This window comes from Anopheles gambiae, chromosome 2, assembly GCF_943734735.2.
Source record: "Anopheles gambiae chromosome 2, idAnoGambNW_F1_1, whole genome shotgun sequence".
NCBI classification, from domain to species: Eukaryota; Metazoa; Arthropoda; class Insecta; order Diptera; family Culicidae; genus Anopheles; species Anopheles gambiae.
In genome coordinates this window covers 69,688,750-69,760,838 of record NC_064601.1, presented here as the reverse complement: position 1 = coordinate 69,760,838, position 72,089 = coordinate 69,688,750, and the positions used below count along the sequence as shown (strand labels likewise).

General features: G+C 41.0%; 3 protein-coding genes and 3 long non-coding RNA genes across 21 annotated transcripts in view; 3 read left to right on the top strand and 3 right to left on the bottom strand.

Annotated features, from left to right (window-relative positions):
• LOC133391068 (uncharacterized) overlaps positions 1-27,814 on the bottom strand; it is a 149,185-nt gene extending 121,371 nt beyond the window's left edge. For 4 of the 16 annotated variants that reach the window (XR_009764554.1, XR_009764547.1, XR_009764545.1 and 1 more), the window contains exon 1: positions 26,549-27,814. The gene's annotated coding sequence lies outside the window, so the exon portion shown is untranslated. Of the gene's footprint in view, positions 1-13,262; positions 14,163-22,071; positions 22,174-22,243; positions 24,452-26,548 lie in introns of those variants that run through there. The other 12 variants (XR_009764553.1, XR_009764549.1, XR_009764552.1 and 9 more) reach the window with 12 other exon arrangements.
• Positions 27,815-29,335: 1,521 nt separating this feature from the next.
• On the top strand, positions 29,336-31,305 carry LOC133391427 (uncharacterized). The gene is made up of 2 exons (XR_009764919.1): positions 29,336-29,474; positions 29,612-31,305. It is a non-coding gene; the product is annotated as an uncharacterized LOC133391427 (long non-coding RNA).
• Positions 31,306-31,491: 186 nt separating this feature from the next.
• LOC133391426 (uncharacterized) lies at positions 31,492-34,369 on the bottom strand. Its single transcript, XM_061645822.1, has 4 exons — positions 34,146-34,369; positions 33,411-33,840; positions 33,020-33,327; positions 31,492-32,956 (listed from the first exon to the last, which is right to left on the bottom strand). The coding sequence occupies exons 1-4, from the start codon at positions 34,273-34,275 to the stop codon at positions 31,968-31,970; spliced, it is 1,857 nt and encodes a 618-aa protein (XP_061501806.1). The 5' UTR covers positions 34,276-34,369; the 3' UTR covers positions 31,492-31,967.
• A 13,894-nt stretch (positions 34,370-48,263) lies between these two features.
• On the top strand, positions 48,264-49,807 carry LOC133395118 (uncharacterized; the record flags this gene model as incomplete). The annotated part of the gene is made up of 3 exons (XM_061663818.1): positions 48,264-48,775; positions 49,081-49,510; positions 49,594-49,807. Coding segments are annotated over exons 1-3 (774 nt in total), but the record flags the coding sequence as incomplete, so codon positions are not given.
• A 5,608-nt stretch (positions 49,808-55,415) lies between these two features.
• Positions 55,416-56,157, top strand: LOC133391387 (uncharacterized). Its single transcript, XR_009764890.1, has 3 exons — positions 55,416-55,549; positions 55,607-55,986; positions 56,053-56,157. It is a non-coding gene; the product is annotated as an uncharacterized LOC133391387 (long non-coding RNA).
• Positions 55,727-56,161, bottom strand: LOC133391386 (uncharacterized). The gene is made up of 3 exons (XR_009764889.1): positions 56,051-56,161; positions 55,908-55,977; positions 55,727-55,820 (listed from the first exon to the last, which is right to left on the bottom strand). It is a non-coding gene; the product is annotated as an uncharacterized LOC133391386 (long non-coding RNA).
• Between the last annotated feature and the right edge of the window lie 15,928 nt (positions 56,162-72,089).

Sequence of the window (72,089 nt, the reverse complement as noted above, 5' to 3'; positions counted from 1 at the left end):
GCACAAAAATTGCAGGTTATGTGTAAAGGTATAGATTACGCTTGTATGCAAATCACCAAAATATGTTATGCTTTGTAGACTATGGATCATTTCAATGAAAAACGACGGCTGTCGCCAAGCAGAACTGCAGATTGCTCCTGAGGCGAAGGTAGCGTCGACGCCTCGCTTAACGTTGGTTAACACTTTCACCGCCAGCCTGACTGTCACAGTTTTTGAGTGAGCACGTAGCGCATGGCAAGAGAGCGATGAGAGCGACAGTTTCTCGTGCGATTGTTATCACTCTTTTGTTTCATTGCGATAAGCGGCGTAGCACATGTCGTTCTCGTTCTCTCTTTCCTACCTCATTCGTTCTCAAGAGAATCACTGAGCGTCAGATGCAAAGCTTGAACGGTGAGCAAAAGCGTCATGCGAATTTATATGACACGGCGCTTAAAGTGTTAAGCAAAACCTTGCCCGCCAGGGCCATACGCCGGTAGCGAGCCAAGCGCAGCCAGAACCTTCTGGGATGGGCTCAGCGATCGCACGGCTTCCTAGCTCGTTCCGAATAGTTCGAAAGCCAGCACCAGCAACGGAAACGGCAGCGGCAACGGTAACAATAACGGCCGAACCGGTTACAACAACCGCCCGGAATAGCACGCATACTTTTGTATGCGCACCAGGGCCAGCGCACCACCGTCGATCAGCTCGATGGGCACAGTGCCCAAGAAAGTGCACCCGATAGCTTCTATTGCATGCAAAATAACCTCTCACACTCCTGCTTCTAATCCAAGGCCGTATGCCTAACCCCATCCATCCAGCAAAGAAGCAATGCTTCCACAAAGCATGTCCAATTTCATGGACACTGGTTTAAAAAAGCTGGATGGTATAGAATTAACAATTCAGGAGGAGCGCCAGGAGCAGAAAGCGCAACGAGTAAAGCTTGAGATCTTGGAAGCTGCCGTGCAGCTGATGCAGCCTAGCCTGAAAAAGCACGGGGGCATGCTACAGATACTCAAGAACTCGACTACCACGGCGGAAGGATTTCTCAACCAGATCAGAGCCACCATTTTTGCCGAGCCGCTTACTTCCACCGGAACAGTGCCAGAAGGCTTCTGTGTGAAAGCAATGAGTACCGGAGAGCAGGTCGTCGAATTTGAACAAAAATTAGCTGACAATGAATATTTTAAACATGTGGTAGATTGGCTGCGCTATCACATAACTTCAGGTAATTCGACCACAAGAATGACGCAGGCGCTGAAAGCTATATTCAAGCCGGAAGCTATCGCGGCGTGCGGACGGAAAGGCGCGAAGGGGAAAGATGCGCTAAAAGATTGTAATACAATTTGCCTACTGTTTGAAACAGTAGGCAGTACAACAAAATTTACAGTAACACACCTAGGTGTGAAAAACTTTCTTGTAACGAAGTTTAGGTATGGGGAGTATAATATAAAAAAGAAGCTTTAAATATTGCTGAAGCAAACAATGATACGGAGCAACAGCAGGAGGAACAATATTTAAAATTTAGGTTTATTTTTTCCATTATCTAGAACTAGTGTATTGTATTTATATGTAGTGCTGTATTTTCCATTGTGGATAGGATCAGCTAGGATACGCTTTTTTAAAACGAATTTCATAACTAAAGGAGGATATGATTGTATTAGTGTTCTACCTACAGATGGACACCTTCTATTTGCTGACGACTTGAAGATATTTTTTCCTGTGTCCTCTATTGTTGATTGACAATCGCTTCAGAGCTTTTTACATAAATTTTCATCTTGGTGCTCGTCTAATGAGTTAGTGCTTTGTCCCCCTAAATGCTGTGTTGTCTCTTTTGGTCGTCCTAACAGAAAAATTTCATAGAACTACTTTTTTGGTCAAACTCAGATAATAAGAGAGTCTTCAATTAAGGACCTTGATGTTTGACTCGATGACATCCTCACATGCAACTACCAGATCAACCATGCTGTTGCTAAAGCGAACAAAGCTCTGGGACTCATAATTCGTCTTGCCTCTGAGCTGGGTTCGATCTATATTGGATTACGCTAGTCTTGTGTGGACCCCGGCTGGAGGTGCCGCTATGCAGAGACTAGAGAGAGGGCAGAGTCCGCCTGTGCCCTCTTATTGTCTCCGCTGTCGGATGTTGGGCTTGTTGGAAATAAAATCCCGACATTTACACGCGCAGTCTTCCTTCATTGCAGGCCTCCTGACCTCCAATATCGATGCTCCTTCGCTCCTCAGTTCTATTCCTATTCACGTTCCTTCTCGTCGTCTCCGCGACAGACCTCCCATTTGTATCCCCTCCCACCGTTCTGTTTTGGTCATAAAGAACCATTTTGGAGAGCTTGCGCTTTTGCGAATGGTAATTATAATATCTTTCTTTCGCGAGGTAATTATAATTACAATTACATTATAAGTGTAATAAGCATCTACTTCGTGTTTTAATGTTTATTACTTACAGGTAGATGGAAGCTGATAGATGGAAGCTGGTAGCCCTTCAGCAGCGGGAACGGGCTGTGTTTCGGCATAACTCCGGAACACCACAAAGGATCGACAGCACGGTTCGTGTAAGTGTTCGGATTGATGGAAGGTTTCTGTTAGCTGGTAGGCTTTCTATCACGTATAAGTATTATTATCTCCTTCATGTTTTAAAGTATTTTATTTTTCTTCAGGTTGCTGGTAGCTGGTAATCCTTCAGCAGTGGGAACGGGCTGTGTTTCCGCATCCTTCCGGAACGTCACAAAGGATCGACAGCACGGCTTGTGTAAGTGTTCGGATTGATGGAAGGTTGCTGGCAGCTGTATATATATATATTTATATATACAGGGAGGCATCGTAGCAGTGATACACCTATTCGAGTACTCTTTTTGTGTTTTCTGTCACTGTGTGTCAAACTCATGGGTATATTTTGACAACTTAATTAATGACATGGATTAAGCAGAAACTGTCCCATCTCAATTTAAGTCGATTATTCGTCTACCGGGCAGCAATCAATACGAGGAGACAGGCACGATTGTTCCAAAAACAGAAACCGGGCAAAAAACGGAGTGTCCGGACTCCAGCGGTGATCCAAACGATTTATATTAATATATATCCGTGCAAATCGATTAATCGGCAACCGTCCGGTCCCGAGCTCCCTGGATAATCGACGTTCTATAAAGGTATATACGGGTACCCATGTACATATTGCCCGTAAAAATATTTATCCATTTACAGTTATGTTATATACAGGGTGTGCGGGCTAAATTTGACACCTGGCATTTGGGTTTATATCTCAGGGTTGAGTTAACGTATCGAAATGATTGATATGTCATTCGATTGCTAAAAGTTGTGCGAACAAGTATAAAAAATGTCCAGCTCCGTAAATATGTGGAACCCGTCCGAATTGTACAAGCGCGTAACGTGTGTTATGATGGTTCGTGCCGGCCATAAGAATGCCGAAATTCGGAAAAAAACAATACGGTGGCCAATGGGCGGCCGTACGTTTGGCAGCAGGATTCTGCACCATGCCATACGGCCGTAAACACGCCAATGGCTCACTGCCAATTTCGACCGATACACCAGCACTGACGTTTGGCTCCCAAACCCAGCTTCCCTGACCTTAATCCTATGGATTACTTTGTGTGGGGCACAGTTGAGCGGGACACCAACAGGTCCTGCAATACCAAAGCGGAGCTGGTGGCCAGAATAAAGGCCGTGTTTGCAGCCATCCCCAGAGACATGGTTGTCCGGGCTTGCGCGCGGTTCCGGAAGCGGGTGCAGGCGGCCATCAACGCGGAGGGGGGATACTTCGAATAAAAAATGCGGCAAACATGGTAAGCTAAACTTTGTAGAACATTTTTTTTAATATTAACATAAATTTGATAAAAATTCCTTTCCTATTCCCTAAGAAACTGTCAAATTTATCTCGAACACCCTGTATGTTTATATAACGACGATTGCGTATACACTTTTTGCCGCTTTTTACATTTTACATACCGTATATGTCGGTGCCGGTCTCGTAGTACAGTCGTCAACTCGTACGACTTAACAACATGCCCGTCATGGATTCAATCCCCAAATAGACCGCGCCGCCATACGTAGGACTGACTATCCTGCTATGGGGGGGAATCAATTAGTCACTGATAGCCAAGCCCACAAGTGGGTACAGGCTGGCCTTGACCGACATCGGTTGTTGAGCCAAAGAAGAAGAAGAAGATATGTCCCAGAATTAAAAAAATAAAATTGGTTAGCCGGATACAACATGAGCTTTCGACCCCTGGTCCAGTTAAAATGAATTCTATCGCCAAAGAGCGGATGCGATACCAATTATCGTCAGAATTGTCAAATGCTCGATGTTTTACGTAGAATTTGTCTACTGGTCGAAACTGACTTTTTGATTTCGAGAACGATCGAATGAATAATCCGTATGCGATGCCAACGTTTGGTCTGTAGCGTTTTATTCTAGTTTTCAGCGGGTGGGGGGGGGGGGGGAATTAGTTAAAAACCTGGAATAAGAGGTCATTCTGTTTTACTCCTAACTATTTAACTTTGCAGTACTTACATCATAATTTGTACATGTTCCCGAAATACGCGAACGTTTATCCAATATCAAATCAATGAATTTATTTAGTGACTATAACATCTCATTAAATGCTACATTACACGAACATTTGCTATATTTTGATTGAAAACTGCGTGATTCGACGTCCGAAATTAGACCCTCATTAATAGCGCATTTCGGGGACAGCCTCTAAATTCAATCGCAATCTCAATCCCAATAGCTATCGCAATCAGAATCCCAGTAGAATCGCAATCCCAAACGAATCGCAAGCTCAATCCCAATCGCAATCCCAATCGAATCGCAATCCTAATCACAATCCCAATCCCAATCCCAATCCCAAACGAATCCCGATCCCAATCGAATCGCAATCCCAATCCCAATCAGAATCCCAATCGAATCCCAATCGAATCGCAATCCGAATCCCAATCGAATCGCAATTCCATTCCCAATCAGGATCCCAATCCCAGTCCCAATCAAATTCCCTATCAGAATCGCAATCCCAATCCCAATCAGAATCCCAATCGAATCTCAAACGAATCGCAAACGAATCCCAATCGAATCACAATCAAATCCCAAACGCAAAGGAATCTTTTAGAAATTCAAATCCTACAAACGGGATCCGATTCGATCGAAATAAAAATAAAAATAAACGTTTCGAATATTGTTGATGGAACGAAAATTTTCCGTTAGACTTCCTAACTCCGGATCACTTTGGTGAGGCTGGCGCAAGTGGCAGAACAAGGCAACCACCACAGCAGCAGCACAGCAGTAACAACAGAGACGACGAGGTGCCTCCGCTATCTCCAGATGAGATTGCCAGCGGCATCAAGCAGCTTAAAAGCATTAAGTCTGCTAGCGGTGATGGACTGGCGGCCGAGCTATTCAAGATGTGACCGGAGAGGCTTACCGTCGAAATGCATCAGCTGATCGTGAAAGTCTGGGAGCAGGAGGAACTACCGGAGGAGTGGAAGTGGGTATTATTCCCCCAGTCTATGAAAAGGGCGACATGCTGGATTGCTCGAATTTTCGAGCCATCACAGTCCTGAATGCCGCCTACAAGATCCTGTCCCAGATCCTGTTCTGCAGACTTGCACCCCTTGCTACAAATTATGTCGGCAGCTATCAAGCTGGGTTTATTGGAGGCAAATCCACCACAGACCAAATTTTCACTCTACAGCACATCCTCCAGAAGTGCCGAGAGCGCCAAATCCCTACGCAACACCTGTTCATCGACTTCAAGGCGGCCTAAGACACCATAGACCGGAAGGAGCTATGGAGCATCATGCAGCGGTACCACTTCCCTGGGAAGTTGATCCGACAGTTAGAAACATCCATGAACGGGGTGCAGTGCAAGGTGAGAGTGACGAACATGCTTTCAGAATCGTTCGAATCTCACCAAGTCTGAGGCAAGGGGACGGACTCTCCTCTTTGCTGTTCAACATCGCTCTAGAAGGTGTCATGCGAAGCGCGGGCTTCGACATCCTGGGCACAATTTTCACCAGATCTCTCCAATTCCTTGGTTTCGCGGATGACATCGACATCTTCGGACGTACAACTGCGGCGGTGTGCAAAGCGTACACCCGACTGAAACGCGAGGCCGAGAGGATTGGATTGAGGATCAATGCGACGAAGACAAAGTTTCTGCATGCCGGAGGCTTTGTACTAGTGTTGGGAGATTCGGGATTCGGAAGATACGAAGATTCAATCCCTAGAAAGATTCGATCGGATCCCGTTTGTAAGATTTGAATCCATAAAAGATTCCATTGCAATTGGATTTGGGTTGGGATTCGTTTGGGATTCGATTGGGATTCGATTTGGATTTTGATTGGGATTGGGATTGCGATTCGATTGGGATTGGGATTCGTTTGGGATTGGGATTGGGATTGTGATTGGGATTGCGATTCGATTGGGATTGCGATAGGGATTGGGCTTGCGATTCGATTGGGATTGCGATTCTACTGGGATTCTGATTGCGATAGCTATTGGGATTGGGATTGCGATGGAATTTAGAGGCTGTCCCCGAAATACGCTATTAATGAGGGTCTAATTTCGGACGTCGAATCACGCAGTTTTCAATCAAAATATAGCAAATGTTCGTGTAATGTAGCATTTAATGAAAAGTTATAGTCACTGAATAAATTATTTGATTTGATAGTAAATAAAGGTCCGCGTCGGATACATGTACAAATTATGATGTAAGTACTGCAAAGTTAAATAGTTAGGAGTAAAACAGAATGACCACTCATTCCAACTTTAACTAATTCACCCTCTACGGGCACGAGTCTTGGACTATGCTAACGGAGGACGCCAATGCACTCGCCATTTTCGAACGGCGTGTGCTAAGGACTATCTTTGGCGGTATGTGCGAGCAGGGCATATGGAGAAGGAGGATGAACCACGAGCTAACTGAGCTGTTTGGCGGTGCTGATATCCTGATGGTCCTCAAAGCCAGAAGGATACGATGTCTGAGGCACGTGATGAGGATGCCGGACTTATGCCCCACCAGGAAGGTGCTCGTCAGCAACACGTTCGGCACGAGGCGTAGAGGAACGAGCTCGTTGGCTGGATCAGGTAGAGTCGAACCTGTCAGAGATCGGATGCAACTGTGGTTGGAGGACTGCAGCCCAGAACCGAGATTCCTGGAAACGGATTGGCGACCTAGCCATGTCTTCTAGACGTGCTCGTACATGAGCAGGCCAAGACGAAGAAGAAGATTTAAACAATCCTATCGCCGTTCTAGTTCTAGGAATGCATAACTTCAATACGAAACCATACAACAGTGCAGGAGAAATGAGAAAGCTCTCCTCCAAGCGAGGAAGCTCCACTGGTTGGGTTTCCCACAAACAGATGGTGCCACCAGCTATTTGCTATTTTCAGAACGCATCAGTCGTTTGCCGTCTGCTAAACGAAGTCTATATTCAGTTTAGGTTGAGAGCTTGAGTCGTTTAGAACCCGTTTAGTGGTCGTTTAGTGGATTTGTGGCACTAGGGTAATCTTCGCAGAATAAATAAGCGACGCAGAAGACGAACGTAACATCACTTTACGGTAGAAGATCCGTAGAAATCGGTATAAGATTTGCCTGATCTCACAGCGCTTCGAGTGAGCACTTAATCATTCCAGTTGAATAAAAGTTCTTCAAAACAGTTATCGATTGATCGAAATCACATTAAGGAAAACATAGGTAAAACAAATCGAACAGTACAATAAACGACTGTTACTTTGTATCGCATTCGCTCAATGCGTTGGCGACATAAATTTCGTAATTTTTATTAACGATTATCGTTAATTTTTAACGACTGTTAATTTTTAACTGCCGCTCTGGTGGTACAGTCGTCAACTCATACGACTAAACATCATGCCCGTTATGAGTACATGCTCCGAATTGACCGTGCCCCCATACGCAGGACTGTTTATCCTGCTATGTGTCAATCAATAAATCACCTAAAGGCAAACCCACAAGTGATACGGGGAGGCCTTGACCGAACACAGTTCTTTTGCAAAAGAAGAATTAATTTACCTACAGTGGATCGCCGTTTATCCGGGCTCATTGGGTCTCGACCTCGCCCGGATATGCGAATAACACGAATAATGAATCAAACGATACATTTGATGTCAAATTCTTGTTTTTTTTAAGTTTATTTCGTGTGTTTTTCCAATGAGAATACAGTGGAGCGCCGTTTACCCGGGCTTCTCAGGACTTGACTTCGCCCGGATAAGCGAATAACACGGATAATGAGTCAAACTATATATTTTATCACCAATTCCTGGTTATGTTTTGGAAATTTTTCTTATTTTTTGATAAAAATAACCCAGTTTTTACTAACTTCATATTTTTCCAACGAGAATATTTGAAATTTGCCATGAATTATAGTGTTTTTTGTTATGACAATGTGCTCTTATAACCGCTTTTTCAAATATCCTCCTCATAACGCTATGTCACTTATATATTGAACTTCATTTCTCAACAGCACGGATAAACGGAAAGCCGGATAAAAGGTACCCGGATAAACGGCGCTCCACTGTATTTGAAATTTGTCATGTATTAAAGTGTTTTTTGTAATGTCAATCTGCTCAGATAGAATTTTTTTTCTAATATCCTCAGAACACAATGCCTTCTTTGTATTGAACTGTCATTTCTAAACAGCACGGATAAACAGACGACCGGATAAAAGTTACCTTAATGAACAGCGCTCCACTATATTTCTTTAAGCTCTTTCACACCGGACGAATGTGACAATTCGCACGTTCGACAAACTTAGCTCGTTGCAAAATTAGTTAATGAAAAACAGGCCTTTCGTGATGATCGCGCACCATGCAGGTATGAAGACAACACGAACTTTGTCGATTACGCGTAAAAACCAAAACTGATTAACTTTATTTAAAAAAGGAATTTTAAAACTGTGTCGGTTAATGAAAATGTTTCAACACTAGTAAACAATGTTATTTAACATTTTTTAACGTTTTTTGTTAGACCACACGTCATTTTAACAATCAAAATCGCGAGTGCGTCGAGAGTTCGTACCTATTTTGGAATATAGAGCCACAGCCGCATTGAGCTAAGTTCGTCGAACGTGCGAGTTGTTACATTCGTCCGATGTGAAAGAGCTCTTTTGCAATTCCGGCTAATATCAGTCACTGCCTTCAGGCGTTCAGAAGGTTTAGTGGCAGTGCACACATGCAATTTAACACAATATACCTAAACATTAACATAGGAAATATATTGTTTATGTAGGATGCCGATCAACACGTCGGATGAATCGCAACCCAACGGTCAAAAGCCGAAGATTTTATATTGACCTTTCGCTTTTTCTATCTGTCTCTCGCTCTAATTTGAGTGATTCTCCCTTCGTGAGTATCCACGAGCCCTCTCGTGTGGTTGTTGTTGTTAGAAGTTGAAACCGAAACCCCCTCGTGCGCTGCCAAAATCAGCGAAGAACAAAATCGAGTGGCTCAAGCGAAAAACCGAAAAAAAATGATGAACGAGTATGCTGTGACAATAACACACACGCGCGCACAAGGCGACACACGAAATCTGGTGCGATACCGGCTTTCAGTGGAGCAAGTACACACTAGTGATGGGTAGCCGGAATCGCACCCACGGCTCGGAATCGCTTCCGAGCATTGCTACTCCGGCTCCGATTCCGAAAAATTCAAACCGTCGATTCCGCCCGGAGCCGTCGGAGCCGTCCGGAGCCGTCGGAGCCGTCCGGAGCCATCCGGAGCCGTCGGAGCCGTCCGGAGCCGTCCGGAGCCGTCCGGAGCCGTCGGAGCCGTCCGGAGCCGTCCGGAGCCGCTAGTCGGCAGCCGGAGCCGTCGGAGCCGTCGGAGCCGTCGGAGCCGTCCGGAGCCGTCGGAGCCGTCCGGAGCCGTCCGGAGCCGCTAGTCGGCAGCCGGAGCCGTCGGAGCCGTCGGAGCCGTCGGAGCCGTCCGGAGCCGTCGGAGCCGGCCGGAGCCGTCGGAGCCGTCCGGAGCCGTCGGAGCCGTCCGGAGCCGTCCGGAGCCGTCGAAGCCGTCCGGAGCCGTCCGGAGCCGTCGGAGCCGTCCGGAGCCGTCCGGAGCCGCTAGTCGGCAGCTGGAGCCGTCGGAGCCGTCCGGAGCCGTCGGGGCCGTTGGAGCCGTTGGAGCCGTTTGAGCTGTCCGGAATCGTTGGAGCCGTCGGAGCCGTCCGGAGCCGTCGGAGCCGTTGGAGCCGTCGGAGCCGCTAGTCGGCAGCTGGAGCCGGTCGGAGCCGTCGTAGCAGTTGGAGCCGACGGAGCCGGTTGGAGCCGTCCGGAGCCGGTCGGAACCGTCGTAGTCGTTGGAGCCGACGGAGCCGTCGTAGTCGTTGGAGCCAACGGAACCGGTTGGAGACGTTGGGACCGTCGGGGCCGTCGAAGCCGACAGAGCCAGTTCGAGCCGTCGGAGTCGTTGTAATAGTCGGAAGTCTTCTGAAGCGCATTAATTTCCCGATATCAGCGATGATTTCATTTTAAAAAAACAGCTTACGAGTAAAAAAAGAGTCTTCTTCATTTATTGCTCTGAAGTTTTTTTTGTATTTTTTTTAAACAATAAAGTCAAAAACAATTGTTTGCTCCGTATATATAGGGAAAAACTATGAATCAAACTATTATTGATCTTTATTTTCATAAAAGATGGACGGATGATTGATAGTTATATTCTTTGTCTTGTCCATGTGCCATCATGTTATTCGGTAAAAAACAAGTGCGGCCTAAACCATACACGTTAGTCAATGTAAACAACCGTGCAAAACTGCCATAATTACACTCGTCTGCCTCGTTCGTATTTTATCAAACCCACCTCCCGTCATAGATCTATTGCTCCTTGACCTCCTAATTTGATTCATTTTTTTTCCTATGTATATATACGGAGCAAACAATTATTTTTGGCTTTATTTTTGAAAAAAAAAAACACACAAAAAAACTTCATATCAATAAATGAAGAAGACTCTTTTTTTACTCGTTAGCTGTTTTTTACAATAAAATTATCACTAATATCGGGAAATAAATGCGCTTCAGAATGCTTCCGACTATTACAACTACTCCGACGGCTCCGACGGCTCCGGACGGCTCCAACGGCTCCAACGGCTCCGACGGCTCCGCCGGTTCCGGACGGCTCCGGCTGGCTCCGGACGGCTCCGACGGCTCCAACGGCTCCAACGGCTCCAACGGCTCCAACGGCTCCGACGGCTCCGGACGGCTCCGACGGCTCCGGACGGCTCCGGCTGCCGACTAGCGGCTCCGGACGGCTCCGGACGGCTCCGGACGGCTCCGACGGCTCCGGACGGCTCCGACGGCTCCGGACGGCTCCGACGGCTCCGACGGCTCCGACCGGCTCCGGCTGCCGACTAGCGGCTCCGGACGGCTCCGAACGGCTCCGGACGGCTCCGAGGTCGGAGTTTCGCACCTACCTTCCGGAATCGCTTCCAATTTTGGCGGAGTCATCCGGAAGCGATTCCGGATTTTTGTTGAATTTACCCATCACTAGTACACACTAGTGATGGGTAGCCGGAATCGCACCCACGGCTCGGAATCGCTTCCGAGCATTGCTACTCCGGCTCCGATTCCGAAAAATTCAAACCGTCGATTCCGCCCGGAGCCGTCCGGAGCCGTCGGAGCCGTCCGGAGCCGTCCAGAGCCGTCCGGAGCCGCTAGTCGGCAGCCGGAGCCGTCGGAGCCGTCGGAGCCGTCCGGAGCCGTCGGAGCCGTCGGAGCCGGCCGGAGCCGTCGGAGCCGTCCGGAGCCGTCGGAGCCGTCCGGAGCCGTCCGGAGCCGTCGGAGCCGTCCGGAGCCGTCCGGAGCCGCTAGTCGGCAGCTGGAGCCGTCGGAGCCGTCGGAGCCGTCCGGAGCCGTCGGGGCTGTTGGAGCCGTTGGAGCCGTTTGAGCTGTCCGGAATCGTTGGAGCCGTCGGAGCCGTTGGAGCCGTCGGAGCCGCTAGTCGGCAGCTGGAGCCGGTCGGAGCCGTCGTAGCAGTTGGAGCCGACGGAGCCGGTTGGAGCCGTCCGGAGCCGACGGAGCCGACGGAGCCGTCCGGAGCCGGTCGGAACCGTCGTAGTCGTTGGAGCCGACGGAGCCGTCGTAGTCGTTGGAGCCAACGGAACCAGTTGGAGACGTTGGGACCGTCGGGGCCGTCGAAGCCGACAGAGCCAGTTCGAGCCGTCGGAGTCGTTGTAATAGTCGGAAGTCTTCTGAAGCGCATTAATTTCCCAATTTCAGCGATGATTTCATTTTAAAAAAACAGCTAACGAGTAAAAAAATAGTCTTCTTCATTTATTGCTCTGAAGTTTTTTTTGTATTTTTTTTAAACAATAAAGTAAAAAACAATTGTTTGCTCCGTATATATAGGGAAAAACTATGAATCAAACTATTATTGATCTTTATTTTCATAAAAGATGGACGGATGATTGATAGTTATATTCTTTCTCTTGTCCATGTGCCATCATGTTATTCGGTAAAAAACAAGTGCGGCCTAAACCATACACGTTAGTCAATGTAAACAACCGTGCAAAACTGCCATAATTACACTCGTCTGCCTCGTTCGTATTTTATCAAACCCACCTCCCGTCATAGATCTATTGCTCCTTGACCTCCTAATTTGATTCATTTTTTTCCTATGTATATATACGGAGCAAACAATTATTTTTGGCTTTATTTTTGAAAAAAAAAACACACAAAAAAACTTCATATCAATAAATGAAGAAGACTCTTTTTTACTCGTTAGCTGTTTTTTACAATAAAATTATCACTAATATCGGGAAATAAATGCGCTTCAGAATGCTTCCGACTATTACAACTACTCCGACGGCTCCGACGGCTCCGGACGGCTCCAACGGCTCCTACGGCTCCGACGGCTTCGCCGGTTCCGGACGGCTCCGGCTGGCTCCGGACGGCTCCGACGGCTCCAACGGCTCCGTCGGCTCCAACGGCTCCAACGGCTCCGACGGCTCCGGACGGCTCCGACGGCTCCGGACGGCTCCGGCTGCCGACTAGCGGCTCCGGACGGCTCCGGACGGCTCCGGACGGCTCCGGACGGCTCCGACGGCTCCGGACGGCTCCGACGGCTCCGGACGGCTCCGACGGCTCCGACCGGCTCCGGCTGCCGACTAGCGGCTCCGGACGGCTCCGAACGGCTCCGGACGGCTCCGAGGTCGGAGTTTCGCACCTACCTTCCGGAATCGCTTCCAATTTTGGCGGAGTCATCCGGAAGCGATTCCGGATTTTTGTTGAATTTACCCATCACTAGTACACACATGCACACATTTGGCCACACCAACGCTCTGTTCTAATGCAGGTAGTTTTCTGCTGTCCTCTGCTGTCGCAGGTAGTTTTCGGACTAACGGCTCCGGAGCCGGCTCCGACTTTTTCCCGGAGCCGGCTCCGCTCCGACGGCTCCGGAGCCGGCTCCGCTCCGACCGGCAGTCCAGTGAGGTTGGTCCTCCTGTGTTGTTTCAGCGATTGGTGGTCAGCGAATAATCCCCGGGAAAAATGGAGTTTTGTTTAATTTGAGGTTAGTAAAAGTGATTAAAATTATTTAAAGACATGCTCTTTTCTAATTAATATCATTTTTCTTCCATTTCATGTGTGTTTCACGGCGAACGGAGACAACAAAACCTGTGGCTGTGTCGTAGTGTTGGCGTATTGGGCCCGTACAATGTAGCAAAAGGAACTAGGCGCAACAGTGAGGAAGAGCAGAAAGTGTTGTGACGATTTTGTGATTTTATTCACTGTGTGAGTGTGGAAAGTGTGTTTTGAAATAATGTGCGTAAATGTGAAATTCAGTCCAGTGTTCGTAGTGCATGTGTTTTTGATTTTTGTGAAACATGTTAGATTAATGTTATTAATTTCAATAAATAGAATTGTTGTGATATAATTCTGTGCACTGTATCATTTTGGAAAGAAATCCTGGCAAAAAAAGGGGGAGGGGGCTAATTAACCGAAGGTTCGTGCCGAACCCCGTTCGGGTTCGCTTCGGCTTCGGGTTACTTCGGAGGCTGAGACGTTTCGCCAACTCAGCTTCAAAGTCAGCTTCAATCTCAGCGAATCTCTGAGTGCTGGTGACCGGTGGGTGTTGTTGGAGATGGAACCCAAACCCCTTCGTGAGCTCTCCAAATCAGACGAAGAGCAAAACCGAGTTTTTTTTTGCTTGGCTGAAACGAACGAGAGAAACAGCGATGATGAAAAAAGTGTGCTATGAAAAAGTCTCATCCTAACGAGCACGCGCCAACGTTTTAGCCATGAGAGAGTATGTGTGAGGTAGGTATATTTTGGATTGTAGTGGTGCTACGTTTCTGCTGTCAAATTTTTTGTCATTCTGTGTGGTTTACCAAGTGCCAAGTGCAAGTGTTCATCAAGTGTGTTAGACAAATGTGTTAGAAAAGTGCTAAAATGTCGCAAAATTGCAGCAAAAATGGGCATTTTTATGCAAAGTGCCGTATACTGATGGACAAGATTGAGCTCTCGTACCAGGAAGCTCTCAAAGAGGCAAGCAATTGTCCCGCTGCCAAACCTGGGTAAGTAAAAAAGCAAGTGAGTGGTTATTTGTCAGTGCATACCATGTTATATTATTTATTATTATATAAAATGTGCAGTATAATTCAGTGCAAAATAATTCGGGGTAAAAGCGGTCGGACCGGTCTGGTGGTACAGTCGTCAAGTCATACAACTTCACAACATGTCCGTCATGGGTTCAAGTCCCGAATAGACCGTGCCCCCATACGTAGGACTGACTATCCTGCTACGGTAACAAAAAAAAAGTCCCTGAAAGCCAATGCCACTTCACTAGTGGGTACAGCCAGGCCTTGATCGGCAGCGGTTGTAGTGCCAAAAGAAGAAGAAGAAGAATTCGGTGCATTGATTTAAGGGCACCAAAATAAAAATATCTATGTGCGAATCGGTGCAAGAAAAAAAAATATTATCATACCCGGGATATATGTGCGTGTGTCAAAAAGCCGCGGCGTGAAAAACGGAATGAGATAAAAAAATGTGCGAATCAATTACATTATATTTTGTATTTATAATCGTCCTATAATTTCCGTCAATTTCAGTGTTCAGTGTGATAAATGTGTTAAGTGTTCAGTGAATGTGTAAAAATGTGTTTCAAAAGGGCGGTCCTGTGGTACAGTCGTCAATTCGCTCGACTTAACAACATGCCCGTCATGGGTTCAAGCCACGTATGGACCGTCCTTCCGTAGCCGGACTGACCATCCGGCTGCATGGTACAAATTATGCATCAAAAACTTAAATAGTCCAGCATGACCGCGCAGGTCACGGACGTCAAGTAAAATATGAAAAAGTGTTTCAAAACAAAAATTAGTTTTGAAAAAACATTATTCATTTAATGTGGCCGCTAGTCGTGAAGAGCACGACCTATGAACATGCCCGTCATGGGTTTAAGGACCGCATGAGCCGAGCATCCTATAAGCAGGGCAGGGTTAGTTGTGTTGGACAAAAAAAAGATAAAAAAGGCTTAGATTAGTGGTTAAGAGCAGTAGCGCAGGGTAAGAAAAGTGGTTCAGACTGGCAAAACGGATAAGGTTTCCACAGGTTCACTATGACAAATGCCACAATACCGGACGTGAATCGATTCTTTACTATCCGTACGAAACCAGAACTGACTATCCTGCTTCTCTTACCATAAATTCTCAAAAGCCTTTAACAAGCCATTGCGGTTGACACGATCCAAATGTAAATTAAAAACCGTGCGATCATGATCAAATACATTATTAGTTGCACTGGTCAATCGGGCAAAAATTTGGTCCGTTCTATTATTGCAGGTAGCCATTGTAGTGTGGCGACGGGAAACACCTAATCATCAATTCAAATGTCGGATCGGAAAGCAGAAAACAAATATTCGATAATACAGCGTTCATCATAGAAACTATATTCGTACTATAATTCGAATAAATAATTTTTTAAAAAAATATCTACACACAGCAAGTGATTTGTTTCCTTATTAACAAAATCCGACATTTAACAAGTTCGAAAGAAACGTTGTAATTGTTTTACATGTCTTTTATTTAATTATACTGTTGATTATAAATTATCTTCCCAATCAAGACTTGTCGGATGACGGAACGGTTCCGGAAGTGCCGCAAGACCAATCTACGACATCAAGCACTGCCGGAACAAGTGCTGAAAACGTCGCGGATGATGCTGAAAACGACCACGGGGAAAATTATCCGAACGGGGAGGACAGCGACGATTTTTATCACGGCGCTTCCGATGAGAATTACTCTTATGAGATCTTTGACCATCTAAGTTTGTTGGATTGTCTTAGATTCTTTGCAATTAAGAGTCAGCTCCCTCGTTCGGTGGTCAATATGCTACTGGCGATCCTACGGAAGAAGGTAGATGCTACTCTTCCAAAAGATAGCCGGACTTTGGTGCGAGCACCTCCTCGTGCTGCTGGCAGCATTTATAAAATCGGGGGAGGTGACTTTTGGTACGGAGGATTTTTGCCAGTCCTGACCAAGTATTTTCAGTAAGTACATTATGTTTTGAGTTATGTTTCAATTGCTACAAAAAATCCTTTATATTATTATTTATAGAAACATCGAACCCCGAGACAATCCTTTCAAGCTAGACGTATCGGTCGACGGGCTACCGCTACATAAGGGTGGGCCGACCCAGGTCTGGCCTATTCTGGTGAAAGCGGTAGACTTGCCTAAGCTTCCACTCATGTTGATGGCCACATATAGTGGCCATACAAAGCCGGTAAGTGTGGAAGAATTTTTGCGGCCGCTATTGATTTTAATATCATTCAGCGAGGAGGCTTGACCATCGGCGATAAAACGTTGCAGTTACGGGTACGCAATTTTATCGCTGATCCACCGGCTCGAGCGTTCATATTAGGTAACGAAGTAAATAACATTATCGTAAACCTTTTAGCTAAATACAATATATATTTTATTTTTAGCAACGACGAACCACAACGGATACGACAGTTGTTTAAAGTGCACTTGCCATGGCGAGGGGTGTGAAGAGGGAAAAAAAATATTTTTGATTCCGTCGATGCTCCCCTTCGTACGGACGAAGGGTTTCGTGGTAGAGTCATATTGAACCATCATCAGGAGTGGCGTACACCTTTAGAAGAATTAGACAATTTTTATTTAGTCGATAACGCTCCCACGTCGGAGCGTGAACACCTGTGTGACGAGGGGTGTACACGTTTTATGCAACGGGGATTTATGTTCGGCAAATTTCCCCGTGATAAAAAGTGGACACCTCTCCAAATGGAAGCTGCGACTAATTTTTTAATGCAGACGAAGCTTCCTACTGAGATCCATCGATCATTTCGGCTTCTCAGATATCACGCCTTTTGGAAAGCTACCGAGTGGCGTAGCTATCTACATTATGCATCAGTTGTGGTTCTGAAGGACCTGGTAGATCCAATCGCCTATGGTCACTTCCTGCTCTACTTTAGTGCTGTGACAATTTTTACGACCCAATTTCACCAGCACTTGTGGCTCCGTGCTCGAGATTATCTTCGCATATTTGTTAAGAATTTCGGCCAAATCTACGGTCGAAAATATTTAACAATCAACATCCACCTTCTCGTTTACATTTATAAAGATGTTGAAAATTTGGAGCGCTCGACGATTTTTCGGCCTACGCAACAGAAAATTTTTTGCAAAATTTTCCACGCTGGGTCCGAGCGGGCACGAAATGTGTGGAGCAAATTGCAAACAGATCAAGCGATCTAATGAGCCTTGATCTAGTTGCTATCCCGCCAGCTCCACAGTATCCGATGTTGAAGGCAAATGGTGTCGGTCTACATGTGACCGCCGATTTTGTCTTGCTTTTCAATTTCAAGACCAATGGTTTTTGACCAAGGACAATGGCATAGTAAAATTTTTGAGTGCGAAAACATCAAGCTCGCACGATATCACCGTAGTTGCGATCCGGTTTTTAACCATGGCCGCGCTTTACGAGATCTCAGCAGAAGGCGGTGTTATTGCACCAATGTCTTCTGCTGAGATCCACGTTTACCAAACGATGGAAAACGCGCCGGCTGTGGTGGTGGAGGTTCCATGGACTGCAATCAGATGCAAAATGGTTGCAGTGAAACAACCCACTCGTCCTCTTAATCTCCCTCCCATTGATCCTTCGCCGAACTCAACAACTCCTTCCGCCACAGCCTTTTTTCCTCTTCTCCACACCTTTATTCCTTATTAATTTCCTCCCTTACATAGAGAAAATTGCCTCCTCGACACCCTCGAAGACGACGTGTGGTTGCACATGGTAAATAAAAAATTCATGAAATTGCAATAATTTTTGATGAAATTGTAATGAAATTGTAAGAATTTGGTCTAATTTTTCCTCTTGTTACAGGTAAACTTCCATCGAAACTCCGGATAATTCGTGCCCATCCATCTGTGATATGGACGGGAAGGTGGACAAAGCGAACATTAAGGGGGGGGGGAGACCTTTTTAACAGCACTACGGGCAATGTTAGGACATGTTTGCCGTGCTGGACACTGCGTATCCGTATCAGGCATCCTCCAGGCCAGCTGCCTTTTCCCCATAGTTAATGGAACAAAGCGGGTTGGGGTTTTGTGTGTGTGTGTTTTTTTTGGAACAATCAAATATAAATTGTGCTTTTTTCTGTTGGCCTGTTATATGAAAGGCAGGCAATGGTGCATGCGGCTGACATGGCACCTAGATTTTATTTTCCTTTTTTTGGATTATCTTGAATTTTTTATAGGTTAGTTTAAGTTAAGGTTGAATTTTCCTTTCTTTAGGTTGAGTAAGTAGGTTTAAGATGTAATTTTACGTTTACATTTAAGCTTACTTAGAACTTTTTAGTAGTAGTAGTAGTCTTAACGATACCATTGTAGTGTGAATTTAGATTTGATTGATTGAACTATTTGTATACCTCTAGTACCATAGTTGGTTGCCAGTGAAAAGGATTTTTTTCTTCTATTTGACGGAACGATCAGCACGTTCCTTTCATTGTATATGGCATAACACGGCTTACGAGGCTTATAAAGTACAACGCAGTCAGTCTTAGCTACGAGTAGGTCAGTCCATACGGGGCTTGAACCATAGAATAATGTGTTGTAAAATATTGCCAATGAATTCGTTTTGCTATTTCATTCAGCACCATGTTTTTTTTTTTTTTTGGTAAACATACCTTTCCACGTCATCTAAATTCGTTCATTTTTGCTTAACCATGACAAAGAACCATAGTTTAGTCGAAGTAAGGTTTTAACCTTACTCAATTGGTATAACATATATAACATAAAATATAAAATACACACAAAACTTAGGAATTCTCTTGCGTAGATCACACTAGAGTGCATTTAGTTATGTAAAGTTGATTGCTACACACGGATGGCTGATGATAAAGCTTTTCATAGGAAGTATATATTGTGAAATTTGAGCACAAAATATAACCAATTGCATTTCATATAATGTGCATTTAACTTAAATGGCTAATTGCCCTGAGGCCAGGATATGTAACATGACAAAGCCTTAGTTATATTACAATGTACCCAACATCAACTTTTGCGTTAAACCGTGTAATCGACATAACAATAGTAAAAATAGCAATGTAGATTATAAAAACTTTTTTGAGCATCACATCCGCAAACGACGTTAGCAAACAGGCAAGGCAAACACTTCACAAAAAGGTAAGTTAATTTGTTAGATATGATTGTTACCATTTCTAACGTTATTATTTGAAATTTACAGAACAAAAAATGCACAGGCACAATGCTACCGTCAGACACACTAAACTATGTATATCAATTCTACAACAAGATGGTATACTATTTGGTGGAACCACACAAGCAGGACCTTCGCATCGTTGCGACACGCGAACTCATCAAGGTAAGAAAACATTATATGCATTAGTTTTACGCACTGCATTAGTGCACCGTTTTATGGTAATTGTTTTTCATCATTTAGTCTAGTGCATAGTCAATGATGGACACAATGTTAGTGAGTTTTCCCATTTTTTTCAATTAATGTTTATTTTCATTTTAATTCAAGAGCTGCTCAAAAGCGATGATGCCGCAAAGAAGACAAAGCGAAGGAAAAAAGCAAAGAAAGACAACATTGAACATCGATCATCACTCAGGTGGACTGAAGGAAGTGCAGTGAATAACTATGAAGGTAATTTAATTATTCTTTTTATTTCGTTTACAAACAACACTCTTGCGCATGTTCTTGCAAGCAAGGCGGCTCTTGGAATTACGCAATTTTGATTTTAAAAATAATTGCGCCCTTTTCAACGTTACAGTTTCATTTGAAGTTCGACCAACGGCCATTAGAAGGTGATGGACATGTTTGTACCGGTACATAGGAATCTTCGGACCATTTGCTCCTCCGCCCAGCCAACTGCACTTGCAAAGGAAGAGGGCGCTAAACAGCTTAAACACTGCTTCGTGCATTCGATTGTCTGGAGTATTCGAAGTAAGAGAATTCGATATTCTTCTAGCAGTAGCGATAAATACATTTTTGTCGCTCAACATACTTTCAAAATTGTCTAAAGCTTCTATGTTTTCTATTTCAGCCGGTCTAGGTGTTTCATCAACTTCATCTATTGTAAAACAATTTGAAGTACTCGCCGGGCAATTTGGACAGGTAAAAGAGCTATTCAAAACATTCTTCTGGATAATAGCTTTCGTTAACTTATACAAATGCTTGTTTGGCTCTTGTAATTGATTTAACAATGTCTCCAGCTGTGTGCAGCATGTACTACAAATTACTCTTTCTTCCGCACATCCACTAGGAGCACCGGTTCTGTGGTGCAACTCTATTGAGGATGTTGCTGACGGTAGCTGGAGCGGTGCTTCAACCGGATTAGAATCCTGTATGGCCTCAATACACGGATCAATCGAGGATATTTCGACAGTGGCCAATGGAGATGGTTGACGTTCAGCAACGCTGGGTGCAATCTCCGTGCGGTTGCTTTCCTCAGCAGCTGTTATGGAAACGCCATCGAAAAAGGCTAGCGGAGGAGCCTCACGGACGTCAACGCTAGAAACTGTCTCCGTGGGATGTTTTTCCACAGCTCTCTGCCGATTTTCAGCTACATCAATTGTCAACGGAGATGGTTCACGGACGTTAATGCTGGACACCGGTACCACCGTGCAGTTATTAACAGATTGTGGTGTTCCACTGTCAATAAAGGCCAACACAGATGGCTCACGGGCGACAACGCTGGGAACGTCAAGCATGTTGCGCTTTTGCACAACAGATTTCTGTGAAACATCGCCAAAATAGGCCAAGGGAGGCGGCTCAGTAACATCACGGGCCTCCTTTTTCGTTCGCGGCTTTTTCGATTATGCTTCCAACACGTTGAAAGACGTCGAGGGTGGCCGGGACGTGTTGTACAGCGTTAGATCTTTAGACGGTTTATCACTGACTTGCCGTTTTGATAAACCCTATTAAAAAATATTAACGGTGGTGGATTTTCATTCAAGCTACTTTGTATTTTGACTTTGCAACTGCATCACACAAAATAAGTTTGTAATTGAACTGCTTGGATACAAATGCTGCTTGCTTGTACCAATACTAACTCACTAATATTCATGTAGTAATACAGTTTAGCTATCAATACTAATAACAGCTCATTATTGCTCATCAATATTAATCCCGCTTGTGCTGTTAACAATAAAAGCACGTGTAAGGTATACTTGTATGTGTGTGATTTTATTTAAGATCGAAAGAGCACGAGATCACCAAAAACTCTTATTGAGAGATTTTTTTGTGATCTGCTCTCTTAAAACAGATTGAGAGAATACCTAGGGGACAAAACCAGCACGCTTTCTCGTTCTGCCAACCTGATAGAGCGGGCGCTCTATACAACGTTTGCGGAACGAGAGAGAGTGTTGGTTGTTCCCTAGGGAGAGAAAAAAATCTACTGTGAGAAAAATACGAACAACCCCCCGCCCCTCTAACGGTTTTGCTTCGGCTTCGGGTTATTTCGGGTGCTGAGACATCCCAAGTAGCCACCGAAGCTTTTTTCTCCCAGTTTCAACTTCCTCATGACCAAAAACTGCCTTCTTTACACCAAAATTTACACTTGATTTAAAGATGTGACAAACTTACCTTTCTGCTCGAGGATCAATTGAACCTTGAACTCCTGTGCACACAGTGTCGCAATTTGAAGAGGTTTGGAGAACAGCTAGCGATAGCAGCACACATCTGAAACTTGTAAAGTGCAATGTTTTAATTAGAATAAATGTCACATAGCACTAGACACTTAGAAAAGGACACTTACCGAAACAATTAGATGATAAAAATTCGTCCTCCGATAAAGCAAAAAGAACACCGCGGATGGTGCAGTACGGGAAAGTGTTTTACGCAGGAAAAATAGTTCACGCAGCACACAAACACACTCTCATGTCCACGGTTCAGAGCACACTGAAGTCGCTCTTTGGCTTGGATGGAAAAGAGCAAACACCCAGATGAGTGCGATGGAAGAAAATGACTTGTGTTTAACAGGGATGGGTAGAATCAAACACACGAAGTGTACAGGAGAATTCTCTTCGTGTGGCAAGAGAGAATTGACTAACACCCTGATGAGCGAGAACGCAACAAACGTTGTAGAATGTAGAAATGGGATAGGAATAGAGAGCGAAGGCAGTTTTTGGACATGAGGGGGTTGAAACTGGGAGAAAAAAGCTTCGGTTGCTACTTGGGTTCTCTCTTGCCACACGAAGAGAATTCTCCTGCACACTTCGTGTGTTTGATTCTACCCATCCCTGTTGAACACAAGTCATTTTCTTCCATCGCACTCATCTGGGTGTTTGCTCTTTTCCATCCAAGCCAAAGAGCGACTTCAGTGTGCTCTGAACCGTGGACATGAGAGTGTGTTTGTGTGCTGCGTGAACTATTTTTCCTGAGTAAAACACTTTCCCGTACTGCACCATCCGCGGTGTTCTTTTTGCTTTATCGGAGGACGAATTGTTATCATCTAATTGTTTCGATAAGTGTCCTTATCTAAGTGTCTAGTGCTATGTGACATTTATTCTAATTAAAACATTGCACTTTACAAGTTTCAGATGTGTGCTGCTATCGCTAGCTGTTCTCCAAACCTCTTCAAATTGCGACACTGTGTGCACAGGAGTTCAAGGTTCAATTGATCCTCGAGCACAAAGGTAAGTTTGTCACATCTTTAAATCAAGTGTAATCTTTTTAACCAAATGTGTCTATTAATTGTGTATTTTCATCAACAGCCTTCATACAACACCGCGGTTGAGGCGCACCAAATCTGATGACATCTTTCCTGAACCAAGCAGGCTGAACACGCGCACCACCACGGGCTCCAGCGCGGTGTGAAGAGGGAAGAAGAAAGGACATAATTGGAAACAGCCGCGCCAGGTTTCCAACCACCGTGTGTGTGTATGTAAGTATGTGAGAACACATCCCTACTAGCAATGAGAATGAAAAAGTGTGCAACTTTCAGGCGAGGGGCATGTAGAAGCATGGGGAGACGGTTGGAAATACGCGGAATTACGCGGAGGCGCGAGCGTGTTTTGGTTTCTACACAGTTTTTGCACTCACACAATTACACATGTGTGAATGTGTGCGTTCACTTTCAGCCTGCACGCTCAGTTTGGTTTTCTCGCAGCGGCATGCGTGTATCGGTGTCTCGCTCGCACTAGTGCAGCGAGTGTTCCTCTGTGCGCTCCCTTTCTTGCCACCACACGAAATCGTCAGTTCAGCTCAAAGGTTTGCCGTGAAAGGCCGCGCGCGTGTTAGCCTAAGTCCCGGGCGATCGAAGTTTCGCTAAGTTGAAGTGTTGTGCACATTGAAATGAAGCTGCGCTTTTCTTTCAGCATTTAACTGAAATGTGTGATTTGCGCTGCTTTATTTCAATGTTTTTTTGCTGTATTGAACATCAACAACGGGATCCACGCAGTTAGACGGCTATTTGAAATACGACGATTTTTTTTATATAATGAATGTGTGTGGTTTGAAGCAAGATTGTGTGAAGCTATGTATTTTATTTAAATGTGCTTTTATTTTCAATAAAAGTGATAAAATATAAACCGAGTTTGATGTGTTAAAGTTTTTGTTTTGATTCGGGTGCACCAAGTCCGTGTGAAGCAAAGCGTACAGCGCGCTACGAAAGAATCGAGCGGGAGGGGGTGTCAGTCCAGCGCAGCGCAATTCGCTGGAATCAAGTGGGAGGGGGTACCAGTTCAGCGCTGCGCAAGCCGAAAGAAACGGGAAGGAAGGGGTATGATGAAACAGTGCGAGCGAGCGTTCTTTACAGCGAGAGCGCCTCGTGTATTTTAAAGGCAAACAAGAGAGCGCATTCTCTCCGTGGTAGCGCTCCATCCGCCATTTTTTATTCTCAGCCCAAAACAACGGACTACGGATCCGAGCTTGGGCCGGACCCCCACCGCGTGTTTTTACCTACCCCTCGCCTGAAAATTTCGTTCTCTTTGTCTGTCGGGATGTGTGAATCCTCTTGTGGGAACTGCAGAAAGAAGAGAATAAAGAGTGTGAAGCAGCTAGACTGCTGCAGCCAAATCAAGAGAGTGAATTCTCATTTCATTCCGAAAAACTGGGAGAGAGTGATGACATGCGAGAGAGAATAACGGGGCGACTATGGGCTTCGGACGACGAGATCCGTTCGCCGCGGTTGTCAGAAGGCGCTCACTTGGCGCTCAGTTTTAAAATAACGTACCATTGAGAGCCTGTAAGGACCACGCAAACAATGAGACCACAAATTTTCAGTGATTCAGGCCGAGGGGTATGAGGAAGCTTGAGGAAGCAATGAGAAACGCGCTGGGATGAGAGTTCGCATTCTGTTTTACACGCGCGTTTCACTAACACCAATACAAATACCGTGCTTTGACGAGCGGTCTGTGAATGTGTGTGTCTTCTTTCAGCGAGCTCACCAACTTGGATCTGCTCGTCACATCGTGTTGTCTCGCTTACACTACAGCATCGAACCATCGCTCCGTATGTCCCCCCCCTCCTACGCGTACAAAACCAGCAGTACAGCGCGACGCTTTGCCGGAGATGGTTGTGCGTGTTTTGTTCTAAGTCCCGCGCGCAGTGTTTGTGCGTTGGTGCGCATTTCGTTCAAAGTCTCGTGCGCCGGTGTTTTGGTAAAGCGTGCAGTGAATAAACAGTGTGCACAGACGCACATGCAGTGCGTGGATCGACAGGTAAGAATTTGCTGAACAAAGGCAACGCAGATTGTCGACAAGTTTCTCGCAGCCTGGATCGACCCGCTACTTTGCAGTATGACGCCATTCGTGAGTATGAAGGATTCTAAATGTGTACTTTAGTGTGTACTTTATGTTTCAATACAGTGTTTAATGTAACCAAAAATGACCGTGTTTGTGTTTGCTTTTAGAATAAGTGCATGAAAGAAAGCGAAAAACAACAAGCTTTTGATGTGTTGGTAGCATGGCTCGAAAGAACACAAACACACCGTGCTGCAGAGCGCACCGTGCGTTGCGGGTGGGGTGGGGGAGGGCTCGCGTGAGTGGGTAACTCATTGGTCGAAGAGACACTGTATTTCGACAGCGTCACTCAAATCACTCAAAAAATACACTCATTTTGCCGGACGGGAAGCGCGTGAAAGAATGAGTTCTACCTGCCGGGGTCGAACGTTCCCGTTTGTATGGGGAGAAATCCGCGAGGTTTTTCGCTCATGAGCGTCGAACGGATTTCGTCGTTCGAAGCCAGTACTCGCCCCGTAAAACTAGAAACACGAGAGAGGGCCACACGAAGCGCTTTCGGGGTTTTTCGCATTCGCGCACATTTTGCTTTATGCGCGCGAAAAAGTGAGCCTTGATGAGCGCGATGGCTCCCATACAAAGACCTTCGGCTTTGCTATCTGGGATTTCGCCAACTCAGCTTCAAAGTCAGCTTCAATCTCAGCGGATCTCTGAGTGCTGGTGACCGGTGGGTTCTTATTCAAGCGCTTATTCAAGGGATCTCTGAGTGCTGGTGACCCTTGGGAAAGTACAATGCTGTAATGCATTAAAAATATCACATACAAATTAACAATGCCATTTTGACACCCTCACAAGGTACCTTCCAAGGATGGTTTGCAGAACATTTTTCACCACGAATTGTATCCTAATATCGGACATAAATATGATAACTTATGATACTAATGAAGCGACGCGGTTAATGTATTCCTAAGACAGCTTAAAACAAATGCCACACTTTTTCGGGAACGCACCTCTGAGTTTCAGTTATTTTGTTTCAGTTGATGGTTTTAACAAATAACAATTTTAAATAATAGAATTGCAGAAGAAGAGGCATTTTTCTTTACTTGTTTCAACGATATTCAAATTTACATCAACAAACGAATTCATTTGCATTCGATATTTTCCTTGAGGCACTGTCAGATTTCATAAACCGCATCTTGCATTTTGCGTTACATGCTGTATACGAAACAAAGTACACTCTAGTCTTTTACTTACATTAATGGAACAAACAATGATGCAACATCTATTTTACATACACTGAGTAACTGTAGCGATATTGATATACTTTCAGCATGATTAAAAACTAAAAACGTAATTGACCAAACAATTTGTAGAAAATTTACCTGTTGTGATTTCCTAATTCTTACCACTTCACGAAAAAAAGCGTCGCTTCGCCATTCTCACTCAAAAACGCACCATGATATGCACAAAGACAGTTTATCAGAAAACAGCTTTTGTGTCTTTCTCAATCAACAAAACGGGATACGTTTACTAAAACAAGTCCTTTTGCTTTACTTTTGCACCCACTTCAATTACTTAGTTAAATGCAACTTCTAGCGTCAAACAAATGGCAAAATGAACAATTCATCAAGGTAATGCGAAATGACCGTGCTGCCAGCTAGATCAACACATATTCTAGATAATCCCGCTCAAGGTGTATGAATATGACAAGGTGAAGTTATTCAGAGCAAATTCATATCCCGCTAAACAAATTCGAAGAGCCTGCAGGCTCGCATGAGGCCTCGTAATGCCCGTTAAACATTCCCCTAAGACCTAAGGCCAGTGTCTGTGCCAAGGATAATGTATTTAGAAGGTTGATTTTTATCGCTTTTGCTGAACGACATTGTGGGGGACATCTGTCACTCTCTGCATACAAATTTCATTACCCCGCACCAGCCCTCCCCGATTTTTATACCGGAGCCCGTGGAAGAGAAATGTCAAGTCGAGAAATGTCATTTTGCTCTGAACAACTTCACCTTGTCATTCATAACACCTTGGTCTGTGCTCCATCACCGTATTAATACACGATGCGCAATCTCAGATTGCGCATATATTCGTTTTATCAAAACATATGTCATTTCGCGTAGCCAACCCTGAGCTATAAACGTCATTTCCATACAATTTCAGATTGCGCCAAGATTGCACATAAATTTTCAAGATTATATGTCCGAGATATATTAATATTTTTTGACAGATAAATATATCAAACCGATCCGTTTGACAGATAAATATATGCGCAATCTGAGATTGCGCATCGTCTATTGCTACGGTCAGAAGCGATTTTATCCAAGGTGGATTTAAAAATATCAGGTGGTGGACTCTAGTGCATTTTGACAATTCGTCACTTGACGTAAGGTCCCCAGGATTCAAACTTTGTTTACATTTATTAAATTTGTTCATAAAATTTATCTGCCCCATTTTTTTTGATTAAATATTGTTTAAAAATATATTTTGGACTTTTCGAGTTCTTATTTAACATTAAAACATGGATTAAAATGTGTTATTTTGTGTTATTCCGAGAATTTATTCTATAATTCATTGTGTTTTTGACTTTTTTGATGATAAAAATGAAGAAATCATTATTTTTTTTCAATTTTCACATTAATTCCTTATTATCCACGAGCCGCATGGACAATTTACGTGAGATTAGAACTCTTACTCACATGATTTTAAATTTCATGCAGAAACAAATCATCAAATCTTTTGTTTATATATCTCAATTTTTTCGCTAAAATCAATAGACACACAAAAATGCACATAATAACAAAGAAATCTGTTCTATTTGCTAAGCTTTGTGTGCGGAAACTAATGGTTAACGGTTTTAAAATGACGTAAAGTCCCTCAACTATGGCGATCCCCCAAAGGCCCTAATCCACCACCTGATATTTTGAATCCACCTTGATTTTATCGGAAGGCCCAAGGTGTATGGATATTAGGAGGTGAAGTGCTTCAGAGCAAATTGACATGTCACGACTTGACATAACAATACTATGGGCTCCGGTATTAAAATCGGGGAGGGCTGGAGGGGGGTATAGAAAATTGTATGCGATTTTACATAACAATACTCAATGATGGCGCCCGGAAAACGCGCTAACAATTCACCTCCTTAATAAACACACCTTGGAGTGGGACACTTTTGTAACACCAGTGTCACGTCGGTTTGTCGATGGTTAAATTCTCTTTTTTGTCACGCATAGAGACTTCGAAATGTTCGGACATCTAGCTATCGTGGAAAAACATCCCATATAACAATTTTCACCACAAATTCACCTCAAAACCTCTTGATTTCAGCAAAACAAGAGGTTTGCTGTCATTTTGAATGCATCGAGGTGAACATAAACCAAGGTACGTTTTTACCAAGGATTGTATAGTTTCACACATTCGAAATTGTTTTAGAATGTCATGTTCGATTCGGAGATTGCATAAAAAAAAACCGCGCTTTTATTTACGCGTCTTGTCAATGTGAATATGTGTGTGTGTGTTACTGTGCGCACCCGACTTGGCTTCCCATATAACAATTTTCACCACAAATTCACCTCAAAACCAAGGTGTATGGATATTAGGAGGTGAAGTGCTTCAGAGCAAATTGACATTTCACGACTTGACATAACAATACTGGGGGCTCCGGTATTAAAATCGGGGTGGGCTGGAGGGGGGTATAGAAAATTGTATGCGATTTGACATAACAATACTCAATGATGGCGCCCGGAAAACGCGCTAACAATTCACCTCCTTAATAAACACACCTTGCTCAAAACCTCTTGATTTAAGCAAAACAAGAGGTTTGCTGTCATTTTGAATGCATCAAGGGGAACATAAACCAAGGTACGTTTTTACCAAGGATTGTATAGTTTCACACATTCGAAATTGTTTTCGAATGTCATTTTCGATTCGAAGATTGCATAAAAAAGCCGCGCTTTTACGTACGCGCTTTGTCAATGTCGATATGTGTGTGTGTTACCCGGCGTTCTAGCAGCAATCGAACACGACATCGAACATGAAAAATGTATGGGATTTGACATGTTTGTCTTGTTTGTTTGTTTGTGTCTGACAGTGCACCTCCATATGATTATATGGGTTTGTTCGTGTCGGATGTCGTGTTCGATTGCTGCTAGAGCGCCGCCTTACTGTGCGCACCCGGCTTGGCTTGCCATCTTTATTTACTTTTGTGAGTGCTGTGATTTGTAGGCGGATCTTCTCGCATCCCATCTGCCATGCTGTGATTTTGCTTGCTTGATTGCTGTATTTGGAGAAAAGACAGAGAAGACTGTAAGTAGAAATTAGAAGTATTAACCTTACCGGTGTTGCGCTGTTCTCGTGGTCACTGTTGTCGGCTACTGGGGGGCACACATCTTCCTACGCTATCAGTGAACAAAATAATGTTACATGTTTTTCGTTTCTTTTAGATATGGATTCTAAAACCATTGAACCACATCATGTGCCAGTTGCATCATCCAATGTCATTTCGCGAAGTGATAAAATAATGCCATCAAAATCGCTTTCCTCCTCCTGTTCCAGATCTGGCACACTAACTACATCCCGACTTCCTGTGCTTGTAATCAGCGAAACCAGCCCTTTAGTACAAAATGCATGTGTACCCCGTCCGTTAGACAATTTGCTCGACGCTGGTGCTTCATCGAAAACACGTCTTCCTACTAGGCAAACAAACTCATCTGCTTCCTCTAGTTTTAAGGCACCCCATAAGCCCCTTCCGGTCCTTCACACAGTCTACCGACCAATTGTGGAACCTTTGAATTTGCCTCAATCTTCTGGATCTATTTCTAATACCAGTGATTTGTCGAAATCCCGTCTTCCCGTACTTCCATCTGTACAAATAGAAACACCTAAAACGAATTTGCCTTCATCTACTACAGGTGTCCCCCGAGATACGACTGTATTTGGGACCGAAAAAATGTCCCAAAGCAAGGCGTAAGTCGAAAAAGTCGTATATCGAATATCTAAGAATATAAAGTTTATAACCGAAGTTGAAGAATTGGAATTTATGATATCGTGTATTTTATTAAAAATAATGTTCGATAATGTAATAATTATATTTAAAAAACCGTACACAATATATATATTCAAGATACGGTAGTTGTGCAATCTTTGGAAATGTAATGTATAACGGTTATGAGCCCAGATATTCAAAAAAATACATAAATTTCTTGTCAATGACAACTTTTAACTGTCAAAATCAAAATCGTCGTATCTGCGAATCGTCGTAACTCGAGGGGGTCGTAACTCGGGGGACGCCTGTAATCCCTTTTCCGTGGAAGTTTTGACGGAGATTATGATAGAAATGTCAATGAAGGTAGATTTAATTTACGATACAATGTATCACAAAAATGCCACAGCCAGAAAAGTGTCTATTAATTTTTTTTTTTGATGAAGCAGGTTTTAACGAAAAATTAAAATCGGATAGCCTCTTTTTGTTAGACACTGCACAAAAACTTATATTTTATGTTACAAGTGTTAAAGATATAGAAGGTAAACTCAACTTAGTTTTAGAAGTAATGTTCGATCGCAAATTTTTGTCTACTTGTAGTTGGTAGTTGGACCCAGTCTCGTAGTACAGTCGTCAACTCGTACGACTTAACAACATGCCCGTCATGGGTTCAATCTCCAAATAGACCGTGCCGCCATACGTAGGACTGACTATCCTGCTATGGGGGGAACCAATTAGTCACTGAAAGCCAAGCCCATAAGTGGGTACAGGCAGGCCTTGACCGACATCGGTTGTTGACCCAAAGAAGAAGAAGAAGAAGAAGTAGTTGGTCGGGAAAAAGTAGTGTAGGTGCACGTAAGATAGATTTTAATCGATTTATATACGTACTTCACTTATTTAGAGTTGTAGGAGCTAACGATTATCTTGAGGCTACGGATACAATAGTAAAAAAGTTTCTTATGAAGAAACTATGGAATGCGTTGACTGCAAGCGAAGCAAAAAAACGAAAAACCGAAGAATTGCTGTGATTAACAAAATCAAATTATTGTAAAAAGATGACAAAGATGAATTTGTTAAAAGATGTGATGGTTTGTTAACTAGTTATGTAAGTAATAAGATCTATATACTTGAATAACAAATTAACTTTTACAACAATCGTTAACTTCGTTCTAATGAAACCATGATCTTTCATACCAATTGGCTCATATTTTATTAATGAAAATCACCCAACTGCCAGGTTCCAACTAGCTCAAATCATAGAAAACCCCTTTCCTTCAATTGATAAAAATGCTACTAGTTTAATAAAATAACCGAACTGCTAGTATTTATATATTTGACATGTTCTAATCATCGTTTATTAGTCCTTTATATTAACAGTTTTAAAAGCCCCCTTTCCTATTAGTTTATAAAAATTTCAGAATTAATGTAACAAATTCTGCAATAAATATAATCCTGCTAGCACCACGTGGAGGTTGGGATAGGAGTTCAAAGATGCATAAAAGCGTCAAAGCATTTGCTAGCCAGCTGAAAAAGAAAAAAAAGGAAAATTGTCGAAGCATTGCTGCCTTGCATGGAACAATTAAAACGTCTTAATCTATCTTAATGAAACCCTATCTAACCTATTCAGCTAAAGTATGTAGTAATGGACTGAAATGATACCCTATTCCCTCATCTAATGAAATTGCTACAAGCTTACACATCACACTATCTATAGGAACCCTACCTAATTCTTTTGATAAATCTGCTATTTCACCTTCGTAATTAAATATGATATCTGAACTACACGGAGTACTAAAGCTGACTTTCTTCTTCTTTAATTAATGTCCTATTATGTAAACCTTTCCAGATTCTTCTAATGCTGCACTATACCTGATGATCTCCCTATCCATCGTCAAAAACCATCCATTCCTATTACCTTTCCTTAGCATTAAACCTTCCTTAACGAATAAAATGACTTCCTCTCCTCTGCATTTGAAAATGGGATACTGTTTTTCCTCCTTTCTAACTGCTACTTGTGTTTCCCTAAGCTCAGCAAGCCTGCAAACTATTTGATTTAATATTCTCGGTCCTGGTCTAGCTAGCCTTTTTATAAACTGCAGCGTATTCTCACAATCATATGTTGAAATTTCTGGAAGGGGACCTAAATTTTGAACATCTTTTGTGACGTGTAAAAGGTTATGGACATTACTAGTTAAATTATATTTGGTGTATATTGAACTGTAGTCTAAAACAAATTTTTCTAATAATTGACCAGCGTATGTCCAATATTGTTTGAAGAAAGAATGCGAAAGGAAAGTATGAGCTACATAAATAAGTTTAAAATGATCATACGCTGAATCGTGGATTCTTCCTAAGAACAAAGGGATACTTATATGATTTAAAAAAGACCGGAATTCGGTCCCCTTCCAATAATCCACATATTTTAAAGACCTAACACCTCGATGTATCTCTGCTGGCAATTCTATTCTAGCTAAAATCTTGTTTATCTCTTCCTGCTCTGCTGCTGACCATGCTGAAAACCCTTTATAACCTCCTTTATAATAACCCTTAAGCAATTTCTTCAATGCCCCTAGATGAAACAAGTGTAGATCGTCTGCAATTGACATCTGAACTACTATATTAAATTCTTTTAAGTCTAATAACGGAGTATGGTGCTTCTGGTGTCCTATTGGGTAGTTTCCATCGCGAAAATCATCGTCGATCCTCTCCTCAGCAACGCTTTCAAATATCTTCCGTGCGCTCTTGTCAAATTTTCCTACGATTTTGCACTTTATGCAACCGCAAGCGCCGTTGAAGTATGTTACACCTGGAAAAAAGACACATAAATATTGTTAACTTATTTAGCTCTGTATTATTCTACATTGCTTACCTTTGATGAATGCTCGTGCTGGAGAATCTGCCAGGAAAGCTTTAAGGGTGATTTTTATTTTTTTGTTGTTGATAACAATTCCGTCATCGTGTAGGCGATTCAATTCATCAACGAGTGGGCGCAAGTAGTCCTCGACATTTTCCGGTTTGAATAAGCCACAAAACACGCCAACCACCAATATGGGAGCTTCTGGGACGTTTACAAGCTTCACCAATATGGACCATAGCTGTTTTGGCCCACTGTTAAATAACGGTAGCCCATCTACGAATATGTTTATTAATATTTCGTTCACCGTAGGAGTCAGATTCCTAAAATGAAACACAGTAGATGTTACCTATGCATTAGTTATTTACATGGTACATGTTATCAAGCTAAGCACAATCTGTCTTACCGGAAACAACTTTGCATACTTTTCGCAATGCCATGATACCACATTTCACCGCCAGCTACCGCGTATGTTTCCTTGCCCACAGCAACCGGTGTCTTAAGGAGCGTTCTAGAATCGAGAGGAAGAGGAATGTCCGTTGTTTCGCGAACCAAGCGAAGAAGATCATTCAATACTAAATTAGGTAGCTTTTGAGATAAAGCCCAAACTCTCAACCGCTTGGCCATCAGATGTTGAGCTGGACTATTATTTTTCTCATTCAGTAGATGATCTTCTTCATCTTTATCATCCTCTTCGCTCTCGTTCTCGATGTATTCGATTATTTCATCCTCATCTTCATCATCGGATAAAATGAGTACATCCTCCTCCTCCGACAACGGGAAATCCATCAGGCACTCCTCAGCAACGCCATCAACCACAGCTTCCGGACCTGAAACTAAAAGACTTTATTACTAAATACGTCCATAAAAGCGTACATAAATTAGTGCATTTGTGATTTGTGCGTTCAGCTAAACACTTTTGAGTTTGCGGTCTGACGCAAAACTTAAAAACGGTCAGAAATGTTTTGCAAAAACTCGCACGGTCACCGGCCCAGAGCGTGCATCAAAATGCACAAATAGTATACGCACTTCGTATACTCAGAGCTACACACAGATAAATATGGTTTCTTTTTAAAACAACTATTAAATTTAAACTTGATACCGAGTTTAACGTGCGTAAAAGATGATGAAAATCGCTTACCTTGCACTTCCATACTCGTACTCGGACCGGGTTGATTTTCAGCCACCCATTTCTTCTTCATTCCACCCATCCTTGCCAGTGCTCGCTTCCTTAAGAGCCCACTCTTCTTCAACTGCTTTATTTGGTCCATTTTCTTCTCTGAAACACTTTAAATCACTTTAAAATCACAAAATATAAATTTCACAAACACCGGCTCGCGAAGCGTCCTCGTTTGTTTCGAACGTGTTTCGTGTGGGATCCTAGAGTAAGAAAGAGAAAGAATGCGATGTATGATGGTTGAAGTCAGTCGGAGTTGAGCAGCAAATAAAGAAGGTTGTGTTCTGGTAACGAACGAGGTGGTGTGCGTGTGTGTGTACTCTGTACTGGTAGGATATCACATTGGCGATCCTGCCATGATAAAATTGAAGAAGGAGGGAAAAGTAGATTTTGCCAAGGACCGAGTGTAAAGGTATTATAAGAAAATTGCCGGAAAACAGAAACCTGAATCGGGTTCGGCCCATGATCGAAAAAAAAAGTTGTTGAAATGTTGTGTAGAAAGAGGTTGTAAGCGTTGAGTCGGGTACGGTCCATGGCCAACGTGGTAAAAGATATGAGAGATGAGCCGGGTTCGGCCCATGGCCAATATGAAGAAGTTTTATGCAAGAAACGCTGAGTCGGGTATGGCTCATGGCCAGCGTAGAAACAAAGTGTGGACACTGAGCTGGGTTCGTCCCATTGCCAGCGTCAAAAAAAAAAAAAAAAAAAAAAAAGGCAGAAATTGAATCGGGTTCGGCCCATGGTCAGTGCAATCTAAAAAAAAAAAAAATGATAATAAAAAGCCGGGTTCGGCCCATGGCGGGAAAAAGAGAGAATAGAAAAGAACGGGTAAATTTGCCGTGGTCAACTGGTAGTGTTGCCAGATCAAAAACAAGATTTAGTTGAATTGTTGGTAGGTTTTGTGCACAAAGAAGAGGAAGAAACTCCTAAAGGATTAGCTGTGTGTGTGTGTGAGCGAGAGAGAGAGAGAGAAATGGGTTTGACGAGTCGATAAAGGAGTTACGTGTGTAGTGGTGAGTGTGGCGAAACGCGCGCTTGCAGAGCGTTACGGCGAACGGGTTGCCAGTATCGATGATCGTGTATGAATATCTGATCTCTTTTGTTGTGGGAGATGGATTGGTATATGTGAAATGAGAGTTTATGTTCTTTTCTTTTGGCGCGGATGAGGTGCAGAATTTGGTTTGACTATCATTCTTTGTTGGTTTATCGCTGGAAGCGGACGGAAAAATATTTGCGCAAAGAAAAGAAAAAGTGTCATATTTTGTAAAATCAAAATGAGTAAAGGCTGGGCAGTTAGCGATATATCACAAAGTGATGAACAGCCGGATGCAAAAGAGCAGGATGACATGCATTTTGCTGCTAGAAAAACTACCAACGAGTGGTTGTCAGGATCGTGGCCGTTAAGGCATTTCGATGAAACAGTGCCAACTAACAAACGCAAGGCGGAATGGATACGGTTTCGAGATCAGTTTAAGAGGATAGTGGCATGCAAAGCGCCTGTTGATTCAAAAACCCGTGTAACGGGTCTAAAGATTTTTGCAGGAAGCTATTTGTTGAGCATCATCGAAATGCAGCAGCGAAATTTGCCGTCCGAATCGAAGGATATATACAACGAAACTATCCGCGCACTTGACGATTATTTTAGTGATTTGTGCGACGCATCAAAAGAGAGGATGAAGTTCCGTGAGATGAGGATGAAAGTGCATGAACCATTTGCGGACTGGGTGCTGCGTCTTGAAAAGCAAGCGGTGTTATGCGAATTCGTGGGTGCGCAGCGTGAGGAGGAGATAATGCAGGCGGTGGTACGGCGATCGGTTCCAGAAATATCTGCTAAGCTTTACGAAATGGCAAACTTTTTCGGTAACAATTTAGAACGGGTAATTAGCCATGGAAAACATCTCGATTTCATTCGCACGGAAGAGGCGGAGAGGAAGCCGGAAGGAGAAGAAGGGAACTCCGCGCAGAGTCAGGATGATCGACGAGCGTTGATAAGACCGGTGAATGCTATCCTTTCGGCGAAAGTTCCGGCTAATCGATATAAGCCTTACGAGACAAAGTGGAGTAAAATGCGAGATACTGGATCTCGAGTACAGAAGAATGAGGAAATGCGTGAAGGAATGCGACTCTGTACGAAGTGCGGACGTGCGCACGGTTGGGGCCAATGCAAAGCATTTCGCGCGAAATGTTTCTCTTGCGGAAGAACCGGCCATTTTGCCGAATTTTGCTTTGCAGCAAAAAGGAACCATAATACAATGGGAATGAAACAAGAAGCCGAGCGTGTCAACCAGGTAGAAGTTGACGTTCCGGAGTGAAAAAAAAAATGTTTCTTTTGTTTTGAAATAAATAAAGGAAATTAAAAGTTGCACTCTTTGTTAAATTTAAATCGTGTGCTGGTATACTTATTTTTTTTTCTGTTCTTTTCCTTATTTTTTTATTTTTAGCTGATAACTGGCAAGGCAACGTCATCTGGGGTGATAAGTGATCCGCGTATCGTGAATTGTGTTATAGGATCGGTGGAGTTTAAATTCTTGGTGGATTCGGGGGCGACAGTGAATACGGTAACTAAGAAAGGTTGGGAGAGGATCAAGGAAGAATGTAGTACGGTAATTCAAGACATTACATTGCACCCAGAAGAAATTTTGAAAGGATATGCTACTCATCGACCGTTAGAAGTGATATGTTCATTTCGGGCTTATGTGGGGGTGAAGGATGCTGGACAGGACAGGCAATTGGCCAAGTTTTTTGTAGTGAACGGTACAGAGATTTCACTTCTCGGTTTTCAAACGGCAAGTCAGTTAAAATTATTAAGGATAGGGCTAGGGCTGCTAAAGAAGGAGATAAATTGTGCCGAATTAGTTGGGAGAAAAACGAGCATCGACAACAGTGAATCGGGGCCAGGTGCGGCTGATCAGTGGGTCAAATTTCCGAAAATCGGTGGGGAGCCGGTAAAATTCCGAATAGACACATCAGTGATACCAAAGCGCATAATTAGATATAACGTCCCGATTGCGTTCGAGAAAGCAGTTAATGAAAGACTTGAAGATATGGAAAGAAGGCAGATTATAGAAAGGGCTGATAGGAGAGGTAGCACGATATCATTTGTATCACCAATGGTGCTAGTTCCGAAGGGTCAGAAGGATTTCAGAATGGTTATAGATTATCGGGAGGTGAACAAGGCAATAGTTCGTGAGCCCTATCCAATGCCGTCGCTTGAGAAAGTGTGGGCTGACATACCTCATAATGGAGGAAAATTATTTTTTACGAAACTAGACTTAAAGGATGCATATTTTCATATAGAACTTCACGAAGAGGTGCGCCATTTAACCACTTTTATGACGGCTAACGGTTTGATGCGATTCACGAGGTTGCCTTTTGGGTTGTCGTGTGCACCTGAGTTGTTTCAGAGTGTTATGGAGAAGTTATTTGCAGATTGTAAGAATTTAGTGGTATACATGGATGATGTTCTAGTTTATGGGCGATCTTTAGAGGAGTTGGAGAAATTAGTGAAGGAAGTAAAAAGAGTGATTGAGATAAATCACCTAACGATTAATGAAGAAAAATCGTTATATAATCAGGAGAAAGTTGATTTTTTGGGTTTCACAATCGACGGACGAGGTATTCTCCCCACCAAAGAGAAGATTTCAGACATATTAAAGTTCGATAGACCAAAAGACGTGTCCGAGGTGCGGAGTTTTTTGGGCATGATAACATTTATAAGCCCATTCATAAAAGGATTTTCGCATAAGACTAAACCCTTACGGGATTTGTTATCGAAAAAAGCAAAATTCGAATGGAAAAAAGAACAACAGGATGCGTTTGAGGAGCTAAAAATTGCAACAGAAAATGATTTGATTAAGAGAGGATATTTCGATGCAAAAGACAAAACCATTCTGTACACTGATGCGTCACCCTGGGGGTTAGGCGCTGTTTTAGCACAAGAAGGTTATTTAGACGGAGAAAGAAGGATTATAGCATGCGCATCGAAGAGTCTTACAGAGGTAGAAGGGAGATATCCACAACTTCATCGTGAGGCGTTGGCTATAGTATGGGCCATGGAAAGATTTGCATATTATTTAATTGGCAGAAAATTTACATTGCGGTCAGACAGTGAAGCCTTAATGTTTATGCTTAGAGGAAAACACCGCAAGGACATGGGTAAAAGGATAATGTCAAGAGCAGAGGGCTGGTTCCTGAGAATGGAGCATTTTTGTTACGAATTCGAACATGTAGCAGGAAAGGACAATATAGCTGACGCAGCCTCTAGAATTGGGGAAAAGCGAAATGATCCGCAATTCGGATGGGGAAAGGAACCGCATGAGCTATGTTTGGTAGAAACAGAGATTAACTATATTAGTGAAGGACTAGTAGCAATGACGTCACAGGAAGTGCAGAAGGAACAACTGAAGGATAGGGAGTTGCAAGAGGTTATGCTTTGGTTAGACAAAAAACAGAAATGGCCGACAGAAATTGTGAAGTTCCAACCATTTCAACGTGAAATGTACATCCAGGAGGGATCACTAATGAAGCAGGAAAAGTTAGTATTGCCTTAAAATCTGCGTAAGAGGGCTTTAAGTCTAGCGCATCGATGTCATCCAGGAATGTCAACAATGAAGAATATTTTGCGGCAAGGGTTATGGTGGCCCAATATGGATCGGGAGGTAGAATCTTTTGTAAAAAGTTGTCCGGAGTGCCAGGTTATTAAAGCAGATAGCCATCCACCTCCCATCACATTGACGGATCTCCCTAACAACCCGTGGGATTATGTATCCATAGATTTTGCTACTTTGTCGGACGTTTTGCATTGGAAAGCATTAGTGTTCACAGACAATTATTCCAGGTTTTTAGTTGCGGTTCCGATAGAGCGAACTGACGGGGAGGCAGTGAAAGCAGTTCTTAAAAAAGTTTTTAACACTTACTATGTACCAAAAACTATAAAAGCGGACAATGGACCACCTTTTAATAGTGTGGAGCTACAAACTTGGTTGCAAGAGGTATGGGGTATTAAGTTGATTCATTGTACACCGCTGAACCCAACAGAAAATGGTCTGGTTGAGAGAAATATGCAAGGCATAAACAAAATTGCAGCAATTGCAAAAATTAGAAAGCTTAATTGGAAAGAAGCTCTTGCCGATTATGTGGCAGCATATAATTCCTGGCCTCATCATGTGACGAAAATACCCCCGGCGGAACTTATGTTTGGTAGGGCGGTCAGGGGTTTATTGCCAAACATGAAGTTGAACTCAAGGCAGGCGCTGGATGATGAACTCAGGGATCGAGACAGGACAGCAAAGTTTGAGCGAAATGCAAGAGAGGATGAGAGGCGCCGAGCTAAAAATACAAGTATAAAAGTTGGTGATAAGGTACTTGTTATGCAGCAGAAAAGGGATAAGGCCGATACAGCCTATAAAAACAAATTTTATAAAGTAACTAAAATGGAAGGAATTGGAAGAGCGACAATAAGGGATATGGAAAATAGTAAGGAGTATCAGCGCAGCGTTAAGCATTTAAAGAAATTTGTGGACAGAAGTGATGACCAGGAGAGTGAGATAGGTATTGAGGAGGAGAATACATCGCTGGAAGTACCCGAAGGAATGGAACAGGTAGTAGAACGGAATTTATACCGAGAACTAGAAGTAGAGCGACCCGTGGGAAGGTCGATTCGGACGGCCGAAACGGATGGTAGGATTAGAGAAGCTAGGGAAATTAAGCGTCCATGGAGGTTTCGAGACGGAAGTATGTGAAGGGTGTAGGTTAAGTTTATATCATAATACATTTTGGGATGTGAAAACCTTTACATATTTTTTAGTAAAGGGAGAATGTGGGATCCTAGAGTAAGAAAGAGAAAGAATGCGATGTATGATGGTTGAAGTCAGTCGGAGTTGAGCAGCAAATAAAGAAGGTTGTGTTCTGGTAACGAACGAGGTGGTGTGCGTGTGTGTGTACTCTGTACTGGTAGGATATCACATTTCGAACGGTTTGTTTTGACATTTCTCGCTCTCCGTATGTGAGGCTCTGCCCTTGGTTTCATTCCTCTCTCATTAAAAATATCCTGCTTCTCCCTCGTCGCAACCTGTTTCTCTCTACCTCACACCCCGTTTGCCCTAGATATAAATCCCCATTGTCATATGGGATACGCTAACATCGCGCGAGCAGTGTCCCTTACTTGACACTTCTTTCACCACCATGATATGTGTGCCATGCACATTTCACGATATGCACAAACTTTGTACATAACTATTAAGTTAACCGCGTAGCTAGCGCTACATGTGCCTCATGTACTACAGCAACGTAATACCAATGTGCAGCGCACTCGGCAACAGCAACCTGCGGCCAGCCAACGAGTTACAGCCGTTGCCGTCAAAAATTGGCCGTAAGTCATGTAGTTTTGTCTCGTAGGCATCAATTTTTGACAGTGTGCATCAATTTTTGTCTCGAAGGCGTCAATTGTTGACAGTGCGCTTCAATTTTTGTCCTGAATGCGTCAATTTTTGTCTCTGTGCGTCAATTTTTGTCTCATGATCACCAATTTTTGTCCCCTGGTATTTTTTCGTTATTTTAATATTTTAATAATTTCAGAATGCACAACAAAATTAGAGCGGTTATACAATGCAAAAGAATTAATTCAGGAATTAATTTAGAAAAGATTAATCTTCGATTATTTCTTCTTTTGGCATCGTGGCAAAAAGATAAATAAATTCCTGTAATATCTTAGACATATGACCACGATGCGGCCACTGTGCTTCGTGTGTCAAACTTGATCATGACCGCTGTCATGATCATCGTGCGCGCGGCAATGAACAATAAACGTCATTCGTTTACGGATCGTCGTACCGGCAACATCTTCAGTCTTCTTCTGTGTCGGTTTATTTCTTCTGCCTTTATTCTTCTGCCTTCGGACTGTGCTCAGTTTGAGTTCATCGGTTGATTTGAATTAATTCAAATTAATTCTAATCATTACATCTCAGAAGTGGGATACGTCCTATCGACTACACCTGTTTTGCTGTTTGCACCCTCACGATAAAAAGTATAGCGAAAAGTGTGTGCGTGTGTATGTGTGTGCGAGGTGACGCCACGATCCGCCATCGCGATGCCTACAAAAGATGAGATGTTGTGTGCTCTTGAAAGTAAGGGCATAGAAGTCCCCGTTACGGCTTCTATTCCACAAATTCGGAATATGTTTTCTGAAAACGTTCTACAACTAACATCAGCGGAAGCAGTCGCAACAACCTCACGAGGTGAGATATGCCCCCCGTCGAGCACCGCCATAGCCGCCACCACCACCACCGCCGTAGCTACCGTCGCGGCAAATTGCGCATCCACCATTTTGAAAGGCGACAACGATACCGATTCTGCCACCATTTTGAGTGCTTCCGTAGCTTGTGCTCCCATCGCGCTTAACAATGAGAATTCTTCTTCGCTTCCTGCTAACGCCGACAACGAAAATGAACTCAACGAAATGCGACGACGCTTGGAACTTTTAGAGCTTCGCCAAAGGGTCCAAACCCTTGAATATCAATCGGGAAAATTTTCGGCAAGCGATTTGAAGCTAGATGGAATTATTGAGCCTTTTACTGGAGACGATGCATCAAAGTGCATCATTGAATGGCTTGACGAGCTAGATCATCACTTTTCTCTGTGCCGCGTCCAAGATTCTGATAAATTCTTCTACGTGTACCGTTTACTGAAAGGATCTGCTGCTATGGTCGCTAAAGCCTCTCGTGCTTCAACACTGCAACAATTAAAAGACGAGCTGGTTGCAAACTTTTATGTGACACCCACGACCGAAGGCGTCTACCGACAGCTGCGTAACCGTCGTCTCTCGCCCCATGAGACAGCCCTGCGTTACGTATTAGATATGCAGCGAATCGCCAGTCGCGCATCCGTTCCTGAGCCTGAATTAATTAACATCATCTTCGAAGGGCTTGGCAGTCCGTCCCACACCGCTGGAATGCGTTTTCTGGTCGAAAAAGTGGAGGATTTGAAGCCACTTTTGAACAAGTTCGAGGCGATTCGACCACGATATGTTGCTAAATCATCCGAGACGCCCTTTCCCAGTGATCGCAAACGGGTTACAACTAATCGGGGAACAACACCAACAACTGTCCGTTGTTTCAATTGCTCTCAGTTTGGTCATCATCAGAGTGCTTGTACACGCCAACGCCGCCCACCAGGAGCTTGTTTCCGTTGCTTCCAGCTGGGACACAACTATAAAAGCTGTCCGAATGCTGAAACCAGCGCTGCTGCTTATCCGGATGCGGCCAATCGCGTTGATATCGATAATGCAGAAACACTGCCATTAAATGAATTGCACGAGGTGAGTGCTTCTTTTCTTAAGTCAGGGAAAATAATCATGACAGTCAAAGAATATTCCTTATTTGATACAGGTAGCCCAGTAAGCTTTATTAATGAGAGGATCGTACCTTTATGCCTGTTATCTGATCCAGTTCCTTCCAACTACAAAGGTTTAGGAAATTCGCATCTTTATACTCGTGGCCAAATACACTGCCGAATTCAATTCAGGGAGACGATTCTCCATCACATGTTTGTTATACTGCCACATACATCTATGGCATGGCCAATAATCATAGGGAAGGATCTACTTCCAGCACTTAATGTTCATCTTATGTATTTCAAAGATCACATCCCGCTTAAACGAACTTGCATTATCCCTACAAAAACTATAGAGGAACAAAAAAGGAACGTTAGCAAATCTGGTATATTAGATAATGCCTTTAGTGAAATCTGTGCTATTGATACATTTGAATCTGAATTTAAACTTGATACTGGCCCTTCTCTATCCCTCGAAGAGACTTCAACCATTTTGTCTATTTTTGAAAATTCTTATATAAATAATACTTCTAAAAATAATGAACTATCAAATCACTGTATGAAAATTAATCTAACTAATCAAACTCCTATTTTCACAAAACCTCGGAGATTATCATACGGGGAACGTAATCAAGTGAAGGAAATCGTTTCAAACTTACTTAAAGAAAAGGTTATAAGACCTAGCAATTCTCCTTATGCTTCGGCTCTGGTACTCGTGCGAAAGAAGAATGGAGAGGTTCGAATGTGCGTGGACTATCGACCGTTAAACAAAATTACTGTGAGGGATAATTACCCACTACCGTTGATTGAAACATGTTTAGAGCATCTTAGCAACAAAAAGTTTTTCAGTTTACTAGATCTCAAAAGTGGCTTCCACCAGATACGGATGGAAGAATCTTCCATTCCCTACACTTCTTTCGTCACCCCTGATGGTCAGTACGAGTACACCAAAATGCCCTTCGGTCTTAAGAATGCCCCCTCTGAGTTCCAGAGATTTATTAACTCCATTCTTCGTGAATTTATCGATGATGAAAAAGTGGTCGTCTACTTGGACGACATTATAATAGCCTCCTTGGACTTTCAGTCTCACTTAAAAACCCTTCAGGCAGTTCTAGAGAGAATCAAACAATGTGGCCTTGAGCTTCGCGTTGACAAGTGTAAATTTGCGCATCAAGAACTTGACTATCTAGGATACAAAGCAAATGCTTTCGGTATTCGACCTAGTGATCGGCACATTCAAGCCATTAGAAATTATCCGATGCCTATTAATGTTAAACAACTCAGAAGATGTTTAGGACTCTTCTCTTATTTTCGACGCTTTGTCCCTTCGTTTTCTTGCATTGCTAAACCACTCACTAACTTACTTCAAAAAGATGAATTATTTAACTTTGATACAAGCTGTTGTGAAGCATTTGAAACATTGCGAGAGAAACTTACTCAATCCCCTATCCTTGCTATTTTTGATCCCAAAAAGGAGACTGAGCTTCATTGCGATGCCAGCTCGTTCGGCTTTGGTGCTGTATTATTACAGAAACAAGAAGATAATAAACTTCATCCTGTAGCTTATTTCTCGAAGACAACATCAAAAGAAGAGGCAAAGTTGCATAGCTACGAGCTAGAGACGCTTTCCGTTATCTATGCACTTAAAAGATTCCATGTATACGTACATGGGTTGCCTTTAAAAATCTTTACTGACTGCAATTCATTGGTCGAAACCTTAAAAAACAGGAATGCATCGGCTAAAATAGCAAGATGGTCTTTGTTTTTAGAAAACTATGATTACACAATTCATTATCGATCTGGAACTTCTATGGCTCATGTAGACGCTCTAAGCCGAACTGAAGCCGTTGGAGCAATCAGCGACTTAGATCTTGATTTTCAACTTCAGATTGCTCAATCCCAAGACCCCTTAATAAATACCCTACGACAAAAACTTGAAGCTGGTTCTGTTCAAGGATTTATCCTCCAAGATGGTTTGGTATATCGTCAGTCTTCCACAAATCATCTTCAATTATATGTGCCACGAGAAATGGTAGACAATATTATCCGACACAATCACGAAAAGATTGGTCATCTTGCCATCAGCAAAACTTGCCAAACCATTAGCCAACACTATTGGTTCCCTCATATGAAACCAAGAGTTGAGAACTTCATTAAAAATTGTTTAAAATGCATCGTCTATTCAGCACCTCCAAGAACTAACAACCGAAATATGTACAGTATTCCAAAGACACCCGTACCATTCGACACGTTGCATATTGATCATTTAGGACCCCTACCCAACATTACATCTCGCAAGAAATATATATTGGTTGTCATAGATGCCTTCACCAAATTTACAAAACTATACGCTACCGCTACAACTAATACTAATGAAGTATGTGAAGCTCTCACTCAATATATGTCATATTATAGCAGACCGAAGCGAATTATAAGTGACCGTGCAACATGCTTTACTTCAACCGCATTCAAAGAGTTTGTTGATTCTAATGATATCACTCATGTTCTTAATGCAACGGGTTCCCCCCAAGCGAACGGGCAGGTGGAACGTGTTAATCGTGTACTTCGCCCCATTTTAAGCAAATTATGCAATTCTTCTGACCATTCTGATTGGAGTTCGCATTTGAGATCCGCTGAACATGCCCTCAACAATACTGTCCATAGTTCCACAAACTTTCTTCCTTCGATTCTTCTTTTCGGCATTGAGCAACGAGGCCAGATCTTAGACGAATTACATGAATTCCTTAATGATAAGCATGTTACAACAAACCGTGACTTAAACCTTCTTCGTTCTGAAGCGTTATCTAACATTGAATATTCACAATATCGAAACGAACAATACGTAGCCAATAGAACCAAGCCAGCCCCTAGTTTCTCTGAAGGAGATCTGGTAGCTATCAAATACACAGATTCCACTAATGCAAATAAGAAACTCGTCTGCAAGTTCCGCGGCCCTTATATAGTTCATAAAGTACTTCCCCACGACCGTTATGTAATTAGAGATGTTGATGGATTTCAGATCACGCAGATGCCTTATGACGGAGTTTTAGAGGTAGACAAACTTAGGAAATGGTCTAATAACATATAACATGATGTATTACTAGACAGCATCGTATTGCTTTAATTAGAATAGAATTGAGGTCAATCCTAGGTCAGGATAGCCGAGCTGTAATATCTTAGACATATGACCACGATGCGGCCACTGTGCTTCGTGTGTCAAACTTGATCATGACCGCTGTCATGATCATCGTGCGCGCGGCAATGAACAATAAACGTCATTCGTTTACGGATCGTCGTACCGGCAACATCTTCAGTCTTCTTCTGTGTCGGTTTATTTCTTCTGCCTTTATTCTTCTGCCTTCGGACTGTGCTCAGTTTGAGTTCATCGGTTGATTTGAATTAATTCAAATTAATTCTAATCATTACATTCCTAAAATAGTTATCGTAATCCGTACGGGTTATCATTGTACTGCCATTTTCGATTAAGGAGTACAAAGTATCTTCATTTTCTGGGTTCCCTCGTTTTACGATATTCTTCCATTTAGAGGACATATTCTCTATAGGGTTCAAAATGGCGAATACGGAGGCAAAAACATTATTTTGAACCCTGTATGTGTTTCGACCAGCTTTTTAACCCTTGCAGAATGATGGAACCTTACGTTGTCCATGATTAATACGCCGGCTGTTATGTTTTTTTCCTCTCATTTTTGAAAAAGATCCTCCAAAAATACCACGAAAGAGTCCGTGTTGAACGGAAAAGGTTGTAACAAATGATTATTACATAACTAATTTGATAAATGGATACATAAACATACCTGTTGTCTATTTATCCACCTTGCTCAAATGACGCTTTCAGATACAGCACAAGTAATTCAATTCGGTACACTTGAACTAAATGAATGATTGTTTGAAATGAAATGAACTTTGTGGGTTGCAATTTATTTTGTGGTAATCATTAGTGCTCTGTACGTATTTTATGTGGTATATATATACACATATATATATATATATATATATATATATATATATATATATATATATATATATATATATATATATATATATATATATATATATATATATATATGTGTGTATATATATATATATATATATATATATATATATATATATATATATATATATATATATATATATATATATATATATATATATATATATAGATATATATATATATATATATATATATATATATATATATATATATATATATATATATATATATATATATATATATATATATACGGCGGTTTTATGTGGTATATATATACATATATATATATATATATATATATATATATATATATATATATATATATATATATATATATATATATATATATATATATATATATATATGTATATATATACCACATAAAATACGTACAGAGCACTAATGATTACCACAAAATAAATTGCAACCCACAAAGTTCATTTCATTTCAAACAATCATTCATTTAGTTCAAGTGTACCGAATTGAATTACTTGTGCTGTATCTGAAAGCGTCATTTGAGCAAGGTGGATAAATAGACAACAGGTATGTTTATGTATCCATTTATCAAATTAGTTATGTAATAATCATTTGTTACAACCTTTTCCGTTCAACACGGACTCTTTCGTGGTATTTTTGGAGGATCTTTTTCAAAAATGAGAGGAAAAAAACATAACAGCCGGCGTATTAATCATGGACAACGTAAGGTTCCATCATTCTGCAAGGGTTAAAAAGCTGGTCGAAACACATACAGGGTTCAAAATAATGTTTTTGCCTCCGTATTCGCCATTTTGAACCCTATAGAGAATATGTCCTCTAAATGGAAGAATATCGTAAAACGAGGGAACCCAGAAAATGAAGATACTTTGTACTCCTTAATCGAAAATGGCAGTACAATGATAACCCGTACGGATTACGATAACTATTTTAGGAATTTATTTATCTTTTTGCCACGATGCCAAAAAGAAGAAATAATCGAAGATTAATCTTTTCTAAATTAATTCCTGAATTAATTCTTTTGCATTGTATAACCGCTCTAATTTTGTTGTGCATTCTGAAATTATTAAAATATTAAAATAACGAAAAAATACCAGGGGACAAAAATTGGTGATCATGAGACAAAAATTGACGCACAGAGACAAAAATTGACGCATTCAGGACAAAAATTGAAGCGCACTGTCAACAATTGACGCCTTCGAGACAAAAATTGATGCACACTGTCAAAAATTGATGCCTACGAGACAAAACTACAGGCGGTCCCCGAGATACACGGTACCTCTTATACGCGGATTCGGAGATACGCGGTTTTGTAAATTTGACAGTTCTTTGAGCAAATTGTACTGATTTGACACATCAATTGTAAATTGCCAAATAATTTCCGTTTTGATCGAATGTGAAGAACTATTTCAAAGGGTTTTAAACTGTTATATTCAGTCAGAATCATATCAAATAATTCATAAAGTGACCAAAACCACCCCCTACTTGCAAAATTACACGAAAATTTGCGATATTTTAGCTGAAAATCACGAGATTCGACTTACGCGGAAATCCGAGATACGCGGTATTTTGCGGCCGTTTTCGGTCCCCATTAACCGTGTATCTCGGGGACCGCCTGTACATGACTTACGGCCAATTTTTGACGGCAACGGCTGTAACTCGTTGGCTGGCCGCAGGTTGCTGTTGCCGAGTGCGCTGCACATTGGTATTACGTTGCTGTAGTACATGAGGCACATGTAGCGCTAGCTACGCGGTTAACTTAATAATTATGTACAAAGTTTGTGCATATCGTGAAATGTGCATGGCACACATATCATGGTGGTGAAAGAAGTGTCAAGTAAGGGACACTGCTCGCGCGATGTTAGCGTATCCCATATGACAATGGGGATTTATATCTAGGGCAAACGGGGTGTGAGGTAGAGAGAAACAGGTTGCGACGAGGGAGAAGCAGGATATTTTTAATGAGAGAGGAATGAAACCAAGGGAAGAGCCTCACATACGGAGAGCGAGAAATGTCAAAACAAAACGGTCGAAACACGTTCGAAACAAACGAGGACGCTTCGCGAGCCGGTGTTTGTGAAATTTATATTTTGTGATTTTAAAGTGATTTAAAGTGTTTCAGAGAAGAAAATGGACCAAATAAAGCAGTTGAAGAAGAGTGGGCTCTTAAGGAAGCGAGCACTGGCAAGGATGGGTGGAATGAAGAAGAAATGGGTGGCTGAAAATCAACCCGGTCCGAGTACGAGTATGGAAGTGCAAGGTAAGCGATTTTCATCATCTTTTACGCACGTTAAACTCGGTATCAAGTTTAAATTTAATAGTTGTTTTAAAAAGAAACCATATTTATCTGTGTGTAGCTCTGAGTATACGAAGTGCGTATACTATTTGTGCATTTTGATGCACGCTCTGGGCCGGTGACCGTGCGAGTTTTTGCAAAACATTTCTGACCGTTTTTAAGTTTTGCGTCAGACCGCAAACTCAAAAGTGTTTAGCTGAACGCACAAATCACAAATGCACTAATTTATGTACGCTTTTATGGACGTATTTAGTAATAAAGTCTTTTAGTTTCAGGTCCGGAAGCTGTGGTTGATGGCGTTGCTGAGGAGTGCCTGATGGATTTCCCGTTGTCGGAGGAGGAGGATGTACTCATTTTATCCGATGATGAAGATGAGGATGAAATAATCGAATACATCGAGAACGAGAGCGAAGAGGATGATAAAGATGAAGAAGATCATCTACTGAATGAGAAAAATAATAGTCCAGCTCAACATCTGATGGCCAAGCGGTTGAGAGTTTGGGCTTTATCTCAAAAGCTACCTAATTTAGTATTGAATGATCTTCTTCGCTTGGTTCGCGAAACAACGGACATTCCTCTTCCTCTCGATTCTAGAACGCTCCTTAAGACACCGGTTGCTGTGGGCAAGGAAACATACGCGGTAGCTGGCGGTGAAATGTGGTATCATGGCATTGCGAAAAGTATGCAAAGTTGTTTCCGGTAAGACAGATTGTGCTTAGCTTGATAACATGTACCATGTAAATAACTAATGCATAGGTAACATCTACTGTGTTTCATTTTAGGAAGCTGACTCCTACGGTGAACGAAATATTAATAAACATATTCGTAGATGGGCTACTGTTATTTAACAGTGGGCCAAAACAGCTATGGTCCATATTGGTGAAGCTTGTAAACGTCCCAGAAGCTCCCATATTGGTGGTTGGCGTGTTTTGTGGCTTATTCAAACCGGAAAATGTCGAGGACTACTTGCGCCCACTCGTTGATGAATTGAATCGCCTACACAATTCCGTCATCAATTGTTATCAACAACAAAAAAATAAAAATCACCCTTAAAGCTTTCCTGGCAGATTCTCCAGCACGAGCATTCATCAAAGGTAAGCAATGTAGAATAATACAGAGCTAAATAAGTTAACAATATTTATGTGTCTTTTTTCCAGGTGTAACATACTTCAACGGCGCTTGCGGTTGCATAAAGTGCAAAATCGTAGGAAAATTTGACAAGAGCGCACGGAAGATATTTGAAAGCGTTGCTGAGGAGAGGATCGACGATGATTTTCGCGATGGAAACTACCCAATAGGACACCAGAAGCACCATACTCCGTTATTAGACTTAAAAGAATTTAATATAGTAGTTCAGATGTCAATTGCAGACGATTTACACTTGTTTCATCTAGGGGCATTGAAGAAATTGCTTAAGGGTTATAAAGGAGGTTATAAAGGGTTTTCAGCATGGTCAGCAGCAGAGCAGGAAGAGATAAACAAGATTTTAGCTAGAATAGAATTGCTAGCAGAGATACATCGAGGTGTTAGGTCTATAAAATATGTGGATTATTGGAAGGGGACCGAATTCCGGTCTTTTTTAAATCATATAAGTATCCCTTTGTTCTTAGGAAGAATCCACGATTCAGCGTATGATCATTTTAAACTTATTTATGTAGCTCATACTTTCCTTTCGCATTCTTTCTTCAAACAATATTGGACATACGCTGGTCAATTATTAGAAAAATTTGTTTTAGACTACAGTTCAATATACACCAAATATAATTTAACTAGTAATGTCCATAACCTTTTACACGTCACAAAAGATGTTCAAAATTTAGGTCCCCTTCCAGAAATTTCAACATATGATTGTGAGAATACGCTGCAGTTTATAAAAAGGCTAGCTAGACCAGGACCGAGAATATTAAATCAAATAGTTTGCAGGCTTGCTGAGCTTAGGGAAACACAAGTAGCAGTTAGAAAGGAGGAAAAACAGTATCCCATTTTCAAATGCAGAGGAGAGGAAGTCATTTTATTCGTTAAGGAAGGTTTAATGCTAAGGAAAGGTAATAGGAATGGATGGTTTTTGACGATGGATAGGGAGATCATCAGGTATAGTGCAGCATTAAAAGAATCTGGAAAGGTTTACATAATAGGACATTAATTAAAGAAGAAGAAAGTCAGCTTTAGTACTCCGTGTAGTTCAGATATCATATTTAATTACGAAGGTGAAATAGCAGATTTATCAAAAGAATTAGGTAGGGTTCCTATAGATAGTGTGATGTGTAAGCTTGTAGCAATTTCATTAGATGAGGGAATAGGGTATCATTTCAGTCCATTACTACATACTTTAGCTGAATAGGTTAGATAGGGTTTCATTAAGATAGATTAAGACGTTTTAATTGTTCCATGCAAGGCAGCAATGCTTCGACAATTTTCCTTTTTTTTCTTTTTCAGCTGGCTAGCAAATGCTTTGACGCTTTTATGCATCTTTGAACTCCTATCCCAACCTCCACGTGGTGCTAGCAGGATTATATTTATTGCAGAATTTGTTACATTAATTCTGAAATTTTTATAAACTAATAGGAAAGGGGGCTTTTAAAACTGTTAATATAAAGGACTAATAAACGATGATTAGAACATGTCAAATATATAAATACTAGCAGTTCGGTTATTTTATTAAACTAGTAGCATTTTTATCAATTGAAGGAAAGGGGTTTTCTATGATTTGAGCTAGTTGGAACCTGGCAGTTGGGTGATTTTCATTAATAAAATATGAGCCAATTGGTATGAAAGATCATGGTTTCATTAGAACGAAGTTAACGATTGTTGTAAAAGTTAATTTGTTATTCAAGTATATAGATCTTATTACTTACATAACTAGTTAACAAACCATCACATCTTTTAACAAATTCATCTTTGTCATCTTTTTACAATAATTTGATTTTGTTAATCACAGCAATTCTTCGGTTTTTCGTTTTTTTGCTTCGCTTGCAGTCAACGCATTCCCTAGTTTCTTCATAAGAAACTTTTTTACTAATGTATCCGTAGCCTCAAGATAATCGTTAGCTCCTACAACTCTAAATAAGTGAAGTACGTATATAAATCGATTAAAATCTATCTTACGTGCACCTACACTACTTTTTCCCGACCAACTACTTCTTCTTCTTCTTCTTTGGGTCAACAACCGATGTCGGTCAAGGCCTGCCTGTACCCACTTATGGGCTTGGCTTTCAGTGACTAATTGATTCCCCCCATAGCAGGATAGTCAGTCCTACGTATGGCGGCACGGTCTATTTGGAGATTGAACCCATGACGGGCATGTTGTTAAGTCGTACGAGTTGACGACTGTACTACGAGACTGGGTCCAACTACCAACTACAAGTAGACAAAAATTTGCGATCGAACATTACTTCTAAAACTAAGTTGAGTTTACCTTCTATATCTTTAACACTTGTAACATAAAATATAAGTTTTTGTGCAGTGTCTAACAAAAAGAGGCTATCCGATTTTAATTTTTCGTTAAAACCTGCTTCATCAAAAAAAAAATTAATAGACACTTTTCTGGCTGTGACATTTTTGTGATACATTGTATCGTAAATTAAATCTACCTTCATTGACATTTCTATCATAATCTCCGTCAAAACTTCCACGGAAAAGGGATTACAGGCGTCCCCCGAGTTACGACCCCCTCGAGTTACGACGATTCGCAGATACGACGATTTTGATTTTGACAGTTAAAAGTTGTCATTGACAAGAAATTTATGTATTTTTTTGAATATCTGGGCTCATAACCGTTATACATTACATTTCCAAAGATTGCACAACTACCGTATCTTGAATATATATATTGTGTACGGTTTTTTAAATATAATTATTACATTATCGAACATTATTTTTAATAAAATACACGATATCATAAATTCCAATTCTTCAACTTCGGTTATAAACTTTATATTCTTAGATATTCGATATACGACTTTTTCGACTTACGCCTTGCTTAGGGACATTTTTTCGGTCCCAAATACAGTCGTATCTCGGGGGACACCTGTAGTAGATGAAGGCAAATTCGTTTTAGGTGTTTCTATTTGTACAGATGGAAGTACGGGAAGACGGGATTTCGACAAATCACTGGTATTAGAAATAGATCCAGAAGATTGAGGCAAATTCAAAGGTTCCACAATTGGTCGGTAGACTGTGTGAAGGACCGGAAGGGGCTTATGGGGTGCCTTAAAACTAGAGGAAGCAGATGAGTTTGTTTGCCTAGTAGGAAGACGGGTTTTCGATGAAGCACCAGCGTCGTGTGGTAATGATTACCACAAAATAAATTGCAACCCACAAAGTTCATTTCATTTCAAACAATCATTCATTTAGTTCAAGTGTACCGAATTGAATTACTTGTGCTGTATCTGAAAGCGTCATTTGAGCAAGGTGGATAAATAGACAACAGGTATGTTTATGTATCCATTTATCAAATTAGTTATGTAATAATCATTTGTTACAACCTTTTCCGTTCAACACGGACTCTTTCGTGGTATTTTTGGAGGATCTTTTTCAAAAATGAGAGGAAAAAAACATAACAGTATATGTGTATATATATATATATATATACATATATATATATATATATATATATATATATATATATATATATATATATATATATATATATATATATATATATATATATATATATATATATATATATATATATATATATATATATATATATATATATATATATATATATATATATATATACAGGGTGGCATCGTAGAAGTGATATACCTATTCGAGTACCCCTTTTTTTGCCTTTTTGTGTTTTTCGGTCACTGAGTGTCAAACTCGTGGGCATATTTTGACAGCTTAATTTATTTACTATTTAGCGTGAAAAACGTACACTTAGTGCTCACTTCAGTTTTCTCATATATTATAATGGATTCAAGTCGAGAACAAATAACAAATATTTCCGAAAAGGTGACCAAATCTCGCTTGTTGTTGAATATGCACGCAGGCCAAAACATCATCTCTTCGGACGTAAAACTGTTCACTCTGGAGTAGACATGGGCAAGAAGAGCGGGAATCATAAGGTTCGCTCGCTCCCATTAGTGAGCGGGCGCTCGCCGCTCTTCATTCCAGAAAAATATGATTCGCCCGCTCGCATAGAAAAATATAAAAAAAGCTCGTTTGAAACTAGTTGCCCCGAGAAACAAAAAATCTAAATCTATAATACTGTTGGGCTTATACGGAATGTAAATAGCCGCATGTAAAAAAATCAAATATTTTATTGCGGTTAAAACTAAAACTCAAATTGACGTTTTTATTAAACAAAAAAAAACATCACAACCTACTGTCGTCGACCCACACTGGCTATTCCAAACACACGTATAAAACATCGTAGAGCGCGAGCGCATCGTATGTGCAAAACACACAGAAAAAAACAGTCTTGCTTGCAAGCGCACTGCTTGTCCAAAATACGTAGCGAGCCAAGGTGGATTCAAAATATCAGGTGGTGGATTAGGGCCTTTGGGGAGGTCGCCATAGTTGAGGGACTTTACGTCATTTTAGAACCGTTGACCATTGGTTTCCGCACACAAAGCTTAGCAAATATAACAGATTTCTTTGTTATTATGTGCATTTTAGTGTGTCTATTGATTTTATCGAAAAAACGTAATATATTAACAAAAGATTTGATCATTTGTTTATGCACGAAATTTAAAATCATGCTAGCATGAGTTCTAATCTCAAGTAAATTGCGGCCATGCGGCTCGTAGATAATGAGGAATTAATGTAAAAATTGAACAAAAATAATGATTTCTTAATTTTTATCATCAAAAATGTCGAAAACACAAAGAATTCTAGAATAAATTCACAGAATAACACAAAATAACACACTTTAATGTATCTTTCTATGTTAAATAAGAACTCACAAAGTCCAAAATATATTTTTAAAGAATATTCATTCGAAAAAATGGGGTAGATAAATTATATGAGCAAATTTAATTAATGTCAACAAAGTTTGAATCCTGGGGACCTTACGTCAAGTGACGAATTGTCAAAATGCACCAGAGTCCACCACCTGATATTTTTAAATCCACCTTGGTAGCGAGCAGATCAGGGTAGCTCGCGAGCGCACTGCCTATCCAAAATCCATGCAGAAAAAAACTGCCTAGCTCGCGAGCGCACTGCCTATCCAAAATCCGTGCAGAAAAAAACTGCCTAGCTCGCGAGCGCACTGCCCATCCAAAATACGTAGCGAGAAGATCAGGGTAGCTCGCGAGCGCACTGCCTATCCAAAATCCATGCAGAAAAAAACAGGGTAGCTCGCGAGCGCACTGCCTATCCAAAATCCGTGCAGAAAAAAACTGCCTAGCTCGTGAGCGCACTGCCTATCCAAAATCCATGCAGAAAAAACAGGGTAGCTCGCGAGCGCGCTGCCCATCCAAAATACGTAGCGAGAAGATCAGGGTAGCTCGCGAGCGCCCCTTCTCTTCTCCCCTCCCGACAACGGCACTCAAATTCTCTCATTTTCTCATGCCCTCTCTGTCACATTCGTAGCTCGATCTCCCTCTTCTGGGACTTAGCGTTCTGAGCATGCGGTTTTTGCAACGGTCATTTCGTGCCGCTTCGATCTCATCACCTTCTTTCCCCTCCCACCCCTCTTTTTGATCCCCGCTTTGGGGCTTGCAAATTTTTGACATGTCAAATGAGAGTGAAGCTAAAATGTAAACAACAAGTGTTCGCGTGTGCCGTGATTTTGTAAGTATTTTATGCAAATTATATGATATTTATCATTAAAAACGTTTTGTTTTGTAGAATAAACATAAAATCAACCAAGGAAGTATGATTTAGTTGTGGTGGAAGCGAAAAAAATGCTTGGAGCATGGAATAAAACCGGATGAAATTTCTAGCCTTCACGCACGATGCCGACGCTGAGGTAAGGTGTGCTTGTGTTTAATTTCGATGATTGTTTCATTTTAGGGTGTGCTCCACAGCTAGTAGCTCCCACATTCGAACCGCTCATGGTAACCTGCAATTATGTTATTTTTAGTTTTTCATTTAGTTTCAATGTAAAGTAATAGTTGAAAAACATACAATTTGATTTCATCCAACTTACAGGTTTTACAGGTGAACAACAATTAGCAACTCCCGATCGAATTGCACACAACAACCACCCACAATCACAGCTGTAAAAAGTAAGTATATGAGTTTTGCATGTCTTTAAAATGTCTTATTTTTAATATTTATCTCCATACTTACAGGTAACACGGATAGGTAGCAAGGAAATCAAGCTTGTACACTGAAATCTACACAAAAACTGGGTTTTATAAGCGCACGAAAAGCGACGCGGCTATCTTTTAATAAAAAGTAAACAAAAGAGTTTCGTTTTAATTTAATTTTGACAGCGGGTGTGGTGATGGCTTGAGCGATTTGGAACAATCATTCTCCGGACAGGATTCGATCCAATCCATGACGTCACTGAGTGCCGGTTCATTTTATGCTTATTCTCCGAGTTCTGGTTATACCAAGCAGCAGAGAATAAGCAGAGAATAAGCATAAGCGGTTTCCATACAAACTCTCTCTGAGATTGTTGAGAGGGTCACTACGTATTTTGTCCAGGCAGCGCGCTCGCGAGCTAGCTTGATCCTCTCACTATGCATATTGGCGCTCGCGAGCTGGGCTGTTTTTTTATGAATGGAATTTGGGCCAACCGGTCGCTCACGAGCTACCCTGTTCTTCTCGCTACGTATTTTGGATGGGCAGCGCGCTCGCGAGCTACCCTGTTTTTTTCTGCACGGATTTTTGATAGGCAGTGCGCTCACGAGCTAGGCAGTTTTTTTCTGCACGGATTTTGGATAGGCAGTGCGCTCGCGAGCTAGGCAGTTTTTTTCTGCATGGATTTTGGATAGGCAGTGCGCTCGCGAGCTACCCTGTTTTTTTCTGCACGGATTTTGGATAGGCAGTGCGCTCGCGAGCTACCCTGTTTTTTTTTGCATGGATTTTGGATAGACAGTGCGCTCGCGAGCTAGGCAGTTTTTTTCTGCACGGATTTTGGATAGGCAGTGCGCTCGCGAGCTACCCTGTTTTTTTCTGCACGGATTTTGGATAGGCAGTGCGCTCGCGAGCTACCCTGTTCTTCTCACTGCGTATTTTTGATAGACAGTGCACTCGCGAGCTAGGTTGTAGAGTCGCTGATAAACAGCTGGTTTTTAAAAAGCAAGGTATATTTCGACATACACAAATCGGATTTATAGTGGTTATAATACATATTACCTAGTTTGAATTTCTTCGTTATATTCGCTGCACAAAACCAGTGATTACGATAAAGAATATTAATTGTTTTGTAATAGAAAAAAAAGTATTCCAATTGCCGTACGCTATGTTTTTTTATACAGGAGGACAGCTTTGCCTTATTGCTTAAAGACTCACTATAATAATGATTTGTGTAACATTCGTTCCCATCGAAGATGTAAAAAATGTGTATTTTTGTGTATTGATTTTTTCTCACCATTAACTGTATACTCTATTATTCGAGAACAAACTGCATTAATTAAGCAATACCTCACGAAAAATATCACCTATATCTCCTGTCCAATTAAAGGTATGGCTAGCGCGAGCGGACGAATCACCACTCGCTCGTGTTTCGCAGTAAGCAAAAGAGCCAGCTCGCTCGAATCGTCGCAAAGAATCATTTTGCCCATGTCTACTCTGGAGGAAACCTTGAATAAGCAGAATGATCGTATTTATGGGGCATGTATTCGGGATATCACAGCCGATAAAAGAACAGTCGAACGGTATCAAAATACGTCAGCCGTGATGGTTTGGGGAGCTATCTCGGCCAAAGGAAAGTTTCCGTTATTTTTTATCGACAAAGGCGTGAAGATCAACAAGGAGCACTATTTAGAACACGTTTTTCGAGGCCACTAGAAACCATACGTTAAGAGGCTGTTTGGCTACGACAACTTTTGGTTCCAACAAGCTTCAGCTCCTGCTCATAAGGCTTCGATCGTTCAGAAGTGGTGCAAGGAGCATTTGCCATGTTTTATCAGTGCATCGGAATGGCTGCGTCGTCTCCAGATTTGAACCCGTTGGACTTCAGCATATGGGGATACATGCTTGGAAAGTTGGGCGACATCAAACATTTCCATTTGGACGGATTCAAGAAACGGTTGTTAAAGATATGGGATGAAATGCCGGATGAAGTTGTGCGTGCGGCCTGCAACAATTTCCAAAAGCGCCTACGGGCGGTTATCAAGTGTAAAAGTGAAAGATTTGAAATAAATTAAGTGAAATGCAGGTTTAATACCAATAGAAGCTAATTAAATCGATTCCTAAGAGAAATCAAACCTGGTGTCAATTTTATTTTTTACAAAGTGTATCACTTCTACGATGCCACCCTGTCTATATATATATATTTAGGGGCGCCACAAAAGTGGTCCCTAATTTTTTAAAAGATACGCAACACGCTTGGCGAACTACGTTTAGGTATTTAGGTAATTCGATTTGTTCCTTTTTCCTTTAAGCCGCGGAACGGTGAGTTCGGGAGAGACGCGAAAATTAGTGTTGTTCGTTCGAGAGTTGCCGGAGAAGAAGTGTTGGGTAAGCCGGGCGGATATGCGCGTGTCGATGTGGAAACGTTTAGGACGAGAGAGAACGTGTATGGAGCAAGCCACCGCTTTTATAGCTGCGGTGCAGCATGCTACCACTGTTTGTCCTGCTCTAGCTTTATGTGCAGTCCCTGCCTAACTAGCCCGTTAAACATTTTCTGTCGGTAGTTCTAGGTGTGCGCACCAGATGGCGCATATATATATGCAACGCGCTTACTTGATTGAACTTGATAATTATATCAGGTTGGCGCTTAGAAATTTGTCCAGGGAAGAATTGTATGGTTTTTTACGGACAACACTGAACACGTAGCGGAATTTGGGGCAAGTGTGCCATACGGGGCAAGAGTGCCACCAAGCATTTTTCCTTAAAAACTTTAGTTTAATGATCAATTGTGTATACAGTTGGTTCCTTTCCAATGACTAGGTATACTGAGCCGAATTTCATATAGACCAATCGATATTCCCCATTGTTTTGAACTGATTTGTGTTGCGTTTCAAAATTGAGCAGAATACTATAATTTTTTAATCCAACCAAATAAGCTCTCTAAAATCATGCGAACAATCAACCGAGAAAATATTTACACCACCGTATAGCTGAGAAAACGTGAAATTTTTGTGGGGTTAGTTGAAAAAAACTTTCTTTTTGTCACTGAAATATTCCATTTCGAAAAAGTAACAACTTTTGGGGCAAAAGAGCCATCTCTATTTGGGGCAAGTGTGCCACCATCTTTCATAGGCGCGAGCTGTCAAAAATGTAAACATTGTTGTAGCGTGCTGCGGAATGGTGCGCTATTGTGAGCGGATTCCACGCTAGAAAAACAGAACAGTAACAAACCATATTGTGGTACAGTTATTGGTCAAAAAGGGTTCATTGGTGACTCAAGACATGTAGGAATACATACACTAGTGGTACAAACGTAATAATTTCCAATTATCTAAGAAATACGGTTATTTTAACCAGGTGGCCGTCTTGCCCCATACGAGTGGCACTCTTGCCCCATAGCCCAAAAAACAACGTCTTTTTGGACCCTGTTTAAAACGCTTCAAAAACTGTTTTGTTTGCACTTTTTTCAAGCGAAACTCATTTATAAGTGAGGAAATAGATGTAAAATGGTTATGAGATTTAAATCGGCTTTTGAAAAACACGTTTTAGTGAGTTATAACTTGAAATGCTTAAGGTGGCACACTTGCCCCAAGTTCCACTATTCTTCCCTTAAACGATTATTTCGTACTTAAACTGTAGTATTACTGTCATTTTGATTATTGCTGATTTCGTTTTCACATGCATATACTTGCTCGGTTATACAGCTTCTAACATCGTTGAACACGCCTTGCAGCACATTTTTTTATCTCCCATAAATCCATCTTTTTTATATCGAGGATTAAGCAAAATAGACTGCGCTATAATTCCTTCGAATGTCATTTCGAATTTGTCTTTTTAATTTCTAATCCTCATAATCTAATCCTTGTAAAATGAAATCTATTAAATTACGTATTTATAGTTTAGTATTTTTTCGTGCCTTTTCCGTCTGTAGCTTCAGAAGTTTGCAAAATGAAACTATTTGGAAAATCGTGGGTGATTTTTCTGCACATACGTCCTGAGTGGCAAGACCAAAAAATTCTAATAATTATACTGCTGTAGAGCAAGCAGTCTGCGTCCTGAAGATTTGATTTGATGTTTAAAAATCTATGCAAGAAACAATTGGTTCTTTGTTTTGCAAAAATCTACTGAGCATTTCTTAAGTTGAGTTCTAGCGTGTTATTACATCTTGTTTTAATTTTAAAACTGGAACTTTTAAATGTGTTTGCATTTCCTGAAGTTGAAGACATGCTGTTGTTTATCAACAGCGGCTCTAATTTGACAGCTGGGTTGTGGTGAAGAGGGGGGGGGGGGGGGGGGGGGTATGAACAGACAGACAGAGCATTTCACGTTTGGTGAACAGTAAACTTGAAATGCCGGGGGCTCCTACAATAACCAGTCACAGATTCTAAAATTTTTGTTGGCGGGAGGGGGGGGGCAGGCGGGGGTGCAAATGATACGCCAGCTACGGGGCCCCAACATCCATCCTTTCGGGGGCCCTTGTCGCTAGTACTGTGACTATACAGCATACATGTAATACATACGGCATACTATAGACTAGCGATCTACGGGGCCCCAGACGGCCGCCTAGTCTGCCTACCGTTAGATCCGCCACTGGAACCTGCGCAAGTTAAGTGGAATGACTGCAATCGGGTTTGCGCGAGGTTTAAAACGGACACGAAGACGAAAATCGACCTATTTCTACCATCGCGCGAAGAGATGCAAGTTTAGTGATTTTTTTAATACAGTTGAAGTGAATTAAGAAAACTGAAGTTTCAACTTTTTACCACGCGAAAGAAAGATATTTGTTGCTGGACGCAACACATGCTTTGGAGCTTTTCTTAAAATGACGAACTATTGCTTTAACTTTTTCAATTGTTTTGATATGGTTTTTTGAATTCCACTTTTGATAATTAAATTTAATGAAGGCGCAAAACTTGCAATGTGCTGTATATTTAACATAGAAACAGCTAATTTTATGTTTTTATCATTATCTGTGACAATAGCAACAACTTTTTTTTTAATTTCAAAATTTTATACCACTTCATTTATCCAAGATTGAATATTATGGGCAGAAAGATCTTCAAAATACTGGGAGCATTCTAAAAGATAGGAATCTAATTTTCCTTCCTATTTTTTCATGTCAACAATAGTCCACGCGTATGTTGTTAAAGCCAATTTCAAATTTCACTTTCTCTCTAACGGTTAGTATCGTTGCTTGCTATATCGACGGAATTAACGCATTAGATAATGTTTTCCTGCTTGGAATCTCGTAGTTATGATTTATTTTTTGAATTATTTTATAAACTGTTCCTCTTCTACTATTGAAGATGGATGACAGCCTATGCAAATCATCGAAATCAACTTATTATCGAAACCTTTTTTTGGCTTACAGCTATTGGTCGAGACAAAAACCTACCTAAACTCTCTGTTATTTTTTTACCGGATGTTGCCACAGCTGATACTTCCACTGTAGGTTCTATAGCTCTATGCGACTCACCTAATCTAGATTTTTTTTGTGATTGGTACAGTGGGATGCTTTCTCGCTAAATGACGCTTCATGTTTGCTGTCGAATTTTTCCTGTACACAAAGTTATTAAGACAGTAACAGCATTTTTAATTTTTTTTAAATGTAATCAAATCTCGGCATTCAATTCCTTATTTGAAGACATCTTCAATTTTGTGAATCTAAAACAGAGCAAGAGTTGTTTGCATTTTATTTAATTATTTGTTCAAACTAAATGTTTTCAATAATTGGTATCTGTTTGATTCAATGTATACATAATTCGTCAAAAGTCTCTTGGGAGATTTCTTAATATAAAAAGTTACACTTCTTTGATTTCCATAACTAACCACCATTTATCGATGCTAAGTGTTTTGATGAATAGTAGGTTCTAAGCTTTCAATTGTGCATCGAATGTCGTTGTCATTGCTTTTCCGCATGCGTATGTCATCGGACGTCAACATGTTTTATAGGATTTGATAACGAACGAAAGACAACAAAGCGCAACAATTTCACAAAAAGTAATGACACTGGCTTAAGGTTTAAAAAAAACTATTTTTGTCTCGTTGTCATCAATCAGATACACACATATATATATAAACCTGTTTCCAGCTACGTTCGAATCTCGTGCCGTTTGCATCGAATCGCAAACCGCCTGCTTCGAAATGCATGGCACTACGGTCGAATCGTGTGCCACTACGATTGAATCGTTTGCCACTACCATTGGATCTCTGAAAGCAAGAGCATAGAAAACGGGGTTTCCACGTTTGAAAGCTGTTTCCTTCTTCACCGATGGCATTTCGTTGTTAAATACTAATAAAAGGTACGTATCCACTAAGTACAGGTAAAAACCACGAATATTAGTTGAAAATAAGAATTTTACCATCAACAACGAACCACGATATTCGTTGATAACAAAGATGTTAGGTGTAATGATATAGTTACGTGCCTAGCTACTCATTACATCTCATTTTTATGTTACTCATTGATGCGAAATACGCAAAAAAATCATATTATTCTGGTGTAATCGAACAGATCGAACACCAGTTCGAACGCGTTCGATGAATTCAGTTGTGTAGGTACGATTTACATACCAACAGAATATAGATCGAACACCAGTTCGAACGCGTTCGATGAATTCAGTTGTGTAGGTACGATTTACATACCAACAGAACACAGATCGAACACCAGTTCGAACGCGTTCGATGGATTCAGTTGTGTAGGTACGCTTTACATACCAACAGAACACAGATCGAACACCAGTTCGAACGCGTTCGATGAATTCAGTTGTGTAGGTACGATTTACATACCAACAGAACACAGATCGAACACTAAGGCCCGTGGCAACGCTCATCGGATGCGATTTTATCGGACGAGATTTATATGGGATTTGACAGATAACGTCGAACGTGCGATTTCGTCGTACGACGGAATCAAAAAATTTTGATTCCGTCGGATCGTCGCATCCGATTTTATCTGTCAAACTGAATTTAACAGTATAAACCCAAAATTCATGTTTTTTCTCGAAGTGACATCTGTTTGTTTGGAACTTTGTTTGTATCGAAAACCAAATAACAAGCGATACATTTTCAGCCATGTCGAACGTGCGAGTGGACGAAGAAAATTTGATTTTGTTGGTGCAAGAGCACCGTTATTTATGGGTCCTCCGGGATCCGGAGTACAAAAACAACACCCTTAAAAAATGCGTGGGACTCCATAGCCCAGCAGCTCCACACAACCGTTAAGTATTATTTTTTTAGTTCATAGCTAATCGCAAAAGGGACACAACGCCAGGACATATTCATTTTCTTGTTGAAGAAATTGAACACTGGAGGCTCTGTCTTTCCTAATTGGTCTGGTTATGATAGAGCACGTCGTCGTATAAAGACCCGGGCAATAATTTTTGACCAGGATGCTCGGTCCCTGGCTGCTACTTCATCGATGTAGGCTCCCGATTTCACTGTGCTCCTCCGCCTCTCGTGCCAAACAACGGGTCGCTGTCGTACCTTTTCTTGGTGGGACACGAGTCCGGGATCCCCATAACATGTTCAAGGCTTGGTTGCCCTCAGGATGCTCGGAACGTGGTGCAGCTCTGTCGTAACCTCATGGTTCATCAATCTCCTCCACGATGCATACACGAACACACTACCAAAGATGCGGAATACTAGAGATCCGGAAGCCCAGAGTGTTTGCATGCGTCGTTCGTATGGTCTAAGTGTAGCGTCCATAGAAGATCATAGGATTATATTTCAAGCGCACACCGCTAAACAGACAACTAAGTCAAATGGAATATTGCATACATTCTTGGCAGGAACCTACAATGCTCATTAGGTTACTGGTTACATTATATGTACTCGTTTCTACAATGCATCAGTAAATAATTATAACAATCATTTAGTACGTGCAAAACTTAAAAAAAATAGATAAGAGTGTTGCCAAACGCCGTAGCCACGAATGTATTCAATAATCATAGCCAATGCGCGCATCATCCAACAAAAAGCGAACATTATAGTGCTTTTAAATCATATGCAGTCATGAAGCTATCCTGATAACACACAATCTTCGTGTTTTAGTTTCAATATAGTGCACTATCCTATCCTATACTTAATCGATCTTGTTATTGGTTTCCCAAAGAAGCACATACGATTACTTTATATATTAATACTATCGTATAAGGTAAAAGTTAGAAATCGGTCTAATATTGTTTAGAGAAGAATATAAAAAAACGTAGTGTATTGCGTTAAATAAACTAAAAAAGTCAGCTGTTGTATCCATGCTTATCTGTAAGGCTTTGTATATTTTTACATTTTTTCAATCTTTTATATTAGTAATCAATACGGCCGAAAGGACCGTTCCTTTGGAATATTTTTTTAAACACATAAATACAAGCCTAAGGAACAAATAGAAACTGCAATGAGTCTGAAAACACACATCCGAAAAAAGAGCATATTCGAAAAAAAGTTGAGAATTTTCATATAAAGACGCGAAGACGGAAAGAAGCCGAACAAAAACGAAGTTACCTCTTGGCATAAGACTCTTTTACTGTAATGAGGTGTAGCAAGGATGGTGAAGAAAGGTTTGAAACATATTATCAGAATGATTTCCTTTATTATTTTTTTTTATTTTCTCAGTTTACGATTTCATTGACTGAGACGGGAATCGAACAACGCATCTTATCCAAAGAACATTAGTGCCAGAGCACAGTCCTACTTTTTTCGTTTGTACATATTTTTACCGATATGTCCAAAAAGTTTCTCGTTTCTGCGAAACGGAAAGACACTTTACTTTCGATAAAGCTCATATGAGAATATAGAGGACTCTTATAATCTCTTTTCTTTTGTACTACGATTGGTTCGCTAAACTAAACAAAACTTGTTATTCAAGGGTCCACTGTACTTTATTTTTAATTTAAAAAAAGGTTTGTAACTATATTTTTATTTATTGCAGATATGGTTGCCAAAAATAAATGGCGAAACTTGCGGGACACATTCGCCCGCAAACTAGCTGAAATGAATCAGCCATCTGGGTCGGGATACAAGCATGTCCGATGGAAGTTTTACGAGCAGATGAGCTTCCTCAAAGACATGCTTGCGTCCCGACCCAGAGTTGGGAATCTGGAGTCATCTTGGCAAGGTAATATTTTTTATTTTATACTATTTTATTTTATTATATGATATTCTATTTCTCTTTATCATCCTCATACAAACAGATGATAGTATCGAATATTTGGAAGAGAGCGATGATCTTCTAGATCATTTGGACCCGGTAAATAAACAGAGAGCAACAGAAAACAACAGAAAGCGGAAACAGGATGATCGAGTGCTGCAGGACATAGTTAATGTGGAGAAGGAGCGCAAAGAACTTTTAAAACAAAAACAACAAAAAAGCTCCAACTACCACGTAATGATGAGTGTTGTTACACTCCTTGATTTATTACCCGATCTAAATGATGAGTTGGATACTTACCAAGTAATTAAATCAAAGTGAAGAAAAAAACAAAGGAAGAAAATAAAAAAAAATAGCTTGAGTGAGAACACAACTACCAATCGTCTCGTTGAATAGACAACACAGTACCATGCTGAGCGTGTTAGTCTGTGTTGTCTATTCAAAGAGACGATTGTTATAAACATGTGGACAGTTGTTATATTAGTGTTACTCTACTAGTTACAATAATTTAATTATTGTGACTGAAATTGAATTTGTGATATGATTAAAAAGAACTTGTTATGAATTTTCTAAAAATATCCTTTATCATTTTATTTCCTTAACATTTTTCGAACAATAAATTGGCAATGAGCTCCCTGACTAAAAACGGTTTAATGGTATTGGCTGGTATCATTGAATCCGTTCGTAGCGAGAACGTACGGCGTTCTCATGAAATTCTTGAAACACATTTTATCCTTAACCGGGCAATAATCCCAATAGAAGGTCTGCAGTGACGGAATCGCAACCCCGTATGCAAGCGGAGTAAGTAAACGCTACACTGTTCTTAGGGAAGAACGGAACTGACTTTATTCATTCATATCAGCGTAGCCGTTCTACGCCGCTATCTTACTCTAGCGATGCCTAATCCTAATTTTCCTAATCCTAGTTTCCTTATGCCCTATGTCCTTATCATGAATACCCCCACCCTTATTTTAATGTGGCTTCTATGCCCACGCACTTTACGCGCGCATCCTAATTACTAACACTACTTAAACTACTAATCGCACTAGCTGTCCTAATCTATAAAGTGGGCGTGGCCTTCCTATCTAATCCTATGCTATAGTTCATCCTACTTCCGAATTCATCCTAGTTCTAGTCTTAATCCTAATTAGTTCATTTCTATTTTTAGACCTTGTTCATTTCTGTCGGCGACACATTTCTTTAGCCCGGTCCTACAACGCCGTGGTAAATAACTGTAACAACCATCTAGTACGTTAGGAAAATGAGTGTCAGGACGTACACCGCCGCAACGAACGGATTCAATAATACCAGCCATTGTTTTTTTTATAGCGATAATCTTGGCAATCTATGTTTTTACTTCTTCGAATATGTATTTCATCGAAAATTATTGATAATTCGAACAAAAAAGTAATTTTTTAAGACATTTCGAATGATTGAGATGGATGATTGTTTGCCCTGTTCCTGTTGGCATTGGATTGTGGGTTAGTATTATCCATTGATTCCATGCTTTCTCTAATATCTATGCACATGTTTTACAAAAGGCATGCTGTTCTGACGATTATTGAGACGTGTTCCGGAGTTGTTTGGAGTTCTTGCTTGACCAACTGGCACCAACACACCAAAGGCGCATTCAACGCAGCGTCTCACCATACTCAGCAGATGGTTGAAGTAATTTTTTGCCGGATCTTCACTATCCGGAAAAGGCCGCAGTAAGAAAGGTTTTAATGGATAACCCTGATCGCCTATAAACACGTGAGGCATTCTTTGGGTAGTACCAGGCAGTGGTTTAGGAGGAGGGATGTTGAGCCGATTTGAACGAATGAGCTCAAACAATGATGACGAATTAAAGACGCCGCTATCGCTACGACTCCCATATTCACCAACGTCAATAGCGATAAATTTCCAATTAACATCTACTACTGCTTGCAAATGCAGAGAAACATATTTTTTATAGTTATAATATTGTGTACCTGAAAATGCCGGGGCTTTCATTCGGATATGCTTGCCATCTATGGCGCCGATACAATTAGGAAAATTCCATTTATGGCGAAACTCTTTTTCCACATTCCTAAATGCAGACGTTGTAGGGAACGGGATAAACTCTTCATTAAACGTGTTCCAAATTGCCTCACATGTTTCGTAGACAATGAGGCCAACTGTATTGTGAGCAATACAATATGTGAATGATAAAGATCTCGAAGGCGTTAATTTTTGACAGTGTGCATCAATTTTTGTCTCGAAGGCGTCAATTTTTGTCAGTGCGCATCAATTTTTGTCTGGAAGGCACCAATTTTTGTCCCATGGTCACCAATTTTTGTCGCTTGTTCATGAAATTTTGCCTCTTAATATATCTACATGAGTTTACCTGATTTCACGCGTAGCTAGGGTTATTTAATTGTACTAATATTTAATTTCAATAAAAATCTGTGGTTTATGAATATTTTATTGGTATTTTAAGGAAAATGCTTCAAAATTTTTGACTAAATTTGAGGTACGTAGATCAATGCAGCTGATTGATTTTGAGTGAGCAACTCACCAGTATATACGTATCGCACAGCTACACCTAGTGAAATTTAATTGAAGACACTTGTTTTTTAGACAAATAAGCAGCTCAAAAACGTAACCCATCCATAGAAAATTATGTTGATTACGCAAAATAATCCACACACATATATATTTTAACGGGGAAAAATATAAAATATGTACAGAGCACTAATGATTACCATAAAATTAATTTCAACCCGCAAAGTTCATTTCATTTCAATCAATCAATCATTTAGTTCAAGTGTACCTAATTGAATTACGTGTGCTGTATCTGAAAGCGTCATTTGAGCAAGGTGGATAAATAGACAACAGGCAGGTTTATGTATCTGATTTTGGTCGCCATCATGAACGGGGATACCTCTGGAGACTGCTAAGCTTTTTATAAATCAGTGGTTCCCTAATTGTCAAATCCAGATTTGTCAAAGTACGTGGGATCAACCTGCAGTCATTTATCGACCTAGCAATTAAAGCAAAATTCAGATTATTCCAAAACAATACAACTGGCAACGTGCATGAAAAATTTAGTTTGGATGTTTCAGAATACATAAAGCTATAAAATCACTGCAAGCTTCCCCTATTAAAGCTTTTGTGTTTATTGCGTAAGTTAAAATGTTGTTTTGTCTTCATAAAACGTGGTAAAGTAACATGTTTATATTTTTGCAGAACTTCAACAAAGTAAACTTCCTGGATTCCAAAATTATTTTTTTATGTTCGACAAAACATGAGTAAAAAAAATCATCTAACGACAAACGCAGATCGAGAGCGAGTGTGCTCCTTGCACAATAGCGGAAAACTACCAAAAGAAATAGGAGAATTGTTAGGAATACAGCGTACAACAGTGAATGCAATTCTTAAAAAATATAGGGAAACAGGGAATGTGTCAATTCAAAAACGAGGTAATCCATCAACATCAAAAGTGAATGAAGACGCCCAAAACAAAATAAGGCAATGGTTAGACGAGGATTGCTGTTTGTCGTTAAAAGAAATTAAACGCAGACTAGAAAATGAATGTAATGTGATTTTTAGCACGTCCACCATTCAGAGGTCAATCAAAAATTTCAATTTTTCTTTTAAACGTACATCAAAAATACCAGAGAGGCGAAATTGTAATTCTACATTAAGCATTCGGAAATCTTATGCACTTGACTTTATGGCTAATTTAGCGACAATTCCTGAATCAAATATGATATTCATTGACGAGGTGGGCTTTAATGTATCTATGCGATTAGGATACGGTAGGGCTTTAGTCGGCCGACCGGCAGTGCAAAGAGTACCCTATATCCGATCGAAAAATATTTCAATTTGTTGTGCGATCAACAAACATGAAATCATCAGTTATTCCTCACAACCTTTTCCGTTCAACACAGACTCTTTCGTGGCATTTTTGGAAGATCTTTTTCAAAAATTAGAGGAAAAAAAATATAACAGCCGGCGTATTAATTATGGACAACGTTAGGTTCCATCATTCTGCAAGGGTTAAAGAGCTGGTCGAAACACATACAGCCCAAGCGAGTGAAAAAGTCACTTTTCGGCTGTGTTTTCGATTGATATTTCGTGCACGATTTGACAAACGAAATAGTGTACGAGATTCAGACTTTTTTCGGCACATACCCAAACGAGTGAAAATGTCACTTTTCGTTTTTTTTTTCGATTGATATTTCGTGCACGATTTGACAAACGAAACAGTGTACGAGATTCAGACTTTTTTCAAGCTATTTTCAAGACCTACTTCAACGCTTGGCTTGGAGAGCGAAATGTTACGAATGGAAGAACCACACATACAATCATATATTGCTTGTCAAATTATGAGAGTGTATGAGTTATCGTCCGAAAATTTCCGCTTGGGAGGGGTCAAAATAATGTTTCTACCTCCGTATTCGCCATTTTTGAACCCTATAGAGAATATGTTTTCAAAATGGAAGAATACAGCCGTTGCCGTCAAATTTTGGCCGTAAGTCATGTATTTTTGTCTCGTAGGCGTCAATTTTTGACAGTGAGCATCAATTTTTGTCTCGAAGGCGTCAATTTTTGTCAGTGCGCATCAATTTTTGTCTCGAAGTCACCAATTTTTGTCTCATGGTCACAAATTTTTGTCTCTTGGTATTTTTTCGTTATTTTAATATTTTAATAATTCCAGAATGCAAAACAAAATTAAAAAGGTTATACAATGCAAAGGAATCAATTCAGGAATTCTATATTTCACATAGTTTTACGTCTTATTTATGATAATATCAAAACAATTTAGAGAAGATTAATCCTCGATTATTTCTTCATTTTGGCATCGTGGCAAATCTTCTTCTTCTTTTGGCTCAACGACCATTTTCGATCAAAGCCTGCCTGTACCACAACTTGTGGGCTTGGCTTTCAGTGACTTATTGATCCCCCCATAGCAGGATAATCAGTCCTACGTATGGCGGCACGGTCCATTTGGGGCTTGAACCCATGACGGGCATGTTATTAAGTCGTACGAGTTGATGACTGTATTACGAGACCGGCAATTGTGGCAAATAGTTAAATAAATTCCTAAAATAGTTCTCGCAATCCCTACGGTTTATCATTGTACTGCCATTTTCGATTAAGGAGTGCAAAGTATATCCATTGTTCAAAAGCAATCAGCTGTGTTGATCTACGTACCTGTAATTTAGTAAAAAAAATTGAAGCATTTTCCTTAAAATAAAAAAAAAATTATAAACCACAGATTTTAATTGAAATTAAATGTTACTACAATTAAATAACCCTAACTACGCGTCAAATCAGGTAAACTCATGTTAATATATTAAGCGGCAAAATTTCATGAACAAGCGACAAAATATGGTGACCATGAGACAAAAATTGGTGACTTCGAGACAAAAATTGATGCGCACTGACAAAAATTGACGCCTTCGAGACAAAAATTGATGCACACTGTCAAAAATTTACGCCTACGAGATAAAAATTGATGCACACTGTCAAAAATTGGTGACTTCGAGACAAAATTTGACGGCAACGGCTGTATCGTTAAACGAGGGAACCCAGAAAATGAAGATAGTTTGTACTCCTTAATTGAAAATGGCAGTACAATGATAACCCGTACGGATTGCTAGAACTATTTTAGGAATTTATTCAACTATTTGCCCCGATGCCAAAATGAAGAAATAATCGAAGATTAATCTTCTCTAAATTGTCTTTATATTATTATAAAAAGGGCGTAAAACTATGTGAAATAAATAGAATTCCTGAATTAATTCCTTTGCATTGTATAACTACTTTTATTGTGTTGTCCATTTTGCAATTATTAATATATTAAAATAACGAAAAAATACCAAGAGACAAAAATTTGTGACCATGAGACAAAATTTGGTGCTTTTAAGACAAAAATTGATGCGCACTGACAAAAATTGACGCCTACGAGACAAAAATTGATGCACACTGTCAAAAATTGACGCCTACGAGACAAAAATTGATGCACACTGTCAAAAATTGACGCCTACCAGACAAAAATACATGACTTACGGCCAAAATTTGACGGCAACGCCTGTACATAAGCTGATAAAGTACAGTTTTTTACTAGTTGGCTACTCCATTTTTTTTAAATAATAAGTAGATCACAACAACATGATTTTGGATTTGTAATCTCCGTTAAAAAAGAGAATCAGGAAAGTGTAAATGAATTCATCAATGGGAATGGAGGAATATAATATTTAATAGGTACATACTATGTAATCGATAGGTATAGGTAAATTCAATAAAAGCTCGGAATCGCTTCCGAATAACTTCACCAAAATCAGAAGGCTCCGGAAAATCAAAACTCTTAACTCAGAACCGACCGCACCTATAGATCCAAAGCCGGTAGTCAGCTGCCGGACCCGTTCGGAGTCGTTCAAAGGTGTCAGGAACCGGCTCCCGAATAGTTCTTGACGGCTCCGAACGACTCCGACCCGAACCATCCTTTTGATGCAGCTGGAATCGTAGCTGGAGTAGCAATGTTAGGAAGCTTCTATTAAACATACCTGAGAGTGATCATCAATCGTTCCTCTGGACAAATGTATGGTTTGTTTGTAGGTTGCTTTGTTATAAGATGCTCTATCCTTCTCAGTATGAAGTAAAAAGTTTTAATTGAAACTCTCATAAACTCGAAGAATTTATCTTCTTGTTTCAAAAGTTCATGAAACAATGTGTGGTATTGCCCGATTTTTTCACGTTTTTCCCACAGATCGTTGGTTTTATCGCGCCTTCTTTTTAATAGTAAGTAGCGCAAAGCTATGCTCGAACTGTATAGTTCCGTTTCAGAATCTGAATCCATCTAAAAAAAAAAAAACAAAACAAAACATATAAGAGTTAAGTTTGGACCAAAATTTGTTACAGTGATGATGATGCAAATGATGATGAATATGATATTCAATTATAGATTGAATGATG

Coding starts and splice junctions, on each gene's coding strand:
- LOC133391426 (XM_061645822.1), bottom strand. CDS start 34,275: ATGGACCAAATAAAGCAGTTGAAGAAGAGTGGGCTCTTAAGGAAGCGA. Junction 33,841..34,145: donor TACGAGTATGGAAGTGCAAG/GTAAGCGATTTT, acceptor AAAGTCTTTTAG/TTTCAGGTCCGGAAGCTGTG. Junction 32,957..33,019: donor AGCACGAGCATTCATCAAAG/GTAAGCAATGTA, acceptor TCTTTTTTCCAG/GTGTAACATACTTCAACGGC.